General features: G+C 40.2%; 1 protein-coding gene across 1 annotated transcript; it reads right to left on the bottom strand.

The window, feature by feature from the left end:
* Positions 1-1,463: 1,463 nt before the first annotated feature.
* TSPAN13 (tetraspanin 13) lies at positions 1,464-36,964 on the bottom strand. Its single transcript, XM_004602233.2, has 6 exons — positions 36,645-36,964; positions 8,289-8,456; positions 7,387-7,467; positions 6,039-6,152; positions 4,588-4,701; positions 1,464-2,534 (listed from the first exon to the last, which is right to left on the bottom strand). Exons 1-6 carry the CDS (start codon positions 36,705-36,707, stop codon positions 2,460-2,462), a joined length of 615 nt encoding a protein of 204 aa, XP_004602290.1. The 5' UTR covers positions 36,708-36,964; the 3' UTR covers positions 1,464-2,459.
* Positions 36,965-72,089: the final 35,125 nt, after the last annotated feature.

Genomic DNA, 72,089 nt, shown 5'->3' on the forward strand with positions numbered 1-72,089 from the left:
TTTATAATGGGTCAAAGAATGGGATGGGGCCTGGGCCTGAGACTAGAAGGGACTTCACAGCCCTGTAATGGCATGTTTGCCCTGAATGGAGCTCAGATAGAAATGGCTCTTCTGGAAACAAAGCTAAATGTAGGTAATAAATCTGATTTTTCATTTCTGTTGGTAGGTAATACACTGTAGGTAGTGTAACACATGTATCTTCTAAAAGTGCAAGGCCTTGACTGCCCTCACCTTCAGAACAGCCCACATGAAATGCAATATTTTGGGCAAAATCCATCTGGAGTCAGTCAACATTTACTGGGTATCACCATATTACTGGTGCAGGGGATCAAACTTGAGGTCTCGTGCATGCAAGGCATGTTCTTCATTCTTTTGAGTGGGGGAGGCCTATCCTCAGTACACATGTTGATGTTAATTCACTTTTTTTTGTGCTCTCTCTCTTCGGTCAGGGCTTACTCCTGGCTGTGTGCTCACAAGTCACTTCTTCTGGTGATCAGGGGATCTTATGTGGCACATCCCCTGTGCAATCTCTCTAGCCTGCTAATCTCTCTTTTATTATAAGGAGTCTCAGTCAAGAACTCAAAAGAGTACATTGTTTTTCTTCCCTGCATCATGGAAATTGCACTAGAGGATTTCAGTTTTCAAGAAAATTACTCAGTCCTCCAGATACTTGTGGGTATAACATGGAAGTAATGTACCCCCAAAAAAAAAAATTCTCAAATTGTATAAACAATTTGCCATCTCTTGGGGTCTACAATGCATCAATATAAATACCAATAAAATACCATATTCCATAGAATGCAAGCAATCAATTTTTTTCAGTAAACAGGAAATAAGTTATTTGCTTATTTGTTTTGGGGGGCTACACCCAGCAGTTTTCAGGGCTTACTCTTGCTCTGTACCTATGGATTACTCCAGGCAGTGCTGGGGATCAAACCCAGGTTTGCCATGTACAAAGCAAGTGCCCTACCCACTGTACTGTCTCTCAACACCTACATTTTTTTTTTTTACTAAATAAATATGAAACACTTTTCTTTTTGAAAACATTTCTTAACACGAAGAAAATATTGAACACTAAATCATTTCAAGAATTTGGGGATGACTATCTATATATTAGCATTTATTTCTATAGCTTTATTTTCTAAAATAGTTTTAGTCGGCTCCAAGTTGATCATAGAAAAACCTAAAAAGAAAGCACTCCACTTTATTCTTCATCAAGTTTCCAATCCTTTTATTTCTTTTCCTTTGAATAGGGATCTTTCCAGTGGTGCTGGGGTATTCCCAGGGATCACTAACAGCGATGCTCAGGGGTCACAAGGCCACATCCAACATTTACTGGGTACCACCACTTGATGCTGGGGATAAAACTCAAGGTCTCGTGCATGCAAGGCATGTTCTTCATTCCTTTGAGCTATTTCCTAGACTCCAGCAATTTCGTTTAATTCAAGCAACCTTACACAAAGAAAGGCTCCATTCTTTAATTTTTAGCATAATATACAGAACCACAATACTATTTCAATTTCAAATTATGGGAAATCACATTCAAGTACATTAGATTTGACAAGTTGCTGTTACAATACTGAGAAATTTTTTGAAAAAGGTATTTAACAATTTATAAGATAATCAAATATCTTTTTGCTACATGGATCAATGCATTAATAACTTGTTTAAAAACACAGTCTTTTGAACTTCAAATTATTATAAAAGAATATCAAGATTACATAAACTTTCTGAATTTCTCAAACATTCCAGTTTGAAAGCTTGAAGGCAAACATTATGTACACCAGAACATTTCATGAATCCATTTCTCTTTTGAAATTATCTGGCAACTCAAAACTAAACCACACTTTTCCCAATGAAATAACTACTTCTAAACACATTAGTGTAATCATGAAAGTCTACTAGAGCTAAATTACCACTTTTAGTGGAACAACTTTTACCACAATGCATTTTTGCAAAGAAGATTTTTCAAATATTGGGAATCTGTATTTCCCTCATTGAACTTAACATAATAGATCTTATACTTTCTGGCTGTAAGGAACATCCACTTTCTTCTCTAGTAGGAACTATCTACACAACACAGTGCTACATACAATTAAGTATTCCAGAGAGATGTATAATTAGATTCACAAGGTGATTAACACGGTAGTGCCATACAAAGTTTTTCTGCAGGTAAAAATGCTAAGAAAGGCCACAGTGGACAGCGCCAGACACTGTGAATACAGTAGATTACAAGGTACTACTGAGGTTCAGAGAAGACCACAAGTTTCAAATTTTTTCAGCAATGAAAAAAAGAAAAACATTTAAAGAAAAAGAAACCTAACAGTAAAAATAGAATCCCGCTGTTGACAATGAAATTTTTTTCAGACACTGTTTCCTCAAACAGCCAAATTAGCTTTAACTTAAAGTTAGAGGAAGTGAACAAGATCAAGATATGAAATATTTTCCTTGTTTGCACATCAAAGGAAAGCACTAGGGTTTGCGCGAGGATCTTTCTGGTTCCTGTATCTGTATGTCAGCCAAACACCCAGGATCTGGAATGGAAGGAGAAAAAGGAAAATAAAATATCGGTTATTTCTGAGGAAGAATTTGAGCTAATAGATACACTTAGTTTTTCATCATCATTTTCTCTATTTTTTTCTTGGTGGTACTTGAAGGACCATATGGGATGCTGTGGATTGAACGCGGGTCTGCCCTGTGCAAGGCAAATGTCCAACCCTCAGTACTACATCTCCAGCCCCTGCTACAACTTTCTTTTCAGATTCTAAATCAATGATTTTTTTTTATGTTTTACATTTATTTTTAAGTACTATAAGTAGTTCAAGTCTTTCCATTTAACCTTTGTTAAGAAACCATCAGCTAAATTCATCCCTTCAAAATTCTGAGTTTTGAAAAAAACCCTTGCTTGACACTTCGAGTGAAATGAGAGAACTTACAAAAATTACTGTCCCCCAGATATAGAAAGATTGCACTCATTTGTGGAATATAAAGTAACAGAATGGGAGATTAACACCCAAGAACAGTAGAGATAAGGACCAGGAGGATTGTACCATGGCCTGGAAGCCAGCTTCACATGCTGGAGCGAAAGTCAGCTCAGATAGAGAAGGGAACACCAAGTAAAGTGTGCTAGGAGGGCCTGCTCGGGATGGGAGATGCATCTATAGACTATAGATTGAACATGATGGCCATTCAATACTTGCATTGCAGACCACAACACCCAAAAGGAGACAGAGAGTAAAAGTGAATGCACCTGCCACAGATGTGGTGGGGGTGGGGGTGGGGAGGGGGGAGATGGGAAGGAAACTAGGAACATAGGAACATGGTGGTGGAGAACAGGCACTGGTGGAGGGATGGATACTCAATCATTGTATGACTGAAACATAAGCATGAAAGTTTGTAAGTTTGCAACTGCCTCACAATGATTCATTAAAAAATAAAAAAAAAAAATTAAAAAAAGTACTGTCCCCAATATATCAGGCTAGATAAACTCTCTAGCTAGGTTCCAAAAGAAGACAGTACATAAAATATAGAACATGTTTACATGAAAGAAGACTTCAGAAACTGAAGATAAGGATTTTCTCTTAACTGTCCTCCCATCTTCTCTCCCTCTCTTCCTTCTCTCTTTGCAACACGGGGGTTAGGTCCACGGCCTCAGGCACAAAAGGCTGTATTTTATCACTGAGCTATATCCCTGGTCCCTGAGTTTATATATAGTTGTTATTTCAGGTCACACCCAGTAGTACATGGAATTACTCCTGGCTTGGTGACAAGGGATGACTCCTGGCAGGACTCAGGGCACCATGGTATGTCTGTAACCCAGGTCCTCCTTCAAACCCACATGAACTGCCCATGCTCCAACAACAATAAAAACCACCCATGTTACTTCTATAGATATATTCTCAAGAAAAATGGATAAAAGGATTAAAAAAAATCACATGCAAGGAAGACTATGAGATTATTATAATAACATACTGATGGCAGTGTTAAATGTCTAAGAGATTAAATAATCACACTGAACTTCAGATATATAAATACTATGGGGGCTGGAGCAATAGTACAGTGGGTAGGGCATTTGCCTTGCACTCGGCCAATCCGGGTTTGATTCCCAGCATCCCATATGGTCCTCCGAGCACCGCCAGGAGAAATTCCTGAGTGGAGCGCCAGGAGTAACCCCTGAGCATCACTGGGTGTGACCCAAAAAAGAAAAAAACAAACAGAAACAAACACTACGGATGTTTCTGAGTTTCTATTACTGATCTGCAGTCTCTTGCAAAAAAGCTCACTAAACAGTACTATATGTAATATTCACAACCTCATTTTACTGCATCATCATATACATTATAAATACAAAACATATAATATATATTTATATATGGTTATATAATTAAATACATTTACACAGTTAATACATGCCTATAATTAATTGTACAGTCTATTATGGATAGCCAATGTAAAATATTTTATATATATTTAATTATATACCATCTATACAAGATGCCATCCTAAGATAAAATATCATTCCTTCTTGTGATATAAAACAGGAATTCCTATGACAAGGGGATACACTGCCGTGATAGTTGCACTTACCTCTGTGAAGCTAAAGAAGAGGCCAATGCCACCAACAAATCTCAAAACTTCTCCAGCGTATTTTCCTATTATTGGAGCACATGGAGAGCACTGCTGGCTGCTTTTAAAACAACTCTGCATCAAATAGAGAAAACAAATGTCACTTCAAGGTACATTCATAAAGCAAAGATAAAAACTGCAGCCACATAGAAATTAGTCTTTGCTTGTCAGGGATGAGACCCACTGTGTCGGGCATGTATGGGTTCAAATCCTGGCAGCATAGAACAAAACACACTAACTTTCCATTCATTTCTTTTTCCCTGTGCCCCTGGTAATCTGAATCCAGAGATTCCCTCCCCTGGTCTGAATAATGCCATTTGAGAGTAGACAGGGTTTACGATCATGATGAGATGATCACTCCCATGTTGCACTAAAACTCTAGCAGAATGGAGAAATTCTCACGCTCACTTTGATGCTACTACATAATAAAATGATTCATAGAATTTGAGAGCCGCCTCTTGGAGCTGAGACATGCAAAAAGCAGGACTTCCCTCCTACAAGAAACTCACTTTTACCAACAACCAGTAAGCTCAAAGAAGACTCCTTAGCTGAAACTACAGCCCTGGTCAACATCTTGATTTCATCGTGGTGAGATCCTAAGCAGAGGATCCAGCAAAGTCGAAATCATACTCCTGATTCACAAAGACTGTGATAATGCACCATAAATGGGTGTTGCTTTAAGGTGCAAAATTGTGCAATTATGTGTTTTATAGCCAAGAATACTACAAAACTAATTGAGACCCATTATGCGGCAAGAATCCCACACACGAGGCCTCATGCTGGGACATCTACATCAGGGCTTAAAGACAGAGACAGCCATAGGCGTTTCCCCCAAATAGAGAGACAGATGAACTTTCTAGGGGAGTAAAGCTCCGAATTCACCTTTTCAGAGGGTAAGACTGAAACTGAGATCAGTTATCAGTCCAGGAACAACAAAATAATTCAGAGTCCTAAACAAGAGGGACATAAAGTAGTGATGGGGAAGTAGAATGAGGGTAGTTTTTTGTGGCCTCCATCAGGGGGTAGTTACTAGTGAAGAAACCCACTTCAGTACAGACTACTCTCATCTACCAAACCTGATGTGCTTCAAAGGCAAAGGAGTCCATATTCACATCTTTTGAATCTCTAACACTGATCTGATTCCCTATCACCAACACACACACACACACACACACTATTCTGACACAATTTTTGCAGGAATTCGATGAGGAGGAATTAGGGGCAAAGAACCAAAATCATTTTTTGGTCCAGAGCTATGTTCTGGAATATTTGAAAGATGTAGCTATTTGAGAACAAGTCAATGTGATAATAGAGCACATTGTCAATTAAAATAATAGTCAATTTCTTCCAGGTTCATCATCTCTCATTTGAAGATATATGTCTTCAAATAATATTTTATACTTTGTACTTACAGCCGGGCAGGTGTCATTCGGATTAAAACTTCGAAATCCGCAGCAGTTTAAGTTTCTCTGGAGATCATCTTGAGCACTTGCTGTATTGTTCCATCCAACCTCCAGAAGCTGACCCTAACAAATGTGTTTAACATGTACATTAAAATGTTTCACCCCAAATAAAACATATAATGTGGGAGCCGGCAACTTTTAGTAGTGAGTGTATTCTTTATAAGACATTACAACTTTTTTTTTTTTTGCTTTTTGGGTCACACCTGGCGATGCACAGGGGTTACTCCTGGCTCATGCACTCAGGAATTACTCCTGGTGGTGCTCAGGGGACCATATGGGATGCTGGGAATCAAACCCGGGTCGGCCACGTGCAAGGCAAACACCCTACCCGCTGTGCTATTGCTCCGTTACATTACAACTTTTGGAAGGAGGATATCTCATCTGCTATAAAAAATCAAGGTAGTGCTTTTAACCTAAAAAGGAAAACTCTACCAATTTTACCAACTCTTTTAAAAGAAACACTTGGTTCAAAGGCAGATTTCTGAGGGTAACAACAGTTCCATTATTCCAACAGAGAATCATATTGCTCCACAAATTAGAGTTTGAAAACAGTAATTTCTAGACTGAAGCCACAAATATTATGAAGCAAATGTTTCATTGTATGTTGGGGGTTGCAGGTTGGAGAGAGTTCTGCATGAAGGGGAGCTTGCCTTGCACACACCCAAAACAGGTTCAATTCTTGGCACCCCATAGAGTTCCCCAAGTACTACCAGGAGAGATCGTTGAGAACAGAGCTAGGAGTAAGCTCTGAGCACTGTCAGGTGTGGCCCCCAAACAAAAAGAAACAAAAAAGGCATTAAAAAGAAAAAAAGGACTGGGTGGGGTATCTTGCAGCAGCAGCACTTTTTACCAAGTGAAAGAAAAAATCTTAAAAGCATGGGTGGAATGTTATTTTCTGCCAAGGACCACTTGGATACTTATAACATCATCTGAGGGCCATACAAGACAGGCAGATGGACTGTGGGCAGCCAATGAGAAGTATATGTGTCGGACCAATCATGCACCAGGATCAGATTCCATCATTCTGAGCAGGTTTATGTGATCTTCAGGCCAGATGTTCTTCACATTTGATTTTAAAGGATACCCAAAATAACAACCCCTCATGGAAGCTTAGGATTTAAATCTGTCCACCCATGCAGTCGGAGCAGAAGAAATTATCTGTGTTGAATGACATGGCAACAGGAATATTTTATATTCCCATCATTTGTCACCTTCACATGTCATCACCCACCCACCCAAAACCAAATACACACATTCAAAGTGGTGTAATAAATAAAAGGAAAATGTTCTTGCTTACCTGTTGTTCCTCATTCAGAGCTAAACAAGCACACGATACAGAAAACTGAACAATAAATACAAGTAGGAGAATAATCATGTACTGAGAATTAAAGTTAAGGACACTCTTAAAATGACATAAAACAGTGGTGCTGGCAACATTAGAATGCACTAGGAAAATGAACCAGGAGAATAATAAATAGCACTTAGAGTTCCCAAAAAAGCAAGTGCAATTATTTTGATAATATACTCCTGTATATGTAGGTATACACTCCTACAGGAAAATGAGAATGTGAATTATTTAACAAAAAAACTGATCAATTATAAGTACATTAATAAAACTAAAAATTTTACATATACAAGACAGAAATTAAGCTTTCTTAATATTAAGTCTAAAAATAGTCACTCTTATATTATAAATCTAGTATTAATGACTCTTGGAAGGGGCCTGCATGTCATTCAATCAGTTCAGTGAAACTCTGAATTTATAATACAGAAATGGGGCTAAAGGGAACTCAGAGACTCATTCTTTGCAGCGTGGCAAGGATAGTGTGGGAATATATAAACCTACAACAGCTTCACTCTGTAAAAGTATTCCTGATGTTGGACTAGAACTTGCACACAACAGACCCTCATTCTACCCCCAGCATCCATTATGGTCCCCTGAGCACTGCCAGCAGTGATTCCTGAGGGCAGAGTCAGGAGCAAACCCTGAGCATGGTCTAGGCCCAAAGCAAAAACAAACAAATAAACAAACAAAAAATATTCCTGATGTTGGCTGAACAGACAACATAGAGCTGGCCTGGGCTGACAGAAAATTGTTCATTGTTTTTAGCTAGTTGTTCTGACCAAAAGTATAATCAATGACAATAACAAAGCCAACTGAGACAAAATTTCTGCATATTAAAAGAAAAAAAAAGATACAAAAAACAGCAACACTTGATGGTGCTTCACGGCCCCGATTAGCCCGACGAGTGCAATCAGGAACAGGAAGATGCCCACTGCGATGACCACGCCGACCACCCGGAGACTGGAAATCAGCCCGAAGCCAATGCCCCACGCGGCAATTCCAATCAGCAGCAGACTAACCAACTGCAAGAACAGAAAAGGCAGGCGTGGGGAGACACCGGGGAGAGAGGAAAAGGAAGACATTAGTTTATGCAATATCAAAACATTTGCTCAAAAGATCTTACAGGCCATGGTTAATGCTCAACTTTAGAGAACACCAGGTGACAGCACTGTTGCAGCAAGGCATTAGGCTCTTGTTAATACTTTTCCTATTTTCTTTTATTTGCATGTTCTTTTGGTGGTGCTGGGGTCAAACCCAGAGTCACACATGACAGACATATGTCTCTGAGGTCATCTGGTTAAGTTCAAGTAATGGCAGGTATGTTTTTAAGATGTTAGCAGCATACAAAACTTTCACTAGAGGCCAAAACATCTCAATCCAATATATTGGGCCCTTCACATAAAAATCATTTGCCTTTCCTTCAAAACCAAATTGTAAGGTTGTTCTCTTTGGTGCCTTCTTACTCCCCAAAGACTTCCTTCTCTGGGTAACCTCGATTCCTTGAATATGGTTCTACTGTTCTCTATCATATTCATTTGCTCTGAGCAAACTGGATGCAGCTTGACTGCTAATGTCCTACCTTTTCACCTACTGGCACCCAGACACTACCACAAAATCTAGCCACAGGGAATACTCAAAAGTTTCTCACAGAATTGTTGCTTTAAATGTCATTATTCTCTAAGAAATCAGATAGTTTCATAGTTTTAACATCTATCTGCATTCTATTCACTGAGAAACTATTAAAACTTTCAGTATGAAAGAGTGTTAACAGATTAGCTTCTGAGGGAAAATGACATTCTGAACAAGAAGAAATTATTTTATACTTGTGATGTATATGCCTATTGAACAAAACTAAGCAAAGAGGAAGAACTCATGGTTATTCCCTACAAAATTGCATTCATAAAATGCATTTTAAATATGCATACAAAAATAAATACCTGTCATATGCTATAAATAATATAATTACCTTTTTAAACTAACTGAATATCATATAAAAATAATTTACAGAAGATATGCAAACAGGGATGAGGGAGAGGAAAGTGCCTGCAGAGCACAATGAGAAAATATCCTCAAATCAATCCAGAATTAACCATTTCCTAGAGTAAGATGATAGTATAATTCCGTTTGGAGCAATTAACATATATGGAAAAGACTTTATAATATCATTTCAAGGGTCCAGAACATTGAAATACAAAATAAATGATCATTTACATGAATTTATTCTTATGTGCACTTTTTTTATATGAGAGCTTACTAGCCCCCAAATTTAAGAGTATTGGCATACAAAACTTCTTACACAATTACAGATACGTATAGCACTGCACTGTAGCACTGTTGTCCCGTTATTCATTGATTTGCTCAAGCAGGCACCAGTAACATCTCCTTTGTGAGACTTGTTGTTACTGTTGTTGGCATATTGAATATTCCAGGGGTAGCTTGCCAGGCTCTGCCATGTGGGTGGGATACTCTCAGTAGCTTGCCGGACTCCCCGAGAGGGATGGAGGAATCGAACCCAGGTTGGCCACATGCAAGGCAAATGCCCTACCCGCTGTGCTATCGCTCCAGTCCACAGAAACATATAAAATAGCTAAATAACAATAAGTGCAAAATCTCTTGGTATCTTTATCCATTTATTATAAAAAAGGAAAACTTGAGAGTGAATAAAACAATCTCGAGCATGACAGAATTAAGTTAGCTGGACTTGGACACTGCAGTTAGCATACACAGAACACTCTGGATTTGGGGGGGTCAAGTAAAAGGGAGAATATTCTAAGTGATACTGCCACCCAGAAATTCACCTAGTCCCTCTTGTTTTGTCAGTTCTTCCTTATCAACACATCTATGCTATGCATTTCTGTCTCTTGTTTTTCATCTCACAATCTCCTCACAACTTTAATTTGGGAGTGAGGAAGAAGTCCTTCACTCTCTCACAAGTGAATTTATTTCGGACTCTGTGGAATCCAAATATAGCACATTCTCTTTCACAAGACAGGAAGGGCAAAAAGCTTACCAGAGGTGTGAAAAGAAGGGTAAGGGGCAGGGGCAGGCATCAGCCGGTGAGGGAGAGGACTAAACCTCGTATCCTCACTGCATTGTGGAACTACACCAGTACAGATACCAGAAAATCTGAAATGCATGTGACTGGCTAGCAGATCGGAAATTCAAGCAGAATTCCTATGATGCAGTCTGGAGGCAGAATTTCTTGTGATTGAGCAGTCCTTGCTCTTGAAGTGCTCAACTCATCAGAGGAGTCCCTCCCAAGAAAATACAGAGTATGCTGAAACCCAAGTCTGTGGAGTGTGGATATTAACCACATCTGAAGAAAACCTTGACAGCAACAACTCAGAGGCTGTTTTACTGGCTACCTAGGTGCTGTATTTTAACCAAGTTGTTCCATAAGATGAACCATTACATTGCCAACTTCAAGTCCACCTTCAAATAGGTACCATGCCTATTTTCTAAGCCAATTAAATTCAGAGATATAGTTATCACTCTATCTTTATTTGGTTCTTAAGATGAAAAGCAAGAATAATTCCAAGATGAGAAGCAGGAATAATATGATGCAAAAAAAATAATAATAATAATCCTAATCATATAGCTTTAAATACTCCCTTTAAGTATCACAGTCTTAGGATATTAATGAGATTCTTACAAGTTAAAATCAACAAAACATGGAAACTACCAAGCACCTTTTGTTAGAGACCAGACTTCCCTTCTAGAACAAAGGTTGTTGAACTTTCTTTGCAAAGGGTGAGATATCTGCCATCTGGCTTTGTTTGTGTTTCACATGGTCTCTGTTACAACTATTCACTTCTGCCCTTACAACATGAAAACAACAAAGGCTAATGCACAAAAGAATAGAATTCCACTAATTCTATCCACTAATGTGTCTTACTGATATGGAATATTTACTGATATTGACAATAGTTCCAGTAACATCATTTACCAATACTAAAGTTTACATTCACACGGTTTTCTGTGTATAGCAAAAAAAAAAAAAAAAAAAAAATTCTTCCATTGATTTTTTTTTCAAACCACTTAAAACACATAAGACCAACCTGAGCCCTCAAGGCTTACGGACCCTTCCTCTGGGAAGTCAGTGTAGGAGATGATGAAAAAAATTAAACTGGACAAATAATGGACATAGTAGAGATCTATACTAGGTGGGTCAGAGTACAGAATAACAACCTTTCAAATCTAGGTCAACAGAATAGGCCAGAGATTGCAGATAAACAGTAAAGGAGCACGGGCCAGAGGAATAGTCCAGCAGGAAGGTCGCTTGCCTTGCGTGCAGCCAACTCAGGTTCTATCCCCAGCAACCCAGACGGTCCCCAAGTCCAGCAGGAGTGGTCTCTGTGCACCACTGGATGTGGCCCCCAAACAAAAACAAAACAAAAAACAATGGGGGGGGGGTAGGTAAAGGCAAGAAATGTTAACTAAATTAAGAATCTGAAAGGAGTAGCTTGTCGTGGATTACCAGGTCTAAACACAGGCATCCTTACATGGAGGGGTAGAAGGGACAGAGAAAGCAGCAACACGGCAGAGGCAAGACTGAAGCAGCCACAAGCCAAAGAATTTCAGCAGCCACCAAGACAGAAAAAGTAAGGAACACATTTTCCCCTAGGGCCAACGAAGATAGCACCAACCCCAGAAACTGACACTAAACAAGTGACACATCGGGGATAAATCAGGAGTTTCTGTTGCATAAAGTTGCCTGATCTCTTCCCACCACACAGCAGGAGGAAGCATTCAGGTATCCTTGTCAGCACCCTCCCCCCAAAACTAGATTTTCTCTTAATAGAAGCAGTTTTTCAGCAAAAGTGTTTTTAAAAGTATTTTTAAAAGGTTCACCCCAGTTGTCAATGCGTATAGTCTCACTAATTATGAGCCACTTCTTTCCTCTGAGTAATTTCTGTAACTCTCAGAATTTCTATAAAATCATTTCTACAACAAAGGGATGTGGAAGGAACTTTATCATTTCAAAAAGATATCCCAACTCTGACACTGGGCATTATTGCTATTACTGAAAACATTTATATAGAGCATTCTGCTGTTTTTTCTCCCAGAATAGGGAAAGAAAAGGGCCACGTCTATCTACCAACCTATTATGGGAGATGTTCCTTTTTCTTTCTTGCTTTCTTGATTTCCTCTTCCTTTCTCTTTCTTTCCCCCTGGCCCCCTTCTACCATTTCCTTCCTGGGTCCCCCATCCTACTGGTCGGCCCCTTAGAATATCCTGGGGGCCCCACACAAGGCAGCCCTCATCAAGAGCTGCTGACCTAGCCTATTCCTCAGCAAGCTCACCGACAGTGCCCCCAGCATAACTCCGCTCTATCCCATTATAACTACTTGGCATCCCTGCTGAAACACACTGCAGTGATTGTATATTGCTTTTCATGGTGATTTTTAGAAACTGCCACAGGCTTACTGTGACTTAAAACAGCACCCATGCATGCATGCATACATGACCTTGCAATTCTGGCACACAGATGTGCTGCCTGGGCCTGAGCAGGCCCACATGACACACAGTAAGGCAGCATACTTGCAGAATCTGTGAGAAAGCCCGACTCTCCCTCTGTTCCACCTTCCAACAGCCTTCTTCGGCCCTGCCTCAAAGCAGGTCCTCCCCCTTCAGAGCAAGCTGCTGACTGTTTCGAGATCTCTCAGACCGAAACATGCTTCCTAAGCTCATCTCATGTGTCTGACACGCCTGCAACCCTCTTATAAGGACCTTATAGGTCAGAGGTTCCCAAAACTTACTTGGCCTAATTGCTCCCAAGTATCTACCACTTTGCCAGCTCTAGCAAATTGATGAGCAATGGGATGACAGTGATACAGTGACACAGTGATCTACCACTTTTGGGAAACAAACAGAAAGTGTCATCTCAGTTGCCTACGGTCATTTCAGCATGGGGGTGGTGTGTAACACCCAGTGGGGAAACACCGGAGCATCCCTAAAAAAAAAAAAAAAACTTCTGAAATATCTTCCCATTTAACACATAAGCAAATTTTCCGAGTCTCCTCTAATATGCAAGATGACAGCTCACACAGGTTCCGAGGATAGTATATCTGGCGTTGCAAGGTTATTATTGTCAGTCACCAGAGAAGTATGGGCAATGGAATTATTTTAAGTTCCTTTCTTCTGCAAATGCATTTAAGCATTTTTTCCCCAAGTATTGCAACAACTGCATTTAAGTACAGTTCTTAAATACATCAAAGCACAGAAAATTTAAGAGAAAAGTCCATGGATAGGAAAGGAAGAGAAGTCAAAGTGGAAAGAAACTGGAAACTGGCAGTTGGCTGCGGAGACCATGCTGAGGAGGTAGAAGGATGCAGGCAGCACCAGATCCTTTCCTAGCTAGGACCTCAGAAAACTAGTAACTATATTTTCACTACAAAGCATGATGAAACATCCACACCACCACAGCCAACAGCAAACATCATCTTAGTCTCATCAAAAAAAAAAAAAAAAAAGAAAGCTTTGTGTGCTAGAGAGAGAGCACAGCAAGTATTTGCCTTACACAGAGCTGACCGGGGTTTGATCCCAGGCACCCATGTGGTCCTCTAAGCTGCCAGGGGTGATCCCTGAGCATAGAGCCAGGAGAAGCACTGTAGCACTGTCATTCCGTTGTTCATCAATTTGCTTGAGTGGGCACCAGTAACATCTCCATTGTGAGACTTGTTACTATTTTTGACATTGAATACGCCACGGGTAGCTTTCCAGGCTCTGCTGTGCAGGCTGGATACTCTCAGTAGCTTGCTAGGCTCTCTGATGAGATGAAGGAATCGAACCCAGTTCAGCCACGTGCAAGACAAACGCCTTACCCACTGTGCTAAGTGGCCCCCAAAACATTAAACAAAACAAAGCAAAATAAAAGCCAACTTCCTTCCTTTGGGGCCCTGAACAATAGTATATAGGGTAGGGTGTTTGCCTGTGGCTGATCCAGTTTCAATCACCAGCATCCCATAAAATCCCCCATATCTGCCAGGAGTGATCCCAGAGTGCAGTCAGGAGTAAACCCTGTGCATCACTGGGTGTAGCCCAGAAAGTAAAAAAACAAAAAAGCCTGTGTAAATGAGGGGGCCTGGGTGCCAACCATGGCTATGATGAAATCTCAGCACGTATCTCTCAAGCTTAGGCTTTGGAAACCTTCAGGTCAAGTAATTCAGACAAAAGTTATCACAGGTAGTGGGATAGCATTTGGGAGATGAAAACGTAATCCAAGATGACTCAGAATAAAACTCATTATGAAACAGCCCTCACATCATTCCTCCAGTAAAAATTAAAATCTCTGGGGCAGGCATGTGGCACAAGAGTAGAGCACATATTTGTGAGGCCTGGGTTTGATTTGATTACTGGCACCACCATAAAGAAATTAACCGTATTTGGGGGTCTGTTTGTTTTGCTTTGGGGCCACATCCAGTGATGCACAGGGGTTATTCCTGGTTCTGCATTCAGGAATTACTCCTGGTGGTGCTCAGGGGACCATACAGGATGCCAGGAATTGAGCCTGAGTCCACCTTGTGCAAGGCAAACACGCTAGTTGCTGTACTATATCTCAGGCCCCCTAAACCATGTATTTTTTTAATTTAATGCATTTTATTTTATTATATTGAATCACTGTGAAAAAAAATACAAAGCTTTCAGGTTTAAGTCTCAGTCATATAATGATTGAACCCCCATCCCTTCACCAGTGCACATGTTCCACCACCAAGAACCCCAATATACCCCCTCCCACCCAGCCCCCACCTAAGTAGTTAATGATCTTCATTTTATTCTCTCTATACTTTGAATACATTCAATATTTCAATAGAGAACTCACTATTATTGTTTGGAATTTTCCCCCAACTATCAGGCCTGCTGAAAAGGCATCATTTAATAATTTCTTTTCATTGCTGAGAATGAAGATTCTATGAGCTGTCGAGGCCATGCTGTTTTGGATTTCTGATATTTTACTTCAGTTCACAGTCTAGATGCATTTCTGTAAGAAGCCACTCTGAGTGACAAAATGGGTTTTAATGCAGAATCAAAAAACTCAAAGAGAGCAAATACAGAAAAAGTAGGACAAATATGCATAATAGAAAATAAAAAGGCTCATTAAGAGGGAAAAAATGACACTAAAACCTTCAGCACAGTGGGGAGGCAGCACCAGGGATCAGACCCAGGACCCCAAACATGCAAAGCAAATGCTGTTCCATCACTGATCTACATTACTGGCCCTCAACAAACTTAGAGAAACAAAAGTGAACTCCCCAGATGTCTTTATTTTTGGTGTTTTTTTTTCTTCTTTTTGCATCATACGCAACGATGCTCAGGGGTTACTCCTGGTTCTTCACTCAGAAATCAGTCCTGGCAGTGCTCAGGGGACCATATGGGATTCGGAGGATCCAACCCCAGTCAACCACATGCAAGGCAAATGCCCTACTCACTCTACTACTGCTCTTGACCCCCAAATGACGAAAAGAATCCCTATTGGAAATTCAAAGTAAAAATTAGGGTCAATGATAAAACATGAGGAACGGGTCTGGAGAGATAGCACAGAGGGTAGGGCGTTTGCCTTGCATGCAGCTGACCGGGGTTCGATTCCCAGCATCCCATATGGTCCCCTGAGCACTGCCAGGAGTAATTCCTGAGTGCAGAGCCAGGAGTAACCCCTGTGCATTGCCAGGTGTGACCCAAAAAGCAGAACAACAACAACAACAAAAACATAAGGAACGTTTTGTATGAAATTCAAGATTAAGGCCAGGGTGCTGCTATCACCTCTTCTACTCTGCTCTAGCAAGGAGGTCTGGGAGTGAATTTGGAGCAAAGGGGAAGGGAAACGCAGCTGCTGTTTTTCTACACAAACAGGAATCTCTATAGGAAACCCAAGACAATGCAAATATTAAAATTGTTTATGTACCAACAAAGTTGCTAGAAATAGAATCACTCTACAAATATCAATCGTGGGGGTGTAGTGATAGTACAGTGCATAGGGCATTTGCCTTACATGCAGCTGACCCGGGTTCAAGTCTCAGCATCCCATATGGTACCCTGAGCACCATCAGGAGCAACTGCTGAGTACAGACCAGGAATAACCCCTGAGCATCGCCAGGTGTGACCCAAAAAGCCAATAATAATAATAATAATAAAATAAAAACAAATATCAAGTATGTTACTACTCCAAAAATGTGTGTTTGGGGGATAAAATTTGGCGTAGACCTGTAAATATATACAGTACCTATAAATAAACCAAACAATATATGATAGGCTCTCAGGAGAAAATATGAAATGAACTGAAGGGCACAGAAACATCCAAATTAAAAGAAGGGATACATTCATGAGTGAGGACGCACCTTACCAAGAGCCTCCAATTCACCTCTCACTGAAGCAACTAATTCAACAGTTTTCAAGTCAGTATTAATAGGGTTCGGGGTGAAACTATATGCTATGGTTTGTTTATTTATTTATAAGAAAAAAATAAATATCACCAAAGAGCCAGATGCGTTTTTAAGAAAATTAAAAACCTGTCAGGCGTTTCTGCCTCTAGCTACACTGTCCCCAGCAATAAGCAGCTGAGAAGCCCGTGGGGATGAATCAGTCCTTGTCAATGACAAATCTCTCTAAATCTATTTTTGCCTTCACCGTGGCCTGTAAAACCTGAGCTTGTCAGCTAGCTTTTTGTCATGTGTATTTTGGGGTTTTATTTTCTAGTCAATAGGAATACAAATAAAACAAACAAACCAAAAAAAACCGCATTGTAAATTGTCCTGAAAATATCAGAATTTATTGCACCAGTTAAGCAATTAAAACCAATTGAACCAATTGACCACTGAGCCAACAGTGCGAGCTGGAAGATATAAAAAACTGCAACTGCTTTCTCACTTTACAAAGTGTAGTATTGGGGGCCAGAATGATAATAAAGAGGACATGGTACCTTTCTTGCAAACAGCCAACCCCTGTTTAATCTCGAGTACCACATATGGTCCCCAGAGCCCCACCAAGAGTGATCCCTAAATGAAGAACAAGGAGAAAGCCCCAAACGCCACCGAGTATGCCCTGTGCCCCAACCCCCATTAAAAAAAAAAAGTATAAAATGTAGAAATAGTGCATTGAATCCAGGAGGGAGGTAGATATAACAACTATTTTCCATATGGGGAAGTCATGCACATAAATAATAACAACTTGTTCAATGTTACATAGTAAGGGAGAAATAAAACTGGGACATAAATCCAAGGTGTCTGGTTACGGAGTGTGTATTCTTCTTATCAAGCCACACTATACACTTCAAGTTAAAACTTTGCAATTCTAGGGGCTGGGAGACAGCACAGCTGGTAAGGTGCTCGCCAAGCTGGGTTGGATCCCTGGGATCCCACAGGTTCTCCAGAGCCCCAGCAGGAGTGACCCCTGAGCACAGCACCAGGAGTAGACCCTGACCATCCCTGAGTGTATCCCCAAAACCAAAACATCACCAATAAAAAATTTCTAATTCTAGAGCCAGGAATGTAACTCAGTGGTGGAATGCATGGCTTGCATGTGTGAGGCCCAACAGTGATACCTGCACTGCTCACTCCACAAAAAACAAAACAAAAAAAAACTTAAATTCTATAAGATAAAATAAAAATCCTAATAAAAGCTAGGACCAGGAGATATTTCCAGTACACTTGCCTACAGATCAATTCAAAGGACTGAAATGCACCCTAGAAAGTGACAAACAGTAAGGTACAAATCAAAGTTTTAACACTGTAGCAACTGTAGCACTGTCATCCCATTGTTCATCAATTTGTTCAAGCGGGCACCAGTAACGTCTCCATTGTGAGACTTGTTACTGTTTTTGGCATATCGAATACATCACAGGTAGCTTGCCAGACTCTGCTGTGCGGGCAGGATACTCTCAGTAGCTTGCTGGGCTCTCCAAGAGGGATGAAAGAATCAAACCCGGGCCGGCTGCGTGCAAGGCAAACACCTTACCTGCTGTGCTACCGCTCCAGTCCATTTAAAAATCAGGAAAACAAAAACAAGAATATTAAGGTATCCTTTCACATGCTCTACCTATCCATATCCTTGGTGTCATCAAGTTTGATGACACAAGTATGGATAATTCAGAAATCTTAGACAAGGTGACATATGAATTGACAGAGCCACTTGACAGAGCTACCTGACAGCACATAGGAAACCTGCACGGTTTGCCTTACAGAACAATTAACTCTGCTTCTAGGTTAACACCCAAGACAAACAGCCATGTTCCAACTAGATTTTTTTAGGATTTTCTTGCAGCTTTGTTGATAGCACTTTTAATTTAAAAAATGTTTTTTTAAACCCTTAAAATCATCTAAACTCGGGATTCATGTCTTGTGTGAGTGTAAGATTACATAGTAGAATATAAGTGTTTTTTTCTTTTAATCTATTTGTTGCTTGAGAAGTTTCAACATAAAATAAATTGTATAAATATTAAAAATATACCATCAGGGGTCAGAGCGATAGTACAACAGGCAGGGGTTTACTCTGCATGTGGGTTCAATCCCTGGCATCCCATATGGTTCCCGGAGCTCTGCTAATATTAATTCTTAAGTGTAGAATCATTGTTGAACCCTGAGCATCACTGAGTGTGACCCAAAATCCCAATAAAAATTTGTATAATGGTATAATCCAAATAAAAAAAATATACCATTTGTATAAATCTCCAAACACAAAAGACTTATTCTATATATTCTTTGTGGCTGTTTAATAGGTCAAATTAGCATAAATCTATAAACACGCATAGCAGTAACAAATGTTGAATGAAAGATAGCTAATTTTGAGGGAGAAAGCTAATAGTGAACCATAAGTTGTGTTGTCACATTTCCTAAAGAGAAAGAAACACGGCAAAACACTAGTATGTGTGAAATCAGGCAGTTAGATTCAAAAGACCCTGTCGTATTATTTTTTGTGCCTATTAAATATTTTCTGGTTAATAGTTCCTGTGTTCTCCTACACAAAGAAATATTTCCTGAAATATTTCCTTTAATATTTTATCAGTTCCTATCTTATTAGGGCACAGACTCTAAATGCCTCTGCTTTGCTTTCCTCTGTAAATCGGCCCAATTTCCCTTACCCAGCATTTGCTTCAATGATTCCCCAAAGACAGTTACTTAAATCAAAATATTCTCATTTGTCCTCCAAATGTCCAGCTCCTAACACCACACACACACACACACACACACACACACACACACACACACAGAGTACACCTTCCTGTTTGTGAGGGGAATTCATGAAGGTGGAAAAAAACAGGCTGAATGGGCCAATCCAAAACAAATCTTATATTTATTACTACAACAGCAAAAGCATCCAAATATACTGATTTGAGCTTATCCATCTTCTGATTAAACCTAAACGTTTTTAATTAAAAAGATAGAAAACAAACGCTTTCTATACGACTGGCTAATATAGGGTAACAAAAGTCCCCCCATATATATTGTTTTCAAGTTAGAATAACATGTAAATATTTGTGACACACTTCTAATTTTATCTAATTATCAGTGTTCCTTTCATTGTTACTAAAGAGGAAACTTTAAAAAATAATCATGAAACAATTTACTTCAGAAATCTGCTAATAACTGTCCAGTAGAGTCTCTATACACTTTTGAAGAGAACGGGTTTACCTAAGGTCTTCTAAACTAGTGATCTGAAACTGACTGATGCCCATAAAATTTATTCTAAAAGCACAGTAAAAAACCCCAAGGTTGTCACCAGAAGTTGGCAGACAAAAAGGGCTGCAAGGATCCTTTGTTCAATAACAACAGTTTCCTTATGAGACCAATTGTAACAGAAGGCAAATTTAGACCTATGACAAATAGTTTCCTTCCTCTGGGAGACAGAACAGTGATAAAAACAGATTATGGATCTGTTAACTTGTTGATAGCAATGTCTTTATGGGCAGGAAGCGCCAACCTTTCCTGTTTTCTCTTCCAAACAAAGAATCTGAAATCACATAAAAAGAACTTTGAAACAGAGTGATTACAAGAGCTGTGACGGAAAAGGCGCACCAAAGCGAGGTTATCAAAGTCTCGACGACTGCTATTGCTTCCCCCAGCAAAGACAGAGCAGACAAGGTGGTGCCAAAACACTGGCCTGTGTACATCGAGACGGACCCAATGCAGGTGAGGAAGCGGGAGAGCATGGCAGCGGGAGCCCAGCAATTCTCCACCCCGTCTCTCGAGTAGCACAAATTCATAGCGTGCCACCGGCCTAGTGATCCTAATCTGGCCCCTCCACTTTATAGGCGATAAAATGGCACGCCTCAGGAAGCAAGGGCAGATGTGGCTTTTGGCCTGGTGTATTTTTTCCTTCCATGTCAAACTATGCGAATGTGCTAAGCAATAGATGTCAGCCTTTTTTTAGGTCAGGGGGTGTGCTAGTGCAGCGTGCCCAGTGGCGCTCAGGGGCTCCTCCTAACTCCCTGCTGAGGAGTCATTTCCAGCTGTGCTTGGTAGATCCTGAGGTGCTAGGGTTGGTTAGGCCTCCTGTATGCCAAGCAAGTCCGCCAACCCTTTGAGCTACCTCCTCGGCCCTATTTTGAACACTGGAAATAAAAATGCCACGGAGAATATTAGAAAAAAAAATTTTTTTAAGGTAGATCTGGCTTTGTAGCCAGATCTAGAAGTGATTGAATTGCTTTTTGTTTGTGTTTGCACCATACCTGGCAATACTCAAGGGTTACTCTGGGCTCTGCACTCAGAAATTACTACTGGCAGTATTCAGGAAATATCTGGGATGCCAGGGATTGAACCTGGGTTGCTGAGTGCAAGACAAATGCCCTATATACTGTATTACTGCTCCGGCCCCAGAAAAGCTTTGTCTTAATGTACTACTCGCCGTGGCGTATTCATATCCCACAATGGTAACAGATATATACATATCTTTCAGAGAGCCCAGCAAGTTACTGAGAGTATCCCGCTCGGACGGCAGAGCCTGGCAAGCTACCCATGGTGTATTCGATATGCCAAAAACAGTAATGATAGGTCTCATTCCCCTAACCCTGAAAGAGCCTCCAATCATTGGGAAAGATGAGTAAGTAGAGGCTGCTAAAATCTCAGGGCTTGGGGGCTGGAGCAATAGCACAGCGGGTAGGGCGTTTGCCTTGCACGAGGCCGACCCGGGTTCAATTCCCAGCATCCCATATGGTCCCCTGAACATCACCAGGGATACTTCCTGAGTGTAGAGCCAGGAATAACCCCTGTGCATTGCCAGGTGTGACCCAAAAAGCAAAAAAAATAAAAAATAAAAAAATTTAAAAATCTCAGGGCTGAGTGTAATAGAGACATTACTGGTGCCCACTCGAGAAAATCGATGAACAACAGGATGACAGTGATATTCCCTGTAGCACCTGGCTGTGCATGATGGCATCAAAGGGCAACTAAGTCCTTTACTCACAATTTTTCTATCAGTTAACTATAAAATGATAGCTTATACATTTCAAACCTTTTACTTTTCTATTGTCCAACTAAGAAATTCTGTCACATGTGTCTTTATGCATATAGAAGCACAAGCTCCGCAGTGCACTGCCTAAAGCAGGGGTGCAAGACAATCTAATTGGGAAGAAAAGTCTTTGAGATCACTCTAGCTAATGGAATTCTTTAAGATAATGTGCCAGTCCAAGAACAGAGGAATGAATAAAGAAACTACGGCACATCTACACAATAGAATACTATGCAGCTGTTAGGAAAAATGAAGTCATGAAATATGCCTATACATGGATGGACATGGAGAGTATCATGCTGATTTGTGAAATGAGTCAAAAGGAGAGGGACAGATATAGAATGATTGCATTCATTTGTGTGTGTGCATGCATATATACACATATAAATTTTTATATTAGAAGACTAATATCCATGATCAAGTAAAACAGGGGCTAGGAGGACTGGTTGATAGCTGGAACTATGCACAAGTATGTGTGGGACTGAGGATAGATAAGATAGAGAAGAGACCAGTATGACAATAGTAACAGGGAATGATTACTATTTGGACAAGAGGGGGAGGAGAGGGTGAGGGAGGGAGGGGAGGAGGGTGGAGAGAGGGGGGAGAGATAGAGAGCAAGCGCAAGCAAGCGTGCCTGCCATAGAGGAGGCAGGGGGTGGAGGGGATGGGGGCGGATTGGAGGGAACCTGGGGACACTGGTCCTGGGAAATGTATACAGATGGAGGGATGGGTGTTGGAAGACTGTATGACTGAAATCTAATCATGAGCAGCTTTGTAAGGGTCTATCTCACAGTGATTCAAGAAAAAAGTAAAAAAAAAAAAAGTAATAACAATCAAAAAAAAAAAAATGGGTCAGGGAGCCGGAGAGAAGGTTCAATAGACTGTGAGCAGACACGATTCCTGGCACCACTTATGAGTTCTCAGCAGTTTGAGAGTAGCCCCTGAGCCTTGCCAGTTGTTAAGTATGCCCCTCCAAAAGTAATTAAAATAATGAGCCCGGGCCAGAGAGAGAGTGCTGAGTGGGGTGAGTGCATGCGTTACATGCAGGAATCCTGGGTTTAATCCCAGGCACCACGTGGTACCTGAGCACCACCAGACTGACTCCAAACTCATAACTGAAAGGATTCCCTGAACACCTCTGGCTATGAGGCAAAAATCCAAAAACAAATTCAGTGATGGGTAGGGGTGATACCCACAGGGCTGGAGCACATGGTCTGCATATAGGAGGCCCAAGTTTGATTCCCAGCACCACTAGGCTTGGCCCCAGAGCACCTAGCTGGGAAAAGGTCCTAAGAACTACTGGAAACACCAAAAAGCAAAACCAAAATAATGATAAAGGTAATATATATTTATGACCCTTTTGGATTGATACATAATAATCATTGAAGAACAAAGAAAAAACATGTTGACTGCTTAATGTTGATTAAAAATCTAGAAGTGCAACCACTACTTCACTCCTTTAAAAAATAAAGATATTGCTGGAATATTCTAGATTAAGAGTAGAAACTTCCAAGAAGAGGAATGAGATCTATCATGCTTATGAGTTGCTTTTACAACCCAGCATGAACATTTCTTGTAAAAACTGATAATAGAGCCTCACTGTCTCTCTTGAACCAGCAGCAGCAACAAGGATAAGACGCAGGTCCATCAATCACTGTTGATCATTTTTTTATCCAGAGAGACTGGCCCAAGGAATGGGTCCATAACAATTGTTCTGTCCTGTGAGATCGTATGAGAATGTGTTAGTGGAGGTGGGAGAAACAGGTTCCTAGACAGAGAGTCCAAATGGACTCCTCCAGGATTGATCTTATAAAAAGAAAAAAATTAGCTTCAAAAGGAACCTAAGGTTGGGGACCGGAGAGATAGTACAGTGGATAGGGCACAGCCCACCTGGGTTCAATCCCTGGCATTAGTCTTATAGTCTCCAGAACACTGCTAGAAATAATTCCTAATTGTAAAGCCAGGAGCAACCCCTGAGCACTGGCGGGTGTGGCCCAAAAATCAAAACAAAAACAAGTATAAAACATAGGGAGCTGAAAAGGTAGTACAGTGGGGTGGGCGTTTGCCTTACATTTGACTGACCTAGGTTTGACTGCCAGTACCCCATACGGCTTTTTGAGTCCACAGAGTGATCTCTGAGCACAGAGCCAGGAAAAAAGTCCTAAACACTGCTGGGTGTGGCCCAAGAACCACTCCCCTCCAAAAAAATCAATCAATCAATTAATTAATTAATTAATAAGAATCTAAGGGGCTAGAGAGATAGTAGGTCAGGTAAGGTGCTAGCCTTGCATAGAGTCCACCTGGGTTCAATCCCTGGCACTGCATCGGTTTCCTGAGAAATGCCAGGAGTGACTCCTGAGCACAGAGCCCCTGAGCACCACAACGGGCCCCAAAATAAACAACAAAAAAAGAATCTAAGTAGAGGCAGCCAAGCAGGAAGTAGAAAGAAGGCTGAGTAGTTTAGCAGCACATAGGATCTCCTGAGCACTGCCAGGCATTAAGCTCTGAGCAGTTGGGTGTTACCCTTAAACAAAACCAAAACAAACAAAACCATAAGATCACAGCACTCCTATTCCAAGTCTCTTGTTTTTAACCTGAGGGTTCAAACCCGTAAACTAAGCTAACAAACTCCAGGATGTGAAGGAACTATAATACCTTTGAAGATAATTCCCTACTTTGTGTATACATAAAACTCTCTCCTAAGAGCCTTCTACCTGTGCCTTACAACCAAGGCAATATTTAATGTGATATTCCCAGCACCTGGACAAGTATTTAGTACAGACAGGTACTCAGAACATACTTGCAAACAGAAGAGCTCATGAAAGTGCTCATTACTTTTTTTTTTTTTTTTTGCTTTTTTGGGTCACAGATGCACAGGGGTTACTCCTGGCTTTGCACTCAGGAATTATTCCTGACAGTGCTCAGGGGACCATATGGAATACTGGGAATTGAACCCAGGTCAGCTGCGTGCAAGCCAAATGCCCTACCCACTGTGATATCACTCCAGCCCTGTCGCTTACTTTTAAGGGCAGACAAATGTTTATTCCTTTACATATACAATAAGTGAGGGAAAATAAGCCAACTGAATTATATCCCAGACGATCCTTTCTCTTTTGATTCTCTAACGGAGATTTCTATTCTTTCATTAAATATCCACATTTAAAAAATAAAGTGAATAGAGAAATTTGGATTATTTCTAAGATAATTATTCTTTAATTTTATCTTGTTTGAGCAAGTAAATTTGAGCACATTTGTGCAAGGACAAGTGAATTGTCTTCAAGATGACAGATCATGGCACATTTGAAGGATAAAAAAAACCCGAATTCATCAGACAGCACTTGCTTTGCATGTGGCTGACTAAGGTTCAATCCCCAGCACCCCGTATGATACGCCCAAACCTCAACCGGAAGGATCCCTAAACACACAGCCAGGAGGAAGCCCTGAGCACAGCTAGGAGTGGGCCACAAAACAAAACACTGAATTCTAAGTCAGTGCCAGAGTGATGGGAAATAATGTGATATGTCAGAGTGACATGAGACAGTGTGAGCTTTTATGTTCTGTGACCACAGATAATTGACTGACATCAAACACCGTGAGCAAAGTCTGCTCCCGAGGCTGTGGCTACACACCACTGTGTATGGTCCTTGAGATTGTGCTCTTTTGTAGACTTTTGAGAGTGTTGTTAGTTTTCCATAAGGTTTATTGAATTTAAGTGTGTCAGAATGTGCATTTCAGACGGAATCGTACAGATGTCTGCATTTTGTTTGATAAACTCAAACAAGTACCGGTTTTACATACACCCTTTTTAAAAATGGAGCTTAAGTTACTCTGGTTTTTTATAAAAACACTAAATTCAACTTTGTAAATTATTCAAAATTGTTTTGTCAGAACTGAAGCAAGAGAAGTGTTGTGATGTCAACGAAGTTGGTAAGAAGTTTAAAATGGTAAATAGCTTTAGAAGCACTACAACAAAATCTACTACAATATCCACAAAGATGGAAAAGCAAGCAAATGTCCAGACACTTCCAAATATCAAACTTCTTTCTGGACTTCTCTGCTGATTGTGGAAAAGTGAAGAATACAAGAGATGATCAAGTATGTGTTTTCACAAAGCCAAAGTTCTAAATCAAAAATCAAAAACTCTTTTAATGACTTAGATATTGTCAAATATCCACATTTCATGTTGAACCCAAAACCTCCACTGTTTGCTTCTCATTCTTTAAATTACAGCAGGAAGCTGGACTGCATCTGCCTATGTTTTCCCTCTATATTTCTGGTGGTGCCAAGCAGAATATTTTTAATGTACTAGGCACAAGATACAGAGTACATTATTTCTAATCAGAAGTTTTACTAAGGAAATCAAAAGCAAGACTCCCGAATACATCAGTTTCCAAAGACAAGTTTGAAGCAGCAACTACAGCTGGCTATATTCCTTGCTTCTTTGGAGCAGTTATAGGAGTTGAAAAGTGGAGTTTCAGACAGAACAGTCCCTCACTCATTCCTTCAGTCAAATAACCATAAGCCACATGCCAGAGGCATGCTGAGCACTCAGGGAAGCACATTCTTTATTGTTGGGGTGCATGTCATTTGGCATATTAAATAAAGGGTAATGGCTCTTTGAATAACTACATTAATTCAAGAGTCCAGTCTTAGTCTTCATCTTTGCAGTAGCTATACTCAACTTAGTCTCCTTAAATGGTTTGCACTTGACTTCGGCTTTGAGGACTTCAAACAACTTCAAATATTTCTCTTACCTCACTAGTCAGACCTTCTCAGACACTTTCAATGGCTCCTTATTGCTTCCTGAATGTTTTTGGTTCCATCTGGTGACGACCATCCTCCTCTATCTAGTCTCACAATTATGCTTTTATACAGTCTCAGCTTGAACTACCGTTCTGTATGTCGAGGGTTCCCTGGATCTAAACCTCCAGCTAATTCCTCTTCCCCAATTTCACTGTGAGCACTTGGCATCTCCATTTCAGTATCTGGCCTCACAACAAACCATCAAGAACTCTTTGTGTTTCTCCAATGCCTGCTCTGCTAAGTTTTCCCCATTCTTGTTAATAACGAATCAGTTCCATCAATTGCTGAGGTCATAAATCATAAGTAATCTTGGCTCATTTCTTCATTCACACACCATTTCAATCCATCAGGAAATTATGTTAGTCACATCTTCAAAACATTTTCCAAATTCCATTACTCTCTTACTTGCATTGCTATGATACTACTCCAAAGTATCACTGCCACTTACCTAAATTACAGAATACCCTTATACCTGGTCTAATTGCTTCTACCTATCTATAATCTAACCTCAGTTGAACAGTTGGACAGTTTTTTTATATGAAAATCATACCAAACTCACCAATAACTAACTCTTTCGCCCACTGTAACAGTTCAAGACCTTTTAATGCTCTCCAATATGGTTCCCATAATTCTGATCTTATCATCCCTTGCTACTCGGATGGGTGTCATATACAATGCTCCACTGTCCCTTGCATAAACCTAGAATATTCCTCTACCAGAATCTTTTCAAAGGCCATACCTTTTACCTAAAACCCTTTTCCCAGACAGGTGTCCATTTTCTCCAAGTTTTTGTTTCAATGGTCTTTGATCCAATATCTGAAATCTTAACCACCATATAGGAAACTAGATACTTACCCTTCCACTCCACCTCAATGCCCTATCACTCTTTATTCTTCTTACTCTCCTTTTCTCCATATCACTATGTAATAAATGATGTATTTGTTTGCATATCATCTTTCTTTCCTCAGAAATGAAATCAGGAGTTTTTGCTTTGTTTTCTTCACTGCTGTTGATGTCCAATGAATATTTATTAATGGAACGAATAAGAGAAAATTATTTGGGTTCATCTTATAAAACATTTATGTTAGGACTCAGGAGACGGATCAAAAACTAGATTACATGCTTTGCATGTTGGAGCCTTGGATTCAGTCCAGGTATCTCATAGTCCCCCAAGTACTGCCCGAGAGCAAAACCCTAGCACCAAGCAGGAAATATCCACCAAGCTTCAGCTACAGAAGCCCCCCCACAAAAAAAAATTAGACTAGTAATATAAAAAATCATAGTAAAACCAGATTATAGTATGATTTTATAAGAAGTAGATTTGTTTATGAGAAATGTTTCTAGAAGCTTTGTAAATATATGAAAGGTCAGACAAGAGTAGAAGAAGAATATTTAAAAAAACACATCAGGGACTGGAGCGATAGTACAGCAGGTAGAGAGTTTGCCTTGAGTAATTCCTGAGTGCAGAGACAGGAGTAACCCCTGTGCATTGCCGGGTATGACGCAAAAACAGGAAAAAAAAAAAAAATCAGGCTTGTCAGTTGAGAGGCAAAAGTAACTTCTACTATTTTTTTTAACCCAAAGCTAATTTTAATGTTTTAAAAAATTTGGCTGTACTTGGGGATTCAGTTTAGTTCAAAATATTATTTTCATGTTAAGTTTTCAGTAGGTACTTTATATATCTCATGAAACAAGATCAGTGAACTCTAAAAATTTAATTCAAGAACTATTTAGAGAATCAAAGATACAGCATAGGCATTTGCCTTGCATGCAGCTGCCCCCAGTTCAATTCCTGGTACCCCATGGCTCCCAAACAGGGCTGGGAGGGACCCTTAAGCACAGAGCCAAGAGTAGCCCCCAGTTTGGCCCCAAAACAAAAGGAAGTTTTGGGTGAGTATTGATTCTGTGTTCACCACCATAACAGCTCTGAAGAATATAGCAAAGAAAAGATCTTTATCAACAAATGATTAAGGCTCTGGGAAAGGGAAGGACTGGGACAAACACAAAGCTATCTACAATCTGGTAACAGGCGTCTGGTCAGTAACAAAGGAAAACAAACAAAGCAATTTAAGCGAATTCTCAGAGTAATTTAGAATTAGCCATACCTTTAAAAAAAAAAAAAAAGGTATCTGAGAGGACCCCAGAATAGCTCAGTGGAGGAAGGCCTGCCCTAGAGGTGTCCTGGCCTGCAGAGTTTGGATCCCTGGCTCCACAACCAAAAAGGGGAGCATGACATCCAAGTGGAGGGGGCAGGGGGCCTTGGCCCCTCTTCAGGTTTTCCTACTACAAGTGGGTTTGGCTTATTCATTTTGCAGGAGAACTTAAGTGGAAAAGCACATACCTAGCACTTAGGAGGTGCTGAGCGCAATCTCAGCAACTCCCCCACCACATACCCATGTTACTCCAGCAGGGCCAGACGTGGCTCCCACCACAATGGAAATATATTTAAATGAATGCAAAGTTTAAAATTTTTTTTTCAGAAGAAAAAAAATGATACCCAGAAGAAAATTTTTCAATTACATAAAATGAATAAACCCTGAGGACAGAAGTAACTTCCAATACTTGCCATAGCAATCCATGAGCAAAACAAATTATTTATGTAATTTTATTGTCTTCCAACTTTATTTTAGTAGAACAGCTATGCTAGAGGATGTAAGAAACTGAGTATTTTTATATAACAACTAATAATTATGTGACAATCAACCTAGTCATAAGTGGAAATGCAATTTTTTTCTTAAAATGGCTGGAAGTAACAGATTGACTATATACCCTTTGTGTGTTTCTTTTCTTCTGTGCACTTACCTATCATATGGCTTATGACAACCCAGGATTACTGACAAGAGTATTCTTACTAACCTTAAAGATAGTGATACCTAATAAATGTAAGACAGATTTATTCAAAATTTTCATATTAAATTATAAGATTTGTATGTCTTTGTAAGCATAAATATTCACTGCAGTACAATTTTAGCCTATTTTTGGGTGTCATTCCCAGCATGTTTCATTGTTTTATTTCATTTTATGTATTGAGTAGCTGAGTCCCTCAGTCCTAGTATAGTTACTATAGTAACTATAGTCCCTCAGTATAGTTACTGATCAATTTATAATGTTAGCCTCAGAATCTCTGTTCTTAATGATTGTTTTCCTTCATTTTGTCCACATTTTAATAATGCTTTCTTGATTAATAGTTTACCTAAAAAAATTAAAGTTGCAAAACTGTTTAAAAAATAAAAAAATATTTTTTTTAAATCCTAGTAACTCAGGAAAAAAAAAGGTCAGATATGGCTCAGTACAAAGGGTGTAAAGGGATATATATACCTTGTATGTGGGAGCTGCTGTGTTTAATCCCAACACCACAAGAAAGGGGGAATAAGAGAAATTATTCATTTTATAGTAGTGAGTTTGGAGGATGAAGTTGCATGAAATGTAATAAGGAAAATAAACCACACCGAACAGGCATTCACCAGTAACTCAAGTATGTTTGAAGTGAAACAATGCACTTTTATTTGCACTTATCATTTTTTTTGTTGAGATGCACTGGTTTGAATGCCATAGTCATACCTTGGTAAATGAATATACCACACCACCCACCACCAAACTTCTAGTATCATTTTACCACCCCTGTCATTCATATGGCCCACTTTTACACCTCCTAACACTGTATAAAAATTAAGTCGCAAAGATATTCAAATATAGACTAGTACACAATTTTCTCAAATGTGTTTCTTTCTCAAAAATCAATTTATATGGGTGGTGGGGTGCTATATCCAGCAGTGCTCATGGCTTACTCCTGGCTCTGTGCTCAGAGAGTGGTGTGCAGGAGACATTATATGGTGCTGGGGATCAAATCCAGTTCAGCTGTACGGATTGTAATCACCCAAACCCCTTGAACTATCTCTTTGATCCCTTAGAAATGTATTTAATTACATAAACTTGGTGAAAATGAGTAAATCAGTTTGAGTAAAAGAAATAGCATTGAGCTGGGCATGAGGCTCAACAGTAAAGTTCAGGCTCTGCAGGCATGACACCTAGATCCACACTGCAACACAGTACACACAGCTTTCGATTTGTTTCAAGTTACAATGGCACTTTTCTGATACTGCTTAACTATTTTAAATTCCATCAGCAGCAGTGAAAGTGAATGAGACAGAAAAACAGTAGCCTAATCTCTACGATATTAACAAAGAATAATTTGAAAAATAATCAGAATCTGGAAGAACGGCAAATGTCATTTAAAAGCAGTTGTACTAAATCTATTTTTCTTTGGCTGAAGTACTAACATTTTTCATGCATTCTGAGTTGGGCCTGAACAAATGCAATCCCACCAGAAAAAAATTTCCTTTTCCCTAGAACAGGACCCAGACAAAGGGTGAAGAAATTATTGGTTCAGTTGGCTTCTGGGATTTTTTTTTATATATATACAGTGCAAAATACTGAACCCAGGACCTCACTCATGCAAGGTGACTGCATTACATTGAGTCACATACCTGGCCCACCATTCCAACTTTTACTAGCATATGTCATTTTTCCTTATAGCTCAAGGACTAAGGGGTCAGCCAAGTGCAAGGCAAATGCCCTACCCATTGTGGTATCGCTCCAGCCCCAAGTGTTTTGATTTGCATGCGGCAGCCGGGTTTAATCCCCAGCATCCCATATGGTCCCCCAATCAAGGCCAGGAGTGATTCCTAAGTGCAGAGCCAGAAGTTACCACTGAGCATGCTGAGTGTGGTCCAAAAACAAACAAACAAACAAAATCAAAAACAAAAAAGCAAACTTGACAAACTTTTGGATTAAAAAATTTAAATCAATCAATAAATAAAGTTTCCGGAAAACCCTTCTCCTTTTAAGACAAGTGATTAGGCAACATTCTTTGTTCTCCCCCTTCCCTTTCCTCTGGGACTGATGACCAGGATCTCGTACAAGCCTGGCCTCCTGTTTGCACACCTCAACAGGATGCTTTGCTAGTGATCTCACATCTGGCTGTGGCTCTGGCAACCCAGGGAGGCATCCTGTAAGAGGTAAAACTAGCTCTATGTGCTGGTGGCAGGGTCTGCCAGGAGTCTCTGTGTTGTTCCCACACTTAATGGCCAGGTGCTCACATCTACCTGGCTGTGCACTAAAACTGTCACACTGGTGCAGAAGCAGGGGTCCCAACAGCGATCTCGGCACACGTAGGGGACTTCCAGGTATCAAATTTATGTCCTCACACTTTCTTTTTTTTCTGTCCATTAATTTTTTTCCCATTTTTATACTAGTTTATTTTTTTATTTTTATTTTATTTTATTTTATTTTGTTTTTTGGGTCACATCTGGCAATGCACAGGGATTACTCCTGGCTCTGCACTCAGAAATTACCCTTGGCAGTGCTCAGGGGACCCTATGGGATGCTGGGATTTGAACCCGGGTTGGCCGCGAGCAAGGCAAACGCCTTACCCACGGTACTATCACTCCAGTCCGATTTTTTTTTTAACTTTTTAATTGAATCACTATGAGACCCTTACAAAGCTGTTGATGACTGGATGTCAGTCATACAGTATTCCCATCCCTCCACCAGTGTACATTTCCCAGGTGCTCTCTCTCTCTCTCTCTCTCTCTCTCTCTCTCTCTCTCTCTCTCTCTCTCTCTCTCTCTCTCTCTCTCTCTCTCTCCCTCTTCTTTCCCTCCCCTCCCCCTCTTTTGGGCATTATGACTATGACTTTGTCCTCACACTTTTAAGGCCAGCATTTTTAGTCATTGAACAACCCCTTCAGAAGCCCTCCACTAACACTCTTAATTTAAACTTTTCAGATACCCATGCACATCTGTATATCAGCAGTTCAATTCCTAAATCTTTGCTTCACTGCTTAAAAAGCACATGGAGCTCTATTTCAGAGCTTTAACATGCTACATATTTGGAAGCAAGGCATAGAGTTCAAGCAAACAAATGCAGGAGCCCAAATTTGATAATTCAAAACCCAGAATTTAGCAAGTAAACTCCATGGTCCACAATCTAAACAAAAAATAAACAAAATTTATTTTAACACATTGGCGCCAGCACTACAGTTTGTGTTAACTAAGCCACATCCTCCGGTGGCATGCATAGTTGTTGACATGGTACTTATCTGATCTTTCTAAATTTCTCACAAATCTTACTAAGAATAATTCTTTAAGCTGTTTCTCTTTCTTCACCAAAATGTTTTCAATCAAAATTATCTTTTAAATGGGCTGATGGAATAATACAGTAGGCAAAATACTTGCCTTGCATTCTGCCACCCTGGATTCAGCCTCCAGCACCATGTATGGTCCCCAGAGCACTGCCAGGAGTGATCCCCGAACACAGAGGAGGCAGGAATAAATCCTGAGAATTACCCAGGTGTGCCCCTCCCAAACAATATTAAAATTATCTTAAATAAGATACAAAAAAAAAACAAAAATAAATAGTAGTGGCTATTTATATTTCTATCCCAAATAATATCAAAAAGACCCATGAGACTTCTCTATTTCCTAATGCAAGTAAGCCTGCTTCATCCTGCCACCTTCCCTAAACCATAAAGACTTCCCTGCTTCTTCCATTTTATGACACCTAACTTAGCCCTTTCCTCATATTATAATTAATTTTTCCGATGTATGAAGCTATGTCTTACTGAATAGGAATTAGCCCTTTACATGTTTATTATTTTCCAGAGATCCCAGACGTAAAAAGCAAATGTTCATTGAATGAGGAACTCAGTTGTCATAGAGAACAGCTTGCACATTTTTTTTTTAAAAAAGAAGCTTCAAAAAAGATATTAATTTCAAATCAGTTTGATTCAATGCCATATTGTCAGATGAAGGATAATGCCTTCTACATAGTAGATATTTTTAGTTTCTTTACCTAATATGTTCTGTCAAATCATTCTCTTTCTTATAACACCGTGTTATAAACAGGTGTTACATAAACAGACTGTAATTTCTTTTTTCATTTATCTATCAACTGTTTATATTCACTAGGCTAGCAACATTGATCACTTCAAGGAATACTAAACATTAAAGTCAATTCATAAATGACAACAACAATTACACCTTTGGATAGTGATCAAATGTCCATGACTGGGACTGGAGAGATAGTAGAGTGGGTAGGGTGCCGGCCTTGCACACAGCCGGCCCTGGTTCCATCCCCAGAGCAACACCAGAGCCAGGAATTTAACACCTGTGCATCGCTAGGTTTGGCCCAAAAAACAGGAAAAGAAAAGAAAAAAACTCATGACATGCTCAGGAAATGTTCCTTCCAACCTATTTTTAACAATAAGCTCTGTACTGATAATGAATTGTGCTCTAATCTCAGGCTTATTACCAGGCCATCTGAACATGTGGAGTCCCAAGTTCCTCTGAAGAAAATACTTAGATGCAAGAGCAATGCCGCTTAACACAGGATATGGCCTTTACCCCTGACACTCCCAAATGCAATCAAGGCTTTACTCAGAGTGAGAAATGACCTCAGAACAAATCCTGTAATTTGGGGCATATGTTATGATAGTTACCCAGGTAGGATTAGACCCTACAAAGAAATAAAACCCTAGTCTTCAATTCACACCCAACAACTTCACAGGACCTACTTATAAGCCGTATGAGAGAGACCAGATACAAAATTTAAGTCAGGGCTCCTGAAATTTTTCCCAGTAGCAATTCTTTTTCACCAGAGAAATGCAACGTGGACAAATGGGGCCAAAATCATCTCGGATTCATCATGTAGTTGACTTTAAATTAATTTTTGGCTGTTACACATTCAGGAAGCTTTTAGTGTAGCCAATTTGTTTTTGTAACCCCCATATTGAGTTACACAACCCCATATGGGATACTGACCACAATTTAGAAGGCCAGAATCTAACGAGTCAATTTGATTGATTATCTACTATCTATCTACTTAAAAACCTGTTTTAATGTTAACCTCCAATTAAATTTGCTTAACATATTTAAATTTGTTCAACATACATAAGTAGTCACTAATTTGTTTGGGGGAAATATCCTTTAGTCTGCAATTTTAAAAAGCTTAACATTTTTATAATGCTGTGAAATTAACTACATTCTTCTGCATCACTGTTAACATTGATAGAATATGCTTTTAAGGTGAACTGATTGAGAATAGATATATTTTAATATTAGCATCATCCTTCTCCTTGCTTTCCTAATATACTGCAAATGTAATGAGTAATGATACATCTTGAAACAATAAATTCAGATGTAAAATAACTTACCTTTCACATCTGTATCATACATTACAAGCATATGTAATCCACGTCTTTGATAATTTATTTACATGCATGTATATTTTATGTATGTTATATGCCTGCATTATAAGCATATAAAACGTTGCATAAATAAAGAGCATACAGTCGATTACGTATGTTTTGCAGGCATTTACTGTGCGGATGCTGACACTCTAAGGTTAAGTGTCTGGTGAACAGGTGACTAAATCATAGGGGTGGAGATACAGTAGGGCAGAAGTCAGGACATAAAGTGGGGACTGGGACGTTCTATGCGTTTGGTAATAAGAAAAAATACCAGGAGGCATAGTCAGCGTTTACTTAATATACAATGTGATAAGCATGCTTCAGGTGAGACAAGGTGGAGTTTGATCTGAAACTCGACGTGGATCTCCAATTACAAGGTGTGATGTCACTGGGTTTTTCAGATTTTTCTCTCTAAGTCTATCATGAGTGACCGTGTTGATTAGATCCCTACTGACTAACCGGAGAAGCCGACTTTATCCCAGTTTCCAAAGCTCTTCAGTCTTGCATTCACACAAAGGAACTGCAACGGGTAAAATAAGCCAGCTTCTCTATCGGTGACCACGGGCTGCCTCTCCATTTCAGGCATGTAACCTAAGCTTGCACAGATGGCCTGGCTAATGCGGGGAAGCTGGGTTTGTTTTCAGGGTGGGTGCTGGAAAACGCCAGGTGTATTTATAGACAGGATCAAGAACGACGATGGAAGAATGATGACAGAAGAGGAAGTTTCTTCCCTTTGCTAAGGAAAGCCTGTAGGGATGATCTGGATAGCTGAGATTCCATTACTGACACGCTGGGCTCCCAGCTAGGTAAACTTGTTAAAAATCCCCCCTTCCCCTCTTGGGTATATAGCCGGCAGACAGACGAAAATCGTGTATGTAAAAACCGGGTACAGAGTAGGCGATCAGTGACGAGCAACCTGCCCTCCCATCCTCCGGCTCACCCAGAATCGCACCTCTGAAGCCACAAAGACAAGGCTGCAGCGTGAAAACCAAGAGGCCCGAGCTGCATGCTAAGCGAAGAGGCGACTGGGGTGGAAGCTCCCTTATTTACCCGAGCACGTCGCTTTAAAAGGCTCTGGGCTATTGATTAAGAAGGGGGACACATGTAAAAAGCATCAGCCACCGGTTAACGCTGCGGGGAGGAGGGGAGGCGTCCCTTTATATAATCACGAAACAAACTTCGGAAGCTGCGGATTTCCTGTGCACCTACTCCGCGACCTCAATTAAAAATCACAAAAGCACGTAGCGCGGGGGGACCCACACAGCCCATCTGCCGCCGCCCGAGCCAATTCCAGATCGAGCTATTTTGCATAACTGTCCTCAATCCCCAGGCGGCTCTTCTGCCTCCAAACCCGCTCCATATGGGTTGGGATGCCAGGAGAAAGAACGGGGATGGCAAAGTGGGTAGGTCTGATAACATAACCGAGAAAACAAGGCGGTGATGAGGGGGCGGGGTGGAGCAAGGTGGCAGAGACGCGACCGGCGAGCCAGAAAGACGGCGGCTTAACAATGAGGGAAGGCAAGAAGAGACTGCGACAAGCCAGCAACGACCCCGGGTCCCCACCGGGAGCTGAAGGCGAGGCCGGGGGCGTGCAGAAGCGTGGGAAGAGCGGAAAAGGGCTGGAGATGAAGTGAGACCATCGGATCAGGCAGGGACGCCCGAGGAGCACAGAAGCAGGTGCAAAGCCTCGTGCGGGGACAGACGGGCTCGGGATACTCACGGTGTAGAGCAGGTTGAGCGCGCACAGGCAGTTCTTGGAACACGCGAAGCCCCCGCAAACCATCTTGGCGGCCGCAGGTGAATCTGGCTCCAACCGAGCCTTCCGCTCTGCCTCTTTGTCCTGGTCTTTGCGGGGGGATTGGCCGAGCCGAGGCGCCGGCACACACACTCACACACACACACACGCACACACGGGGCGGGGGGTTGCGGGTGGGTTGCGGGTCTGGGGCTGCAGCCCGCGGCGACCGGGACCCGCTCTCTTGGAACCTGCGGCGGCCGCTGCTCGCGCACCAGCCGGAGCCCCGCCCAGCCTCCCTCCTCGCCCCGTGCGCTGATTGGCCACCGGTGGGGAACAAAGGTAGAAATATGCAAATAGATGCGCTCAGCCAGCCGGGAGCGGGGAGGAGCGGGGCGGGGCGGGGCGGGGCGGGGCGGCCCGGGGGCGCGCGCGGGGAGCTGGGGGCGTGGGGGAGGGAGCCTGAGGTCTGGGCCCGAGGCCGTGGCCTCTCAGTGGTTTCCTGGGAAGCAGGTGAGAAGGGGGCGGGGCTCGGCGGAGCTCCGCGCCCGCCCGGAGAAGTATGACAGCATGGCTCTGCTCTTGGCCCGGGCGGATGACGTGGCACCATTTTGAATGAGATTTTAAAATTAAGCAGCTGGCCTCGTTGGAAGGAAGGAATGCAACAATAGAGTGAATGTGAAAGATTGAAGACAACGTGAGTGGGGTGGCTGGAGTGGAGAGGAGCAGGGAAAGAAGGAAATGAGTGAAAGAATGTAAGGCGAGAGTGAAACCTATGGCAGTCAAGAAAATATGGACAGCACCTGGTCTTTGATTGTGATTCTTGTCAAAATCAGATTTACCTTTAGGGTTTTGAAAAATACTGATAAACTTTATCGGTGCACGCATGCAAAAGAAGATCAAGAGAAAGTATTTTGTTCCCCAAATCCGAATTTCTTTTTACAAATAAGAACTATTAAAAATTGTAATGATGCTCATGCTGACCTCAGTTACTTACCACTTCACTGGATGTCTACTACAGAAATGCATCATATTCTTCACCTGTAAATTAGAATAGTAACAATAAGTCAATATGTTTTACATGTTGTCTGGCACTGATTAAGAGCTCAAAAGTCACTAGTGGTAGATCTAACAGGTTTCAAATACTTATTGTTAACCAGACACTAAGTTAAGACAATAAAGAGCTGGTTATTTTCATCAGACTATTTTGTTATTTGTTTTTTCTGGGAATCACACGCCAATGTGTTCAAGGGATCACTTCTGGTAGGACTCGGGGTAACTTACGTGGTATCAGGGATTGAATCCTAGTCCGCTGCCTGCAAGGCAAACATCTTACCCCCTTCTCCAATTTCCCCAATCCTTCATGTACTTTGTTTTGTGAGGGGCACATTCAGCGGTGATCTTGAGCTATTCTTGGCTCTGTGTACAGGAGTGATCCTTGGCAGTTTCCTGTACCAAATACGGGTGCCCTGGATTCCAGTTCCTGGACAGGAAAATGAAAGGCAAAAGCCTTAACCACTATATACTATCTCTCCAGTCCTATTTCATCATATTTTCTACCAGAAAAAGACCCTTGTAAAAAACAAGAAAGAAAGAAAACTTCAGAAGCCAAAGAAATAGTACTAAGAAGAGGACTCCTGACTTGATGCAGCTTATCCAGGTTCGATCCGCATGGAACCCCTTGTAATCACCGTAGCCCCGCCAGGAGTGATCCCTGAGTACAGAGCCAGGAGTAAGAAATGCGAAGGGTTGGGTATGTCCCCCCCTTCACCTCCGCACACACACACTCAAAGAACTTTAGATAATTATGAACATATTTCATAAGTAGCAATTCATATTCAAAAGTAACAGTTATGGGTTGTCTGAATGGAATTCTATAATAAAAATAAATAATAAATCAAACAAAAACATAAAGAAAGGACAAATGATTGCTATTATTCAAGCTGAGGGAAAGAATCACTACAAAAGGGATACAGACAAGAGGGAATTATCTGAGGTGATAAAAAAATTTTATGTATTTATTATGTGGTCACACATCTATGTGTTTAAATGATGGAGAGTGAGATATTAGAGTATTGTATACATAAAACCTTATCATTAAAAACATCATAAACCACAGTACTTCAAATAAATAAATAAATAAAATGTGTCATAGGCCCTGAAAAGAAAAATCACAGAAATTTATGCTGAAAAGAGTGAACAGTAAATTTTTAATGGTTAGATCTATGAGAACAGTGAGCCTGTATTTTACCTCAATAAAGTTGATTTTAAAAAGTATGTGATGGCACGTACTAAATGTATGTTAAATTAAGCATTGCAGCTAATTAAAACAATTTGTCTTTTTGGAAACCTGTGTTTCCTTTTCTAATCTTTACTCACCTACTAAGCCTCACCTCACCTCACCAAGAAGATCCCATTGATTCTTTAGCTTCTGTATTCCAAATTAACCTTTTACATACACCCAGAAGTATTCCAAAAAATCAATCTGGAAAATTACCCTTACATCCAAATAATACATTGTTACTCAGATTCTTATTTTAAATCAGAGAATTACTAAAGTATCAACAGGCAAATCTATTCTTCCTTTTCCCATTCAAATGGTAACATTGTTACTACTTCAATATTACTCAACTAACAATATCAACTCTACCTATGTCTTGCTAATAACACAGTGATTCTTCCTATAGTTTGATCCCCTTTCTGTTCCTCTGAGAAGCATCACCTATTAGATGCCCAGCCAGAGGAAGGTGGTACCTTCAAACAACATAAATAAGAAAACTTTAGTAGACCCTATTTTCATCAGTGTGGACTCAATGAAAAGAGCCAATAAGTGTGGTGGCACAGTACAGAATGAGCAAGAGCAGTTATGACTTCCCTTTAGTCTAAGGAGCAGTTTAAAGGAGGACTTACAGAGTCAGGAAAGAACCATAATTATCTGATGGTTGTCTGACAGGAATCATGACCTTCACTGGGGGACACAAAGGAGCGACTACAAAATGAGAAATAAAACAAATAATTCAGGTGAGAGAAAATACAGGAGGCAAGGTGTTCGCTTGCCTTGCAACTTGCTTCAGTTCGAACCTTCAGCATTGCATATGGTGCATTAGTACTATAAGGACTGATCCCTGAGCACAAACCTAGGAGTTAAGTCTGAGCACTTTCCTCAGTACAGGACCACTAGTCCCAAAGATTGTGTCAGAAGGGGCCGGAGCGATAGCACAGCGGGTAGGGCGTTTGCCTTGCACGCGGCCGACCCGGGTTCGATCTCCAGCATCCCATATGGTCCTGAAAGCACCGCCAGGAGTAATTCCTGAGTGCAAAGCCAGGAGTAACCCCTGAGCATCGCTGAGTGTGACTCAAAAAAAAAAGCAAAAAGAAAAAAAAAAAGATTGTGTCAGAAAAGGGTGTTCCCTCTCCAGTTATCTCAAGGTTCACAGGCCTTCCCTGGGTACATAACAGTGACTAAAGATAGCTGAGTTCAGGCTAAGAAAGTTGAGAAAACATCTACAATACTATCTGGATCTTCTTTGGTTTGTCATTACTGTTTTTGGCACATTGAATATGCCACGGGTAGCTTGCCAGGCTCTGCCATGCAGTCAGGATACTCTAGGTAGCTTGCCGGGCTCCCTAAGAGGGACGGAGGAATCGAACCTGGGTTGGACTCATGCAAGGCAAATGCCCTACCCTCTGTGCTATCGCTCTGCCAAGTTACCGAGAGTAGCCCGCAAGGCAGAGCCTAGCAAGCTCCCCGTGGCATATTCGATATGCCAAAAACAGTAACAAGTCTCACAAAGGAGATGTTACTGGTGCCCCCCTAGCAAACAGATAAACAATAGGACAGGACAGGACTACAGTGCTACTTTTTTGGTTTGGGTTTTGTTTGTTTTCATTTTGGGAGGGTGTTGGGGTGGGGAGAGGTCCACACCCAGAGGAGCTCTGGGCTCACTCCTGGCTCTGCACTCAGGAATCACTCCTAGCAAGGTTCAGGGAACTATTGGGAGGGCCAGAGATCAACCCCGGTCAACTGCGTGTAAGGCCAGCACCTTACTTGCTATGATCTCACTCCAGCTTAACTATCTGGATCTTAACCTAATTCAAGATGGTGATTGCAATGGTAGGAAAAAACAGAAAAGAAAAATGTACCAAAAGAGCTCTCCAAAGCAAGAATAGGGAGAGATTGCACAAAACCATAACTCAAGAGCAAAGAATATCCCTAGCAGAGTTTGTTTTGCTCCCTTGAACACCTATCTTGCTTGCTCATCTGATTGTTTGCTTGCCTATTTCCACACTGGAAAAGCCTGTGTTCTCTTTAAAACACATACTTCTCTCTTTCTCTCTCCTAACATCTTTCTAAATAAGTTTCAATAAAAACTGCCTTGCTTCACGCATGTACACACACACAAACACACACCACACAACATATATATTATATATAAATTCCCAGCAACTGAAAAATACTGTAATACACAGAGTTCCAAGGCTTGAAATGCCAGTGTATGAGCTTTTAAAAGGCACAAATAAAATTTACATGCAGACCTCCTTCTATAAAAAAAGCTTTTAAAATACAAGCTATTTGAAGCCAATGCTGAACATATAACAATACATCTAATATTAAAAATAACAATACAAATCTAGTTCAACCACAATGGAAATTAAGTACTCATAGTTAACAGCCTGTCAGATAAAGAATTTTTTTCCTTTCTTTTTTACCTCCCTTTTCTCTCTCTTTTTTTTTTTTTATTGAATCACCATGTGGAAAATTACAATGCTTTCAAGCTTAAGTCTCAGTTATACAATGCTGAAACAAACAATCATCCCTTCACCAGTGCCCATATTCTACCACCAAAATAAAAAAAACCAGCATACCTCCCATCTTCCCACCCTCACCCCCCGCACCCCTCCGCCTGGGTAACTGATAAATTTCACTTTACTTTCTCTTTACTTTGGTTACATTCAATATTTCAATAAAAAAAAACTCACTATTACTGTTAGGAGTTCCCCACTAGAGTCAGACCTGCTGTGAGGAGATATAAGGTCAAGCAGTTTTGTATTTCTGTATTTTAGCAACTAAGTCCAGGGAAATTTCTTCCAGATATTGGATCATTGCAAGCTTGTATCTCTCATTAGTGGTCCTCATAATATGAAGGTTGCCACACCCTTCCCCCTCCCCCCCCCGCAAGGAAAAGGCAAGGAGAGAGAGACAGAGACAGAGGGAGAGAGAGAGAGAGAGAGAGAGAGAGAGGAAGGGAGGGAGGGAGAGGGAGGGAGGGAGAGAGGGAGGGAGGAAGGAAGGGAGGGAGGGAGAGGGAGGGAGAGGGAGGGAGAGGGAGGGAGAGGGAGGGAGAGGGAGGGAGGAAGGGAGGGAGGGAGAGAGAGAGAGAGAGAGAGAGAGAGAGAGAGAGAGAGAGAGAAAGAACTTTCCCCTCCTGGGTAGGCATGGAACCGTGTCTTAGTTCTCACTCTGGAGACATTCTGCAAGGAGCTGCCGGTATCAAAAGTAGTTTAGCTGGCCTCTGGAATCATGCTCGTGCAGCTGCGGGGAGGCCGCACAGATGCGGCCCCCAGGATCACATCTCTGCCAACCTCCCTTTGTTCTGGAGGTAAACATTATTTACTTGTCTCAATTTTATTTTTTATGAACACAGACACAATTTTAAATAATTGAAATATTTGGATAATTAAGAAAATCCGACTTATGATCAAAAAAAGTAATCAGAGGGGCTGGAGAGATAGCACAGCGGGTAGGGCGTTTGCCTTGCACGCGGCCGACCTGGGTTCAAATCCCAGCATCCCATATGGTCCCCTGAGCATGGCCAGGGGTAATTCCTGAGTGCAGAGCCAGGAGTAACCCCTGTGCATTGCCAGGTGTGACCCAAAAAAGCAAAAAAAAAAAAAAAAGTAATCAGAAACAAAGTTAAAAGTCCTAAATATATATATATATATATGTACATATATGTATATATATATATATGTTAAAGGTTTATATGAGGGGCTGGAGCGATAGCACAGTGGGTAGGGTGTGTACTTGGCCGACCAAGGTTTGATTCCCAGCATCCCATATGGTCCCCTGAGCACCGCCAGGAGTAATTGCTGAGTGCACAGCCAGGTGCAAACCCTGTGCTATGCCAGGTGTGACCCAAAAAGAAAAAAAAAAAAGGTTTTTATGAAAAACATGCAGGAATATATGAGGAACTTCAAAAGGAAGATACATTTTTGAAAAAATTCTTATAAAATGAAAAATACTCTCACAAATTTTAAAATGTGACAACTCAACGGTTGCAACAGAAGGGAAAATCAACTTGAAGCTAGAAAGATAAATTATGCAAGCTACAATACAAAAATAAAAACTGTGAAAAATGAATCAGCACATCTGATATTTATGAGACAAAATCAAGTAGTGTATGATTGGCATTCCAGAAGGAGAAGAGAGAAAATGGTACAAAGAAATATATGATTGGATATTATTCAGGAGTTCTGCATAGCTGATAAGGGAAAGCAATTCTCAGGTGACAGAATGGTGACCCTCACCATTCTATATGAGTGGAAATTAGCGCAAGCCTGCCCTGGTCCAAGGTGAAGAGAACATAAACTCCACCTCGTATGACTAGGCTGCTAGCCAACAGCACCATAGAATACAAAGGGTGTGAAGTACAGTAGTAGATCTTTGAAAAACAATTTGTTATGTATAATGTTCTTTTCCCATAATATGCCTCTATATGACCTCACTTGTAACAACTTGCTGTGGGTTTTGTTTATCATTTGTTTTGTTTTGTTTGGGAGCCAGGCTGGACTGTGCCCAATCAGGTGGTCACTTCTGGTGATGTTCCCCGGGGGTCATAGAGTTCCAGGGATCAAAATGGGCACAGTCTTACTTCTAGTATTTTGTATATTAAAAAAAAATAAGATATTGCTCTGTGGTTCTTTAGAAACTTATATTAGGACTAAGGCTTTTTTAAAGTGGAAATTAGAGTTTTATATGCAAAAATTATTTTTAAGACCTGAATCTCCTAAGTAAACTTTTTTAAAGTTTTCAAAGAGGAATAACAAAGGGCAATTAAATCTAATCAGATTTATATTAAATTTTTAGTCCCTGAGTAAATATTTAAAGTAAAATAAGCTAATAATTTAGGAGATTGCTTTACTCCTTTGTCCTTCTCCTTCTCTTGTCCTCTATTTTAAATATATTTTGTGCAAGATCAGTAGCAATTCATGCTCATTAGTCCATATCCTCTCAGAGGCAGACATCAAGACAATGATTGTACAGGCATTTTGTAGGAGAAGTGGCTATGAGGGAAAATAGGGGAAGCTGTCAGAGGCTAGAAAAAACATAATTTAAGTCTGGGAAGATGAAAAATGGAAGATAAGGAAGAAAAAAGCAAAAGAAGAGAAGGAAGAGAGGAAGGAGAGAAGGAAGGAAGGAAGGAAGGAAGGAAGGAAGGAAGGAAGGAAGGAAGGAAGGAAGGAAGGAAGGAAGGAAGGAAGGAAGGAAGGAAGGAAGGAAGGAAGGAAGGAAGGAAGGACTTGTTTTTAGATGGAAGTGCTATTTTAACATTTTGATAATGGCAACAGGAAACTCTGAGTCAATATAAGACATTAGAGAAATACAGACAGAAATTCAGTTGCCCCCTGCCCCTGGCAACCCCCAGAGCATCAGTCCTGTCAAGGGATGCCTGAATCATAGCACATTTACAGAGAGGAAACCTATACCAAACTGAAATGGAACATGATACAGCTACTGCTATAATGTGGAGGTGTCTTGCAAACATGAAGTTGAATCAAATAAACTAGAAATAAAGGCACATAAATTAAATAGCTCCATTTATATATAGTTCCCGAACAAATTTTAGTTATAACATTTGGGAATGGTATTAGAGTAGTAAATAAAAGTAAAGGGGCTGGAGAGAGAGTACAGGAGGTAAGGCATATGCCTTGCATATAGCTGATATCGTTTCGAATCATGGTACCCATACTATTCCTGAACAGAGCTCCTGATCACCTCAAGGTCAGACCCCCAAGTAAATTAAAGATGAAATGATTAATAGCCACAGTGGCCAGTATTCATGCCTTTGGAGGAAACAGAAGAAATAGTTTTTGTTTGTTTTGGGTTTTGGTCCTGGTTCTGTGCTAAGGAATCAGCCCTGAGAGGACTTGGAGACTGTATATGGTTCTGGGGATTAAAGTGGGGTCAGCTGTGTGCAGGACAAGTGCCCTGCAATATCAGTTTAGCCCTGAGACAGTGGAAATAGTGATTGGAAAGCAAGAGCAGCAGGGTGGTGACTCCCAAGGTATTGATAATGTTTTTAAATAATGGCTTTGTGATTAAGCTATAATTGTTGATAGAGGAAGATAAATACCTACAACCCAAAATACTGGTAACCCAATATATCATATTACAAAAACTGTTTTTATACAAAAATTAGTAAAGCCATCTGTGTGTTTCTCACCCCTGATTTTATTTTTACACAAATTCCTCTTTGAATTACTTAACAGGGAGGGTAGCTGGGTAGATGACCTTGTCTTTTTCCTTCAGAGGACTTGCATATTCACTGTCACTGCCTTAAAGTGCCAATTGTGTCCTTCTGATATTTTTGGCAAAGACTACCAGGTACAATTTAGAGAAAAGACACATCATTTTTGGAAATAAAAGTATGTCAGGTGAAGTCACATCCTGTTTACACAATTTCAATGGAACACAGTATTTTCCTGAAATAAGGAGCATGGTGAATTTCACGGAGTTTATACATTGGCTGCAAGATATTTTTATTCTTATTACTTTCATGATGGCCTCTCAGTATACTGAATTCTAGATTGAAATAGTTTCTCCTTAGAAGTATGAAAGTCTTTCTTTGTTAAATTTAATCTTGCTATTCAGTTGAAGAGTGTAGAGCAGTCCTGATTCTTGATACATTGTGACAATTTGGGTTGTTTTATTTCTTTGAATGCTAATAAAATCTTCTCCTTGACCTTCTTGTTCTGAAAAGATTAAAGTTCTTGAATAAAAATAATAGAAAATTAAAAAATATAAAATAGATAAAAAGTAAATATTTGCTTCAACTGGAAATGGAAAACACAACAAATTACATCTGCAAACAAATGAAAAGTTTACAAGCTTCACAAATATCCCGGAAAAATCACAGTTTGTTTGAATGAAGTCTATAAAGCATTTTTTCCAACCAATTTTGGCCTTCTCTTCTTTATCCATTTTATAATATTTCATGCAGAGAGAATTGAAAGGTAATTTAGTCTTTCTGTAGCTAAAATTTTTTTAATTTATAATAAGTTATATTTGTGTTTTATAACTCACAGTCACAATTCATTATTGGTAATCATTTATAAATTTGGGAAGCCCCTTAATTCTTTTTATATTGTACTCTATGGGGTTTTTGTTTTGTTTTGTTTTGATTTTTGGCTTTTGGGCCATAGCCATCAATGTCCCCACTCTGCACTCAGGGATCCCTCCTGGCAGACTTGCAGTACCATATGGGATGCCAGGGATCTAACCCAGGTCAGCTGCATGCAAGGCAAGCACCCTACCACTTTATTATCACTCTGCCCTCCTTGTTCCATATGTTAGCTCTACGATGTAGTATCTTAAAAGACTGACATGTTACAGTTTCCCACAGTTATACCTGCCAAGAATCTCAGTAAGATTGGCCTAGCCTGCTTCATGTGGTGAAAATTATGTCACTGGGGGATATTTGAGTAGCCTCCAGGCAGGTATGAAAGGTCCACGCAGCTAGGCTGACCCACCATCAGTTAAACTCCCTGTCGTCTCAGAACATTTCCATGAAATCTCTTTGTGAAAGTTACTCACACAGTAATCCCATAGTGATGCAGTGCTCTAAGATACAAAGTGCAAATCAACAGTCTTATCAACAGGGCTTGAAACTGGGCACAGTGCCAATGATGCTATTCTTACTGGGAAGAGCAGTTACAGTCCAAACTCGGTTCATTTCTATCTTTTCCTAAAAAATATGATAAAGACTGTGGCTGACTTTATTACACCATAATGCCATGATTTTAGTAATAAAGATTTTTTTTTTTTTTGCTTTTTGGGTCACACCTGGAGATGCACAGGGGTTACTCCTGGCTCTGCACTCAGGAATTACCCTTGGCCGTCCTCAGGGGACCATATGGGATGCTGGGATTTGAACCCGGGTCGGCCACGTGCAAGGCAAACGCCCTACCCGCTGTGCTATCTCTCCAGCCCCAGTAATAAAGATTTTTAATGATCAAATAAAAATAAATAAGAGGAAAAGAGAGAGTACAGTGGGTAAGGCTCTTGACCTGCCGGGAGGCTAATCCAGGTTTAACCCCTAGTATTACATATGGTCTCTCAAACTGTGCCAGGAGGGATCCCTGAGTGCGAACTAGGAGTAAACCCTGAGCACATTAGATATGACCCCAAACAAACAATAAAAGCCAACAGCATTAATAAAATATAAAAGTAGAAAGGACCACATGAGATAGCTCTAAGAGCTGAGCTCTTGCTTGCACGCATGAGCCCCAAGTTCATTCCCGTACCCATATGGCTTCCTGGGCACCGCCATGAGTGACCCCTGAGCAGCTGTGGGATGTGGCCCAAACTGACCAATTCCCAAATAAATAAATAAATACAGTAAATGAAATAATGGTTTGTCATCTCTCATGTTTCTGGAGTTACCTGGACTTAACTTGGTATTTCTTATTGGAGGGTTTTTACTCTCTTGCAGTCCCAAGGCTGGGTTGGGGTCATGTGAAGATACCCTTGGGTTGGTGACAGGGGGATGCAGCCTCTCCATGTGATGAGACTCTTAGCTGAAAAAGAAAGGGGACAGTGGCCCTCTCTGTAGGGCTAACTTTGTCAATGTCATTACTGGATTAGAAGGTCATTTATGCTATAGTTGTTAATATATGTGTTATCCCTGTTCATTTGCCAAGGGTCGTTGAAAACAGCTCCTTTTGGCTATGGTCATCACACTGAAGAGCTTTAACCACAGAGCACAAAAAAGATTCCTTTTGGGATCTTGACCACTTCTTTCCCCACTCGGGCCAGAAACTCAACCAACATGTTTCAAACCGAATGGTTCTGCTTGTCTCCCTTGCCCACTGCATGCAACAGACTGAAACCCTGTGTGACCTGACTAGCTAGATTCATCCCAGCCAGGAAGAGAAAAGAAATAAAACATCACAGTGTATGGGAGAGAATTCCCAAACTGGTGGGTTCTTGCTCAAGATACACAAAAAAAGAGTTAGGCCATTCAATTTTTTCAATTTTCTCCAAAGTCAGGTAGTACATGAACATTCAAACTAGAGAAGCCCAGACTGCTTGCTCAGAACAAGAAGCAGCTTCTTCAATGGGTGCAGCCCACTTGGTTTTTATCCCTGCCCAACTGGGGCCACATGGTGAGGAAGCATTTTTATCTTCTTCCTATTCCTATGGGATGGAATGAGGGTGGGGGGGGGAGTAGAGGGCAGAGATACCAGAAACTGTTAAAATTAAAAATCCTTGCTAATTTTCCCACCCTGAGTAGGGGAAAAGTGGCCAAAGGGTTAAAAGGTCTTCTCAGGGGCCAGAGGGATAGTACAGTGGGCAGGGCACTTGCCCTACATGTAGCTGACCTAGATTCAATCCACCAGGAGGGATCCTTGAGCACATAGCTAGTAGTTAGCCCTGAGCAACATTACATGTGACCAAAGCACAAATAGAAAAAAGACTTTTCATTAGGTTTCTCAAGGAATAGCTAAAGCAGTTATACATGGTATAGGCAAAAGTGGGTTTGGACTTTGTCAAAAACTGGTTTGGACAAGAATTCAGGGGTAAATGACCAAGGATACAAAATATATTAATAGTCACAAATTAATATGTCAGTAATACTACTAACACTTGCAGAAGCAGCAAGACATCTTAGAGTTTAGCCTCGGAAGTCACCCAGAAGTCACCCAAATCACTTTGACTATATTTAATGTCTGAACAGTAATGTAAGCAACACAGATTAGATGGGTAGAACATACTGAAGAGCATGGCTACTAGAAGGAGTAGTGATTCCATTGCTACACTCTAAGTACTTCCATGTTTATGTTTTTCCTTTTAAGGCATTTCATAATTTTTTTGGGGGGTGGTCTACTCAACGGTGTCAGAGGTTACTCCTGGTTTGGCACTCAAGAATCATTCTTTTATTTATAATGTTATTTTATTTGTATAAAGTAGTTCACAATATTTGATTACAGTTAATATTCGAACACCTATAGCACCGCCATTATACCTTCCCACCACCATGCTTTCATCTGGAACCCCAACCCCTGCCCCAAAGCAGAACCAAAATAATTTATTTCGTATTGTTTGTTATGAATAAACCACTTAAAATGCTCAGGAATCATTCTTGGCAGATTCAGGAAACCATATGGATTGCCAGGGATCAAACTCAAGTTAGCAGCCTGCAAGGCAAAAGCATGGCAAGTGCCCTACCCATTATACTATTGCTCTGTCCCCAAGGCATTTAAGAATCTCAAATAGCATTAAACTAACTACACTCAGTAGGTTTCATTGATGTCCATGTGTTATGAGACAAATTTACATAATTCTCTTGGATATGTGCAAACATCCCATTTGATGGGCTATGATTAAAACAGAATCTTTTCTTTCCAATTGTGCACATCTGAGGATTGGAAGATAAGATTTTTCAAAGTTTGGGCCACATTTTTCATCCTAATTCTTTCCCTCTGACTTCCATTCTTCTTTTATCCAACTCTTTTAATTTCCTGATACTCTTTATTTGGCGTCTCTTAGCTTTAGGGTCTGGATTAGGTACCATATTGGTTAGATGTGGTGAACGCCTGCAGTAAGACTTAGACACAACACTTCTTCCATAATATTAGCAATTCTGGAGTTAGTTTTTTACACATGCTAAACTGAAAGAACAAGCTGTGCTCCACATTGTGACCCAGCAACCTCAGCAATTTCTATATTATCACAACTTGGAAATGCACACCTGAGCAGGAAGCTAAAGTCCAAAGGGACCTAGTAACTTCTGCTCATAGTCTTGTGGCCAGAATGAATCAAACTGCCAGAATAATTGGTGGGCAGCCTCACCTGATCACACCCATCTCAACTCATTCTCTCACACCTCTACCAACCCTATCATCATTTCTATCATACTGTTGATCAGGTCTTTTTTCTTATCTGTCTATCTCTTACCAATATACAGTCAATTCTGTAAGATAGAAGAAGCAAGTTAGCATGGTTTGAGAATTTGTTCTCTCCTCACACCCAGAAAAACTAGGGCCTTCAGAGAATGCTTATTGGGGGAATAAATAAATGCATACAATATTAAAACTACCAAATGCTTTAACAAAGTTTCTAGTCCCAACTTTTCAAAACCACCTGGATAAATGATAAAATATAAAACTCATTTACAATTTTTTCTTACTTTTTATTTTATTCCTGGGAGGTATTTGTGGTTTTACTGTTACTATCTTCATTTAAAAATCCTGAAGTTGAGGCTCAGGGATTACAAAAAATTTATTGGGCAACATTAGAATTGTTTTTTGGTCCTAATTCCAGATCCCATTCTATGCCTAAGAATAAAAGGGGTCACTCAGAGGATCTGAGTGGTTCAAATCCTGTAGATTTCAAAGAAAGGACCAGGCATTTAGAGAATGCCTGGGTTGACCTTTGACCCAAACTCTGAGAATGTTTTGTTCGATGAGTGCTTGCTGAGACCTTGCATCATTTTATGGTGAATGACTGTCTTGACCGGAGTCCGGGGAGGAGAGGGCTAGTGTGTGAGTTACCATGGCCAGTCACAGTGGTATGTGTGCTTACATGACTAACTCCCAATAAAACGCTGAGATACCAAGGCTAAGTGTTTGAGAACTAATGGTGTGTCTCTACGTAACTCCATGGGGAGGCAGCATCTGGAAACCTACCTGTGGTCACTCATGAACATTTTCTCTAGCACCTCTTTGCTGATATTAGTTAGTATTCTCTAATGAACTGTAGCATTGTTCTGTAGAATTGTACTCCTGTTTTTCATCGATTTGCTCGAGTGGGCACCAGTAACGTCTCCATTGTGAGACTTGTTACTGTTTTTGGCATATCGAATACGCCACAGGTAGCTTTCCAGGTTCTGCCATGCCGGTAGGATACTCTCGGTAGCTTGCCATGCTCTCCGAAAGGGATGAAGGAATTGAACGTAGGTTGGCCTCGTGCAAAGCAAAAGCCCTACCAGCTATGCTATTGCTCCAGTCCCTAATAAACTGTAAACACACATAATCCCAAAGCTTTTCTGAGTCTTTCTAGTAAATCACTGATAATGGATTTGGAAGTAACTATCCATACTGTATCTTGCTTCACCAGCTTCTAAACGTAAGTTTTTTTGTTTTATTTATTTATTTATTTATTTATTTATTTATTTATTTATTTATTTATTTATTTTAGACTAGTCAAGTGCAGTAGTGAGAGAGTTAGGTAAATCCAAGTACATCCAGGAGTTTAGTTTATAGTTTGCTGCAGGTTGACTTTAGGTTGACCTTGCGACCACTCACTACTTTCGGACTAGCCCTAAACGTAAGTTTTTTTTTAAAAAATAAATGCTTCCCCTAACCTCATCCCCCCTCTCCCAAAGTACTGGGGCAAGTGTTTAAAGTCAGAGAGCAAAGCCCAGAGCTATGTATATGTAAGCCTTGGGCTCCATTACTTTGAGTCACATCCACAAAACTGAGGTGGGTAAGGGGAGGGTTTTTATAACTCATTTATAATAAAAAAATTATACTATTTTCTAGACATACATAGTTTGAGACTTGGAGTTTGTCATAAGAATAAATAGCACAAATAAGAGATCATTCTAATGTTTCTTGGCAATTTGCAAATAAATATCAAGCTCTAATGCAGAGGCAAATAAAGTGCATTAAATTAACTTATGCTATTAAAAATAATGGTTTATTTTTTCTTTTTAGAAAAGCATAGGACATATGACTATATCATTTATTCTGCTGAGGTTTTGACATATAGCATGATACAAATACTATAAATTTGAGACTCAGTGAATCTATATCTAAACCGTGGATTACACTTTGGGTAAATCTGATACTCAATTTAATAGTGTATATAAGTGTAATGATGATCCTTCTTTCAATACTTCACTAAATCAGAGTGACAAGAAAAGAGATAAAGTATTAAAAAATTTTAAAGCACAAAATCTGTATGTCTATGTAAAACATTAGACTTTCTCTACCAGAAAATGTGTATGTGTGGGGGAAGGGCTGGACCACACCTAGCAGTGCTCAGGGTTCTGTGCTCAGGGATCACTCCTGGCAGTGCTCAGGGGACCATATGTGGTACTGGAATTGGGCCAGGATTAGTCACATGTAAGGCAAGCACTTAAACCCATGCACTATCTCTCCAGTTCCTCAAAAACTTTATCTTTGATGCAGCTCATTTGTGCTCTGAAGAAAATTTTTTGGAGTTGGGGATGTGGTTCAGATGGAAAACTTCTATCTTGCATGTGTGAGGCCCTGGGTTTGATTCCTTCCACTGGAAAACACAGGACAAAAACAAAACAAATTGAAAATAAACAAAGAGAGTGTATGAGTTCTCCCTCCTTCCTGCCCCTCCGGGCCTGGGTAGCGAAGTAATTGTATTTTCAACACCAGATTCAAGCCAATAGAGGTTCTAATATCTAGTGGTACGAATCTGTGAATATGTGGTGTCTAAGGTTGTCATATTATGGTACAGAGCCCATGGCAATTATACCTGTTCCTAAATGCCCCAGTCCCTCTTTATACTCATTTTTCTGATGTCATAAGACTAAGAGGCTGTGAAGTCTTCCTGAGAACCAAATATAGCGAGTTTGTTCATATCTACCATAGGACGTTCCGTATACTAATGATTCACTGCTGGTGTGATGGGGAGAAGCCAGCCAGCTCAGCAAGAGAAGATAGAGAGAGCAGGCACACCACAAGTCTTCTCAAGCACCTAATAGAACTAACTTCTGGACCTCTAGGGAATTCCACATTACATGATTTTTGTTACAGGTGTGCATTGACCTATTTACCCATCACTCACCTCTGCTACGGACTCCCTTGCTTAATGCACACACTGATTTCCCAAGATGCACTTGTAACTGAAAGGCAGTTGGTGACAGCCCTTTTACAAGGATGCATTTTAAATGGCTGGAATAGTGGCCTTCTCTTGGCCACAGGCTTTGATACAGGGATAGAAATGATTAAGGAGACTTTCAAAAGTTTTGCTTGAAATATTAGAACAAAGATTTTTCTCTCATCATTGAATGTTAAGCATGGAGTGTACCATCATAAATGAAACTAACCTAAGGATGGTAATAATACAAAGAAGGCACAACCAATAGAAGGAAAGAGAAATAGTACCTGCAGCACTGTATCTAGGCAACCATGAAGCTCTGTACTTCCTCCACAGTCATAGGCAAAGGAGCCAATATATGCCCTTCTTAAGCCCATTGAATCAGCTATTTTTCTGCAGTTAACAACATTTTAGCATATTAAATACCTAATTGGACAGAGAGAGATAGCTCAACAAATTAGAACATATTGTTTTTCATGCAGGAGACCAAGAGTCAAGCACTGCCAGGAATGACTCCCAAACTCTATTTCAAATATCAGCCTAAAGTAGTTCCTGAGCACACCTCCTAAATATAAATGCTGGAAATCTACAGCATGTACAATACGTTCAAATATGTCCACTGAATTGGCCAATAAAATATCACTTAAAGGACTAAATAAAACTGAGTTTACATGAGCACATATGTTTGTGGTCTTAAATTAGTTAAAATTGAGAACTGCAGAAACTCTGTATGAGTTCTATTGTACTAGGCAGTGTTCTCAAGAGAAAGAGAACCAACTGAAGGAGGGAAGGGGGAGGGGAGAGGGGAGAGGAGTAGGAGAGTTGACACATAAAACTAACCATTACTGAGCTGGAGAGATAGTACAGGGGTTAAGGGGCTTGTTCTGCATGTGGTTGATCCTGATTTGAGCCTCAGACAGCATATGGTAAACTTGAGCACTGCCAAGAGTCACCTCCTGAGTATAGAGCCAGGAGTGAGCTCTGAGCACTGCAAGGTGTGTCTCCAAAACATAAATAAAGAAAAACTAACCATTATATCCATTCAATAATTGAATCCCTCAGATTCTCTGGTTTCTCTTTTTCTTCCTTAGCTTTTGTTACTTGGATATTTTTCAATAAAATTTTATTTGATTTCCCATTGGGAAACTTAAAATACTATAAAATTTACATTATACTATTGGAAGTTTATAGTACATCAAGTTCAGGCATATAGCTTCACATATTCATAGGTGTATAAACTGCATCTGCCACAGATTCTAGATTTTGCACATCAAAGTGACCCAGTCTGCCTATTCCTCCCACCTCTTTCCTTTCTCTATGGTAACCATTATATTTTTCAGAGACCAGGAGTTATTTTTGCTACTTTTCCCACACAACTTTGTGTGCTTGGGTTATTTATATCTCATCTATGAGGAAACAATCTGGTAATTGTCTTTTGCTTCCTGATTTATTTCACTTAACAAAACTGCCTCAAGTTCTATATATGTTGTCACAAAAGGCACAATTTCATCTTTTAAAAAAAGTAATTTAGTAGTATTCATCAGTATATATACAGCTTTTTTATCCAGTCATTCAACAATAGTCATTTAGGCAGATTTCATGTTTTTTATTCTGATGAATGAAGCTACTATGAACAGGGGTTCAAATAATCTTTCGAATTAGTGTTTTCCTAGTCTTTGGATACAGGCTTAGAAGTGGCACTGTTGCTTCGTATGGTATTCTCATTTTCAGTTTTTGATTGAAAAAAGGCTTACACCAATTTATATTCTCAATAACAATATACAACAAGAGTATATTTTCTCAATATCATGTAAAGCACTTATTTCAGTCTTTTTTATATTATAGATCATTCTCACAGTCATAAGGTGATATCTCTTTATACTTTCACAATCACAATTCATATGTTTATGCATTTACATTTCCCTATTAATAAATAATTTCAAGTTTCATTTTTACCTATTCAGAAGTCCCATATTTTAAAACTTGGTTTTTCTTTTTCTGAGTTGTGTGATTTTTTTTTTGAGTCATTCCTGACAATGCACAGGGATCACTCCTGGCTCTGCACTCAGGAATTACCCCTGGCGGTGCTCAGGGGACCATATGGGATGCTGGGAATCAAACCCAAGTCGGCCGTGTGTAAGGCAAAGGCCCTACCCACTGTTCTATTGCTCCAGCACCGAGTTGTGTGATTTTTTATAAATTTCTTATAAATATCAAATAAATTTTGATATCAACCTTTTGTCATACGTAGGATGTGAAAATACCTGGTAGATTGCCTTTTGTGCTGGTTTCTTTAAAAGTGTAAAATCTTTGAAATCTGATGTCACTCATTGGCTTTATTTTTGTTTCCTTTACCACTGAAGTTCAGTCACCAAATATATCTTTGAAGTCAATATCCTGAACTATGTTGTCTGTGTTAGAGATTTCCAAACTTATTTGGCCTACACCCCCTTTCATCACCTTACTACATATTTACTTTCTTTAAGCAAACAGAAAGCACCCCCTATATCATTCCAGCATCTTCAGGGGCCAGTACAGTGTCCACTTTGGAAAACAATCTATGATCTATGTCTTCTATGTATTTTCTGGTTTCACATCTGATATACAAGTTTTTAATTTATTTTGAGTTAACTTTTGAATGAGCAATGCAGAGAGTCTCTTGCCCGCATGTCTGACTGTCTTCCCGGGGCCCCTTGGAGGGGATTAACTCCTGCTTCCCTCCCCGTCCCGAGCAGAGCTCCCGACAGCCGAAGACCACCAGAACCTAGCCACAGCCATGCTCGAAGCCCCTCTCCACACTTTTGGACAGGCCTCACGCATGAAGGTACCGGCAGAGGAACCCAGGTGTGTATAATCCCATCACAGCCAACATCCAGACACTTAAAAGCAAGCTCCCAGAAGCGCACTGCTGCTTTGCGGCCTCGCAGTATCTTGTTACCTACTTCTCCCTCTGGGAGAAACTGGCAAACTTCTGAGAGTTTCCTGCCCACATGGGACAGCCTTGCAAGCTTCCCATGGTGTATTCATATGCTAAAGACAGTAACAAGCTGGATCCCATTCCCCTGACCCTGAAAGATCCTCCAGTGCGACATCATTGGGAGGGCTGAGTCGAGAGAGACTTCTAAGATCTCAGGGAAAGGACAAATGGAGAGGTTACTGAGTCCGCTTGAGAAATCGATGATTAATGGGATTTCGTGATCATGATCGTGACTTGAACAGGGTGTTTGCCTTGCACATGGCTGACCCGGGTTCAATTCCTCCATTCCTCTTGGAAAGCTCAGCAAGCTACAGAGAGTATCCCACCCTCATGGCAGAGCCTGGCAAGTTACCCGTGGTGTATTCGATATGTCAAAAACAGCAACAATAAATCTCACAATGGAGATGTTACTATGCCCACTCAAGCAAATCGATGAACAACCAGATGACAGTGCTACAGTGCTACATTAAATAATAATTATATAATTACTTTTATTGTAAATTGCTGTTGAGCTCTCAGCACCACTTATGGAAAATGTTTTTCTTTCATTGCATGGTCCTGGCTGTTTGTCACAATGTAACTGTGGGGCTTTTTTTTTTTTTTTTGGTTTGTGTGTCTGTTTTTGTTTCAATACCATACTGTTTTGATTACTCTTGCATTGTAGTATAGTTAGAAATAATGGAGTGTGACACCCCTATTTTTCCCCTTTTCTCAAAATTATTTTAGCTATGTATGTTTGCTTCTTTCTGTACAAACTGCATAGTTCTTTGTTTTATTTCCTTGCAAAACGCCACTGAAATTTCCATGGGGATTACATTCATTATATGCATTGCTTTAGGCAGTGTGGACACTTGAACAATATTAATTTTCCAAATCTGTGAATCCAGAATATCTTTCCAGTTATTTGTGCCTTCTATTTTTTTGTTTTTCAAAACAAGCAAGCTGTTTTTTATTTGAAGAAATTTACTTAGGAAAATATGAGAGGAGAGAAAGAGAAGAATACACATTCAAGAGAACACAGGCTTCTTTCTCCAGAGTAGAAAAAAGCAGAGGGAAGAAATATGTGTTCAAGAGAGAATAAGGCTTGAAGAACAAGCCTCTGTCTTCTATTTCTTTTTACAATATCTCATTGTTTTCAGTGTATAAGTCCTCCACTTTCTTTATTAACTGGGCTCTCGGGTATTTTGTTTTTACTCTTGACTCAAAGATATTTGCTTCTTACCTTTTCCTTTGTAAACATTCCTCAAATATTTTTCTCCTACCTACATACTTTCCCAGAAGCATCAGTTTTATGCAGTTTGGGGAACAAATATTACCTTTGTGACACCTATCAATTGCCCATATTCTGTGCAATGAGTTACTTTAACATTGACTAAGATTTATCATTAGTAATAAAAAAATAGTAATAGAAAATAGTTAAAATTAATTGAACATTATCCTTAAAATGTGGCTACTATGTTATATAAATTGTTAGAAAGTAGAATTAAACACAATATCTCCTCCCAACATGGAAATTTGTTCCACTAAGTTGGTAGAAGATGGACTGTTTTGTTACTGAATAAACAGAAAACCAGAATGTACTGCACATCACAGGTAACTTAGTATGTAATTGTTTCAAATACAAATAATAGCTCACCCTCAAGTAAGATGATCTGACAGTGTCATTTATCACATGTAGTTCGTCCTAACTTTCCTTTAAATTAGAGTGACTATGTTAAGACATTAACAGAGTTTAAAAAAAAAAACTTCTGTTTTTATTTTAGGAGATATTTTTGGAGATATTTTTGTAATTTGGAGCAAAGCATCTAGCTATGTCAGAAACCGGGCATTAAGAGTGAATTTTTACATTTCAAGAGATGATTCCCTGGTGTCTTTGAGGAAAAAGAGTCCTAGGTCATAAAGTTTACAATACCAATATTATCTTCAAAATAATTGATAGGTATTTTGAAAAGAGTATAAAGCATTTACAATTACAAGTTTTCTAAAGTTAATTCCCAAAGAAAAATGGGGCAAAGAAACCTCTCCCTATTTTCAATAGGAAGAATCAAGTCTCTAATTATCATTTATGTTTTGGTTTGCATAGCTTACATAACTTGGTATTCCAGGTATCCAAGACAATAAAGTAAGTACAACTGTAGCCAATGAGTAAAAGTGCCCATAATGTGCCATACATGTACTAGACAAGTTCAAAATCTTGATTTTACTTTATAATAAAAGATTTCTGAAAAACATAATTTAAAAAAAACATTTATTTTTTGAAATATTGATGTTAGAATTATTTTTTAAAGATCACACCTAGCAGTACTTGGTGACACTCAAGGTTGCTCCTGACAGTGCTCCTGGGACAGGTAGAGTTAGAGATTGAACCTGAGTTTTGGGCATAGAAACCAGGTGCTAGAGACCATTTCCCTTCTAGCCCCTGATCTGGGCTTCTGTTGCAGCAAAATTTGAACTTAAGTGATATGATACAGTTACAAAGCTTTCATGTTTGAGATTCAGCTATACAATGATCGATCACCCATCCCTCCACCAGGGCAAACTTTCCACCACCAATGTCCCCATTATCCCCCCCACTTCCATCCCAGACCTTACCCTGCCTTTATGGCAGACAATTGCTCAGATACTCTCTCTCTCCTTTTTGACATTATATTTCGCTTGAAATTTTCCACCACCATTCAAGCCCGCCTTCCAGGGGCAGATGCTAGATCATTTATTTTCCATTGCTCACTTTGCATATCATGAAAGGTCGAGTGGCCACTTATGGCTTCACACTTCTGAGATTCTAAATTATAAATGGTTCAGTTTATAATTCAGAGACATTTTTGTAGGGAGCTATTCCAATGTAGTTTGGAGAATTTGTCCTGACACCCATATACCGAAGCCTTGCTTGTAGAAGCTCATGGTTGCTGGGATTTCATCTGGAGAAGGCGGGGAGACTACACCTGCTCTGTCTGGGGTGTCCCAGTGAGATCAGCTTGGTATGGGGCCCGGAGAAATATCTGGTGCTGTGGTGCCCGCCCAGACTTGTTGCTGCTGTGTGAGGCAAGATGGTGCCTGGGGGCGGGTTGAGGGTGTGACTTCTGGCATCAGGAACAGAATGGGAGCCGAGAATACTTAAGTTTTTATTTTATTTTTAATTTTTTAAATTTTATTTTATTATATTGAATCACTGTGAGAAAAAAAAATACAAAACTTTCAGATTTAAGTCTCAGTCATACAATGATTGAACCCTTATCCCTTCACCAGTGCACATGTTCCACCACCAAGAACCCCAATATACCCCCTCCCACCCAGCCCCCACCTAAGTAGATAATGATCTTCATTTTATTCTCTATACTTTGAATACATTCAATATTTCAATAGAAAACTCACTACTATTGTTTGGAATTTTCCCCCAGGCCTGCTGAAAAGGCATCATTGAATAATTTCTTTTCATTGCTGAGAATGAAGATTCTATGAACTGTCTCGTCCGCGTGGTTTTGGATTTCTGATATTTTAGTTCAGTTCACAGTCTAGATGCATGTCTGTAAGAAGCCGCTCTGGGTGCCAAAATGGGTTAGAAGACCTCTTGGATCATAGTCTCTATGAGCTGAGGGTCTGTTTCGAGAGCAGCAGCTCCGGATCTTATCTGGGCTGACAGTGTGACAGTACTGACCCCATCCCATGATTGCCTATGAGCCACAGCATTGCAAAGTTCCTACCTCTGAGTGGAAGTCTTAGGGGGTGGCTCTCGCCATGTGGATGATGCTGCCACCGCCATTTTTTTCCGAGCAGAAAAACAGGGTGGAAAGGGAAAATCCCTCCCCGGGTGGCACATAGTCGTAGTACAGCTCACAGTCTAGATACATGTCTGTAAGAAGCCACTCTGCATGCCAAAATGGGTTAGAAGACTTCTTGGATCATAGTCTTTATGAGCCGAGGGTCTGTTTCGAGAGCAGCAACTCCAGATCTTATCTGGGCTGAGGGTGTGAGAATACTTAAATTTTTAGAGGTCTCTAAAAGACCTGGCCTGTTCTCCTGGCAGAAACTTCTTTTACTGGTTTCAGTGAAAGTGACTGAGAAGCCAAGGTGATGGAATGAAACCCTGCCAAGATCTGGGGCTCTGTTTCCAGCCTCTCAAGCAAAGATCAGGAGTTCTGGGAGCTGCTTGGAGCCCTGCTCTGTCCAGCAGGGCCTGACGAGTCAATGCTTGGGCCCAGTGAAGCAATACTGCCCCACACTCCAGGATACTGAGGGTCACTAAGGCCAGTCAGGCAGTGCTAGACCTCCAGGACTACTTCCCAGGTCTATCATTTCTTTAGAAAAAGGAACCAGAAATCTCAGCATCTGATATATGTGCATTTGAAAAGAGATAATGTAGTATTTCGTCAACATTGTTCTTTTTCACGTGATTCTTTTTGTTTGTTTGGATTTTTGTTTTGTTTTGTTTCATTTTGTTTTGTCTGGTGAGGGGCACACCCAGAAGTCCTCAGAGGTTACTCCTGGCTCTGCACTCAGGAATCACTCCTGATTGTGCTCAGGGGACCATATGAAATCTTAAGGATCAAACTCTAGGTCAGCAGCTCGCAAAGCAATCTCCCTACCTACTGTACAATGTCCTGGTCCCTCACATAATTCTCTTTGGTTTAGTAATGTCATCTACAGTTAGTCATTCTCTATATAATAAGATCTCTGAGAGGATATAAATTATTCAGAAACTTACTAACCTTCAAATTGTTCCATGGATGGGTCTTTTTTAAAAAAATAGGTTTAGTTGTAATTTTTTAAAAAATCCTAAGAGATTTCATCTTGGCAATAGGAAGGTTTAGAAACTAACAATAGGAAGGCTGGCATGTGACTCAGTAGTAGAGTGCATGCCTTCAATGACCCAGTACTACAGCAACAACAAATATCTGGATACAGAAACAAAATAGACATGAGAAAGCCAATCAACATTTAAGTAAAATTAGCATTTATGTAAATAAAAACAAGAGAGGTGCTGGAGCAATAGCCCAGCAGATAGGGCGTTTGCCTTGCACGCAGCTGACCCGTGTTCAATTCCCAGCATCCCATTTGGTCCCCTGAGTACTGCCAGGGGTAATTCCTGAGTGCAGAGCCAGGAGTGACCCCTATGCATTGCTGGGTGTGACCCAAAAAGCCAAAAATAAATAAATAAATAAAAAGAAGAGAAAATATAAAGATAACATAAAATCACTTATTTAACTTTTATTTTTGTTTTCTGGTTCACACCCAGCACTGCACAGGGCTTACTACTGTATCTGTACTCAGGGATCACTCCTGGCATGCTCAGTGGGCCATATGTGGTCCCAGGGATGGAACTGCGGTCAATTGCATGCAAGACAAGTGCCTTATGCCTGAATTATCACTCTTTCCCCTTAATCTTAGTAATTTTAATCTTGGTTACTCCATAGAATTACCCCTGGAAGCTCTAAAAATTATTGATTTGTCAGCCTCACAAGTCAATATTTTCATTCAGTTGCTTTACTGTGGATACTGGGCATCCATTATAAGCAGACAATCGTCACACTAGACACACATATATTCTCGGTGAATATATGCAAATACACAATTGCCAGCAATTTTCCTGAGATCAGATCATCAACTGCTCACTGCCCTTTGCATGTCCACAGTTCTTTTCTGACTTTAGGCGTTAGTTCTCCAAACGACTTCTCTGTTATCTTGACCTGACCAAATTCTATCCACCCTTCTATTCTTCAGTTACATTTTTCCCTCATTCTAAATTAACTCCATTTAACAAATGATGTAACATTCCATTGTTCTTTCAAAGCATACTCACTAGTGAGATTATTTAATTGTATGTATGCATTTTTCTTTTCCAGTAAAATGAGAGCTCTGCAAATCTACAGCTTAGGTTGTCTTGTTAGTGCTAATCACTTACCACATATCACATTACTGGTCTCAGTCACCAAGCAGTCTTTGTTTAGAAAATTATTAAAATGCGAATTTCCTCTTCCCAAGGTGTCTGTATGAAACTCTGGAAGGTTGATGCACATCCCTGAGTTCCAGCTTGGCTCTAATTGGGAGGAACTAAGGGTGAAAAAAAAAACACCAATATGATAAACTAAACGGAATCCTAACTAGGAAGGTACAGCACTGAGGTTTCCTAATCAACTGTGCCCTTTTACCCAGTCTGGGAGGATAGATTCTATTTCTCAGTGAAGACATTCGCTGACCCAAGGACTCCTGGTGGATCGCTGTTACAATGTTATTCTAAAGCCAGGCAATTAGGTGATACAGGACATGTGATACAGATCATGGGACATGAGCAATGGGGAAGGCATGACAACATAGAAAACCACTTAAGTCCCCCACAGACATCATTCTACTTAGACATTTTCAATCAAAAATGTACCTCAGTAATTCTATCTCTTGGCCCATCAACATCAAATAGTTTGTCTTCTAGTGGAGCTCTTGCTAATCCAAAATCTCCCTTACCTTCTACCATATGAAAACTTTTAAAAGTTCTTCCAGTATCATAAAAGATACCAAATTAAAGTAATCATTTAATTTGAATGGCTGAATCATTTCTGTTCCAAAGTCTACTCACAGAAACATAAAATAGTTTTGCAGTCTTACTTTGCCCAAGAATATTAGGCAGATAACAAAACTATCAAAGAACAATCTACCCTTACGTAGTAAACATACAATCCTCTAATCACCAATTTATTACTTATTTATTTTTTTCCTTTTTGGGTCACATCGGGCAATGCTCAGGGGTTACTCCTGGCTTTGCACTCAGGAATTACTCTTGCTGGTGCTCGGGGGACCATATGGGATGCTGGGGATCGAACCCGGGTTGGCCACGTGCAAGGCAAACGCCCTACCTGCTGTGCTGTTGCTCCAGCCCCTTCTAATCACCAATTTTAAAGTAGTGTAATTTGTTCTGGCACCTAGCTCCCCATTCTTGCAAAACAAAAACCAAACTAAAGGCACACCCCCCACAAAATTAATAACACAACACCCAAACAGCAGTCAAAGAAATAGCTCAAAGGACTGGAGCCCATGCTTCGCAAATAAAAGACCTGGGTTTGATCCCCCAACACCTCATGATTCCCTGTGTACCACTAAGAGAGATCCCTAGCCCTGAGCTGGGTACAGCCCTCAGCACTGTAGCTTGTGACCCCCAAATAAACAAAAACCTTATAAAAGGCCATCAAGAACAAATCTCAAACTATTACACAGGCATAAATTTCTGATTTTCTGGCTGCAGTCACTTGGCATTGACACAGTTCACCAAGTTCTAGAAATCGATGACGACACCAGAAGGCAAGAGCCAGTGAAAGTTCTCCACAGACACTGGCACACATCAAAAAGAACAAGAGCAACCAGTGCTGGTGTGGATGTGGGGATAAAGGGACTCTCACTCACTATTGGTCGGAATACTGATTGGTCCAGCCTTTTTGGAAATAATATGGACATGCTTTCAAAAACTAGAAATTGAGCTTCCATATGACCCAGCAATACCACTTCTGTGAATATACCCCCAGGGTGCAAAAACACAAAGTAGAAATGACATCTGCACATGTATATTCATTGAGACACTATAGCCAGAATCTGGAAACAACTCAAGTGCTAGAGAAGACCCAACTGGTTAAAAAAACTCTGGTACAACTACACAATGGAGAAATACACAGCTGTTAGGAAAAATGAAGTCATGAAATTCGCCTATGAATGGATGGACGTGGAGAGTATCATGCTGAGTGAAATGAGATGGAAAGAGTGGGACAGACATAGAATGACGGCACTCATTTGTAGGATATAAGAAAAGAAAAACATAGTATGAGACTAATACCTAAGGACAGTAGAAACAGGGGTAGGAAAATTGCTCCATGGTTGTTAATTCTGCCTCAAGGACTGGGGCAGTTGGGATAGAGAAGGGACCATTAAGACAATGATGGTTGAAAGGGATTGCTTTGGATGGGAGATGTGTGCTGAAAGTGGGCAAAGGACCAAATATGATGCCTCTCAGCATCTGTATTGCAAACCATAATGCCCAAAAGGAGCAAGGGAAGGAAGGAGAGAGAGAGAGAAAGAGAGAGAGAGAAAGAGAGAGAGAGAGAGAAGAAAAGTGCCTGACATAGAGGCAGGGGGGGAGGAGAGGTGGCAGGAGGCAGGAGGGATACGGGGATATTGGTGGTGGGAAATGTACACTGGTGGAGGGATGGGGGATGGGTGCTGGAATATTTCATGACAGAAACCTGATCATGAAAGCTTTGTAATTGTATCTCATGTTGATTCAATTAAAAAAATTTCTGGTAGAGCTAATCTTTCTAGGTAGCTAATATGACAGTCTTTGTCATCTTCATAAGGGGATCCTCATTTAGCATTCTTAGTCAGCAATTGCTGCTCAGACTGCCATGTCTCAGGGCAATCAACCTAAAGAACCATCTACAACTTGTAGACAATTTTTCTCATCTATGGCAAGTCCTTGAAAATGAGACTCATTCCATTGCAACAATTGTAATAGTAATTCATACTTGCTATATAATTTTCAAAACAATCTATGGGAAAATTAAGGAATGGACTCCAGTGGAATTATTTAAAAATAGGGCAGAAATCATAAAATATATTTGCATTTACAAAAGACTCAAGTATGTCCTGGAGGGATAGCACAGGTGCAAGGTACTTGGCTTACATGCAGCTGACCTACATTAAATTATGGTCTATGGCCCACCATCCAAGTACCACTAGTAATAATCTTTGAACACAGAGCAGGAGTAAGCTCTTAGCAGTGCCAGGTGTGGATCAAAAAAAAAAGGACTTTAAATAACAAAAATGATCCCAATAAAAACAGCAAAATATGAAAGTATTATTCTCCCTTACTTCAAACTATACCATGAAGGAATAGTAATTAGAATATCCTGGTATTAGAATAAAATATAAACATAGGTCAATAGACCAGAACTGAAAAATCCAGAAATAAATTCACATACATTTGGAAACTAATTTATGACAAGATTCAAAAACATTCTAGAACATAAGAGTATTTTCTTCAGTTAATGGTGGTAGAAAATTTGGACAGTCACAAATAAATGAAGAAATCCCAAACACTGTCTAACTACATACACAAAAATGAAGTCGAGTTGATTAAAGACTTGCAGAAACCCTGGAACTATAATACACATTGAAGAAACATAAGGTGACACTCTATTATCATTGTCCTTACAGATGTCTTTAGGAACTCACCTCTAATAGCAAGGTTGATAAAAGTAAAAGTTAACAAGGACGAGGTAAAATTAAAAAGCTTCATCATGGTGAAAGAAATGGCCACTAAAATAAGAAGACACCCTATTTAATTGAGGAAGATATTTGTAAATAACACCATCACATCAGGAGTTAAAATTCAGAATATATTTTAAAAATCTATAAACTCAACAAGTAACAAGCAACCTGATTTAAAAATGAACAGATAAAATGAATAGACACTTTCCTAAAGAAGTTACACAGATGGCCAATAAGCACATGAAAGGTAACTCCTGGATCTGTACTCAGGAATCACTCTTGTTGCTCAAGGGACTATATGGGATGTGGGGATTGAACCCAGATGGTTGTGTGCAAGGTAAGTGCCTTAGGTACTGTACTATTACTCTGCTCCCATTCCCAAATACAATCCCATGCTAAGGTATTGGAGGACACATGGACTCGAACATATGAAACTGGACATGTGCACTTATGAAGGGTATAATTTAATCCATAGTGCCTACTTACCTTTGACACGTATAAGGATATGACATAATTAGCCCCAAATAATCAAAGGTTATATTGTTTTTTTACATGAATAGGAAATATTATTTAAAATGTAAGTGCCCTATTTTGAAACCAATTTTAAATTTTCATCATGCTGAATGAAGTCCACAAGAAGGGGGTAGATGAATACAGAACAATTTTTGTCATATGTCATATGAATATAAAGAAGCATAACAAAAGGCCAAAGTAACAGAATCTAAAAAGTGCCCTATAGAACTGAACTTATAATTTAGCTGTCAGATGGAGAGGGGTTGGGGTGGGGAGGGTACTGTGGGAGAGGGGAGAGTTTCATGAAACCCTATCATTGATAGTATATTCAAACTGTGAATTACACCTGAGTCAGCCACGTGCAAGGCAAACACCCTACCTGCTGTACTCTTGTTCTGGCCCCAAGGCACTGATTATTTACAAGTTATTCATAGTTGAGTTTAATGTATAAACTTTTCAACATTAGTCCTTGACCAATGTTGACTTTTCTCCATTAATGTCACCAAATTCCTTTCAACCTCTTAAAGTTTTTTCTTATTTTGGTTTAGGTAACACGCTTTTGATGTACAAAATTGCTGTACCTTTCACCATCAAATGTCCAAGTCCCTTCATCTCTGTCCTATGCTGCTTCTACATATTTTAATTTGGTATCTTCTGTGAGAAGTGTGGACAGCTTTGAAATACAATTTCAAGTTTATAAATAAGAAATATTCATTTACAGGAAGAAACTGTATCATCTTGTTTCATCTTAAAATACTTTGCCAAATCAAATTAGCAATTCACTCTATTTCTTGGTCTATACTTCCAGTGTTTAGAAGTGGTTTCTCAATTGGCTGGTCAAAGGCATTTAATTTTGCAGAAAGCAGCTTTCACTACAGAGCCTTAATTAAAAATCACTACTCAATTATTTATGTACCACTCAGGGTATGCAAATGATTTAGAAGCTAGCATGAAACATTGAACACATTTGGCACATCACAACTCAAGGTAAATTCAAAATACTTGTGTGGCTTCCTTATTTGTGCTGGTACCCATTAGCTTTTGCTAAAACTGCAAGTCCATGTTGTCTCTAATGAAATCAAAAGTCAAGAAGATACTGAACACATTCTTATTACTCCAAGTCTACAGTAATTTAAAGCTCTTCAGTCTTACCAGATTACAGGAGAATAGAAGTCAGTAACATATGTTTTACAGAGCTAGTTAGCTCTGGGCCGGACATGTAATGCTATTTGGAGACGACCGCTGGACTAGAGCTGTTACCGACTAGATTCCACAGGACATCAAAAGACCACGTGGCCACCCACCAATGAAATGGTTAGACTTCATTGTCAAAACCCTGAGTGAACGGCTTGAGGATCTTCTTGTTCCTGGATCGAGCAGATATCATCGGGCTACATAGCATGCAACAGGAACGAATGGAGACGTTACTGGCACCTGCTCAAGCAAATCGGAGATCAACGGGATAACAAGTGATACAAGTGATACAAGTTATAACCACAGTGAAGGAATACTCTGTTGCCCAATAAGTCAGGACACTATAGGGCCTTGGTAGCCAGGCTGATGATATTGGAATCACACACTTGGTGGCCTCCAGGTCTACATAGTTATGTTAAGGACTCCTGAGCACAGAAGAGTTTAAGGGCATGCTCACGGTCCGTCAAACAAATAAGAAAAAATGAGTGACAGGGGAACCCATCACCTCTCCTGAATTTGTGAGGGGTTTGTTTGTTGGACTTCTGTTGCAGTAGACAGCTACCGAGGGTAACATCATACATTATGCACAAGTGACCCAGGGGAGCTGGTAGGGTTTGCAGTCCTGGAAAAGTGAGTCAAATAGCCCCCTTGGCTGTCTGGAGGCGTGAAATCCAGAGGGACATGGCAGCTCTGGTCAGTCACCTCTATAGCAAACCCTAATCTCTGGTTTAGTGTACATTCTGATCTCAAAAGGCTTAGTTTACTTTTCTGTTTTTATATCTTGAGCTAAAGATAAAGGTTACAAACTTCCCATCAGCTTCATTTGGAAGACTATTAAATTCCTTTACAGTTCTTCAGTCTTAAAAAAGTTGAAAATTAATATGTGCACTTGTGAGTTTAGCTTCCCCCAAAGATGGTTGAGTTAAATAAGAGTAAAATGTATTATTTGACCAACAAGCTCATGAACTGGTTCTTACCATCACAGTTCATTAGGAAGAGGGGAATCAAAGCCACAACAGCATACCATCATACCAAGTCAGACAGCTGCTAGCCAGATACCAGGTGCTGGTGAGGAGAAATTGGTGCCCCTGTGCTATGAACTGTTGATGAGAATGTCTAAAGTGCTAGAAACACAGTCTCATGGGTCTTTTAAAGGTTAAAATATAATTATAATATGATATAGCTGTCTTATTTCTGGATATTCACCTTAAATTGTTGAAATTATTTTTGAAATATTGTTTTTGGCCCACATAGAGCCATAGTGCAGCAGGTATCGCCCTGCACGCGGCTGACCCAAGTTTGATTCCTCGGCCCCTCTCGGAGAGCACGGAAAGCTACCGAGAGTATCTTGCCTACGTGGCAGAGACTGGAAAACTACTGTGGCATATTTGATATGCCAAGAACAGTAACAACAAGTCTCACAGTGGAGACGTTACTGGTGCCTGCTCGAGCAAATCGATGTGCGAAGGGATGACAGTGACAGTGACAGTGCTTTTGGCCCACACCTGGTGGTGCTCAGGGACTCTTCCTGTATTCCTAACTTTGTGTTCAGGACTGACCTATGGGGAATCTCTGGGAGCCCTCCAGGGTGCTGTGGACTAGGCTCAGGAGTATATAAGGCAAGAGACCCAAACCCTGTACAATCTTTTCATCCCTGAAATCAGGGTCCTGAAGAGACATCTGGAAGCCTATTGCAGCAAGGCTCATAACAGCCAAGTAGCTCGGAGAGTGATTGATAGATGGATAAAATGTGGAGTCACAATAAAATATCACCCAACTTTGAATGGGTGAAAGAAAATTCTGACATGTTTTACTATGAATGAACCTTGAGGTTGTTATGCTAAGATAAAGGAGTCACAAAAAGGCAGCTATTATCTAATTCCATTAATGTGAAGTATCTTCTTTAGAAGGTGCTCTTAAGTGATGCTTAGAGGGCTTGAGATTCATTACCAGTGGTGCTCAGTGGCCTCCTCTTGGAGGTCCTTGTGGTGCCAAAGAACAGCCCTCTTCCACGCGTGTCCTAATCCCAGTACTAACTCCTGCACTGTTAATGTAATATCCCTTGAGTTTTTAAATTCACAAAAAGAGAATGTAGAAGCATAATTAGTAGGGCTGCATAAAGGAAAACAGGGAGCTCATTTTGGGGGTACAGAGCATATTTTTAAATGATGAATTGTGTCTTTGAAGAATATATATTATTCTAAGATTATTAAAGCCATACGTCACAAGGACGTTTGTTTATGCCTTCCTTCCAGGCATGGAGGACACTGTGCCCTATAAGTGGGGTTTAGTTTAGGGAAAGTCTGATTGCAATAAAGCCTGGTTGCACAAAAGCTGCTTTACAATTTTGAGTCAATATACGCAAGGTTAATGAATGAATTCAATTCATATGATAAACAGTGTTCACAACAACATTGCATTAGCAAACATCATGATCCAAAACAAATGTTTCACTAACATGGTTCTCAGGTGCAGACAGCAAGGCTAAGGAAACAAATATCCATATCAAATAAAAAGGAAAATGGAACAATTCATGGACAGTTCTAAGATACTGAATTATTATTATAGACTGGAGGGATAGTGGGTAGGGCGTGCCTTGCATGTGGCCGAACCAGGTTCCATTCCTCCGTCCCTCTCAGAGAGCCTGGCAAGCTACCAAGAGTATCCCACCCACACGGCAGAGCCTGGCAAGCTATCCGTGGCATATTTGATATGCCAAAAACAGTAACAACAAGTCTCACAATGGAGACGTTACTTGTGCCTGCTCGAGCAAATCGACGAACAACGGGATGACAGTGTCACAGTGACAGTGCTGCAGTGCTACCTTTTAACTTTAGGCATGGTGGCTTACAGTTTTATAATGGCAGGATTTTGTGCATACAGCAATCTAATACCACACCCTCCTCCCTTTACCTCCCAGACATGGTCTACTATGGTAAGTTCATAGACCATTCTCAGGCCTGTTATCTTTGACCATCATGTTATTCCCTTACTATATTTCTTTATCTTCCACATATGATAGGGTAGTCAATTCTCAATATTAATGGACAGACTAAATATAGATTTGACGTATTTGGTTTTTGTTCATTGTTTTTGTATATATCTCCTGTGGTGCTCAGGAGGTATATATGTGATGCCAGGGACCCAGCCTGTATTAGTTGTGTGCAAGGCAAGTGCCTTAACCTCTATATTATCTCTTTGGTCCTTAACTTGCAATGACACAAAATAATGACCAACTCAGTGCTTTGAACAGTGGTGTCAATTGTTTTGAACTCATTAGAGAGCTAGTACACCATATCTTCCAACAGTACTTCAAGACTGTCCCACAATTGTCCCTTAAATTTCACTGAGAGTGATTTAAAATACCTTGGGCTAATTATATCTTTCCTGTTGGAGCAGATCAATGTGATTGAGCATTATACCCAAGCTTGTTTAAAGTCTGGTGAACAACTGGACAATTTCAATAGCCCCACGATGACTAACCAGAAATGCTTATATTCTAATTTCTATAGAGCACTGTAGCACTGTAGCACTGTTGTTCTGCTGTTCATCGATTTGCTCGAGCGAGCACCAGTAACATCTCCATTGTGAGACTTGTTGTTACTGTTTTTGGCATATTGAATACGCCACGGGTAGCTTGCCAGGCTCTGCCGTGTGGGCGGGATACTCTTGGTAGCTTGCTGGGCTCTCAGAGAGGGACAGAGGAATCAAACCCAGCTGTGTGCAAAGCAAATGCTCTACCCACTGTGCTATCACTCCAGCCCATGTGGCTTGCAGGATTTGTCATGTGCAATAAGTGACTCTGAGACAGGGAAATTCTTCTGAATGATCCTGGAGTGCTGTAAGCTCTGATCACAATGTGATCACAAGGGGCGTGGGAGAGACTGTGGGACTCAGGACCAGAAACTGCGGCTGACTTTAGAAAGGGAGGAAGGCCTCAAGCTCAGGAATGCAGGCTGTCTCCAGGATTTTTTCATGTTCATTTTGCTTTCTGGACTACATCCAGCAGTGCTCAGGCCTAACTCCTGACTCTGTGCTCAGGAATCACTTCTGGCAAAACTTGGGGGACGACTCGTGATACTGAGGATTGAAGCTGAGTCGAATGTGTACAAAAGAAGTACAAAAGAAGTCTTCCCAACTGTACGATCACTCTGGTCCCATCTGCAGAAGTTTTTTTCTCCCCAGTCCCCACAAAGAACAAACCCATTTTGAATTTAAATTTCTATAACTTTTTTGTTGTCTTGGTGTTTGAGCCACACCCAACAGTGCTCAGTGCCTATTCCTTGGCATGTTCAAAGGGAACATATGTGATGCCCTGAGCTAGGGTTTCAGCTGATGTGGGCCACATGCAAGGCAAGTGCCTAATTTCTTGAATGAACTCAATAGCTTTCAGAAAATAAGTTTGTATGATTTTAAGCCACCACACTCATGGTGATTTCTGACAAGGCCCATCCAAACAATGACCAGGAAGTAGCTTTCACTCCTCTCTGATGTGGAGTTTGTGTCTGAAGTCTGTCGTGGTGTTTTTATGTATTTTTGTAAGGTAAGCACAACTCAGACTGGTGCATCGAGTTATTGGCCTAAAAGGTGGTTGAGACCCTAGATGAATGTCTCACCAAGCCTTATCAATAGGGTTAGATTTCTCACGCATATGTATGTGATCACTTGCAGTCGAAACTTAAGTAGTCTAAGCTACAGGTACAAGGCTTATTCAATATAGCAAACATTAACCAATTAATTGTAATTAAGATTCAGAGTTTAGAAAGAGATTTAAGAGAATACCAACAACTAAGCCTGACTATAATAACAAACTTAACTGTCATCACTGTTTAGTCTAATTTGAGTTTGGTATAAATTTGTATAGAATAAAATCACCTTGAATCTTTATTGCATTGACACAAGTCTGGAACTATCAGACCAAATGGGCATGAGAAATGTTTTTCCAATGGCAATACTTTTGCTTTCCATAATTAAATATTGATCTTTGATCCTTTCTTTGGCTATCCCTTCCCTATTTGGCTCTGAGCCCAGATTGTCTATAGCTTGTTTCTCATTTCACGGAGACTTAGCAATATTTATTGGTTTCTTTTCATTCTCCTGAACTGTATCCTGGATTGCTTGCTCATTCTATTACTCATTTATCTTTCAAAATAATAATCTAAAAGCTGCTGTTGCTGCTGCTGGTGGTGGAATGGGTATATCTCCACTCTGAGAAAATATTTCTGAAAAAAGGACCTTAAGAAATCACATTTACTGTTTGTTTTTGTTTTCTGGGACCAAATGGGATGCTGGGAATGGAACCCGGGTCGGCCGAGTGCAAGACAAACGCCCTACCCGCTGTGCTATTGCTCCAGCCCCCGATCCAACAACTTTAAACAACACATATTTCTAACATCCTGCCACCCATGATGGCTTAGTAATAATA

The sequence above is a fragment of the Sorex araneus genome, chromosome 1, assembly GCF_027595985.1.
Source record: "Sorex araneus isolate mSorAra2 chromosome 1, mSorAra2.pri, whole genome shotgun sequence".
Classification (NCBI taxonomy): Eukaryota; Metazoa; Chordata; class Mammalia; order Eulipotyphla; family Soricidae; genus Sorex; species Sorex araneus.

Coding starts and splice junctions, on each gene's coding strand:
- TSPAN13 (XM_004602233.2), bottom strand. CDS start 36,707: ATGGTTTGCGGGGGCTTCGCGTGTTCCAAGAACTGCCTGTGCGCGCTC. Junction 4,702..6,038: donor CGAATGACACCTGCCCGGCT/GTAAGTACAAAG, acceptor TATTTGATGCAG/AGTTGTTTTAAAAGCAGCCA. Junction 2,535..4,587: donor TCTTCTTTAGCTTCACAGAG/GTAAGTGCAACT, acceptor CTTCCATTCCAG/ATCCTGGGTGTTTGGCTGAC.